The 71,530-nt window shown below is 46.6% G+C and overlaps 4 protein-coding genes across 5 annotated transcripts; 1 reads left to right on the plus strand and 3 right to left on the minus strand.

The window, feature by feature from the left end:
• Positions 1-24,344: 24,344 nt before the first annotated feature.
• Positions 24,345-25,771, plus strand: LOC123141683 (uncharacterized). Its single transcript, XM_044560769.1, has 2 exons — positions 24,345-24,554; positions 24,695-25,771. Exon 2 carries the CDS (start codon positions 24,983-24,985, stop codon positions 25,565-25,567), a length of 585 nt encoding a protein of 194 aa, XP_044416704.1. The 5' UTR covers positions 24,345-24,554; positions 24,695-24,982; the 3' UTR covers positions 25,568-25,771.
• Positions 25,772-27,394: 1,623 nt separating this feature from the next.
• On the minus strand, positions 27,395-30,156 carry LOC123145228 (putative aminoacrylate hydrolase RutD). The gene is made up of 4 exons (XM_044564601.1): positions 29,040-30,156; positions 28,769-28,858; positions 27,979-28,046; positions 27,395-27,872 (listed from the first exon to the last, which is right to left on the minus strand). The coding sequence occupies exons 1-4, from the start codon at positions 29,775-29,777 to the stop codon at positions 27,731-27,733; spliced, it is 1,038 nt and encodes a 345-aa protein (XP_044420536.1). The 5' UTR covers positions 29,778-30,156; the 3' UTR covers positions 27,395-27,730.
• Positions 30,157-31,987: 1,831 nt separating this feature from the next.
• LOC123145229 (monodehydroascorbate reductase 1, peroxisomal) lies at positions 31,988-34,828 on the minus strand. Of its 2 annotated transcripts, XM_044564602.1 has the most exons (8): positions 34,583-34,828; positions 34,416-34,467; positions 34,166-34,246; positions 33,854-33,972; positions 33,712-33,765; positions 33,247-33,466; positions 33,032-33,147; positions 31,988-32,894 (listed from the first exon to the last, which is right to left on the minus strand). In XM_044564602.1, exons 1-8 carry the CDS (start codon positions 34,706-34,708, stop codon positions 32,115-32,117), a joined length of 1,548 nt encoding a protein of 515 aa, XP_044420537.1. In that variant the 5' UTR covers positions 34,709-34,828; the 3' UTR covers positions 31,988-32,114. The 2 variants fall into 2 exon arrangements, with proteins under 2 accessions (XP_044420537.1, XP_044420538.1); XM_044564603.1 differs by lacking the exon at positions 33,712-33,765.
• Positions 34,829-35,363: 535 nt separating this feature from the next.
• LOC123145231 (monodehydroascorbate reductase 2, peroxisomal) lies at positions 35,364-39,683 on the minus strand. Its single transcript, XM_044564604.1, has 7 exons — positions 39,374-39,683; positions 38,583-38,634; positions 38,129-38,209; positions 37,682-37,800; positions 37,367-37,586; positions 37,123-37,241; positions 35,364-36,243 (listed from the first exon to the last, which is right to left on the minus strand). Exons 1-7 carry the CDS (start codon positions 39,494-39,496, stop codon positions 35,527-35,529), a joined length of 1,431 nt encoding a protein of 476 aa, XP_044420539.1. The 5' UTR covers positions 39,497-39,683; the 3' UTR covers positions 35,364-35,526.
• Between the last annotated feature and the right edge of the window lie 31,847 nt (positions 39,684-71,530).

Below are 71,530 nucleotides of genomic sequence, written 5' to 3' on the forward strand. Positions count from 1 at the left end.
GTGAGTGCGGTACTCGTTGTCGAACGAGAAGAAGAGGGACATGAACTCCCAATTCAAAAACCAGTATACTATGTATCAATGGTCCTTACACCATGCAAATCCCGATACCCACACTATCAGAAGATAGTGTACGCGATCTTTATGGCATCTCGAAAGCTGCGTCACTACTTTCAAGAGTGCTCGATTACGGTGGCTTCCGAAGTACCACTCAATGACATCATAAACAACCGCGACGTGACCCGGCGGATTGCCAAATGGGCCATTGAGCTCTTGCCATTTGAAATAACATATAAGCCACGGCGAGCTATTAAATCTCAGGTGTTGGCTGACTTCGTCGCAGAATGGACAGAGGCCGAACTCCCTAAAGAGTACGGTACATACTCCAACTGGGTGATGCACTTCGACAGCTCTAAAATGCTAGCCGGACTAGGGGCTGGTGTCGTCCTGACATCCCCCACGGGGGACACGGTCCGTTACGTGCTCCAAATATTATACACAGACTCTAACAATGCAGCCGAAAATGAGGCTGTACTCCATGGTCTTCGCATGGCCGTCTCTATGGGCATACAACGCCTCGAGGTGCACGGGGATTCAAACCTCACAATATCCCAAATAAACAGAGAATTCGATGCCAAAGATCTGAAGATGGCGGCTTATCGTAACGCCGTACTCAAAATATCAGCTCGGTTCGAGGGGCTCGAGTTTCATCATGTGGCTCGAGAAAGTAATCGAGCGGCGGACATCCTTGCTCGCATGGGCGCCAAACGCAACCCCGTCCCACCTAACACCTTTGTGGAAAGGCTCTTCAAGCCATCCGGGGTGTGGCAGGACGAGAACGGCAACACCAGTCCGGATCCGATCATACCCCCAGATTCCGAACACAGTTCTGATATCATCGGAGGCTTAGATACAAAAATAACACCATTGGCCCATGAAATTCTGGCTGTAATTGCCTCATGGACCAAACCTCTACTCTCCTATCTCACCAGGAAGGAGCTCCCGGATGATCCGATTGAGGCCCATCGTATTGTTCGACGTTCTAAAGCCTACAAAGTGAAGGAAATATGCCCTAGAGGCAATAATAAAGTTGTTATTTATATTTCCTTATATCATGATAAATGTTTATTATTCATGCTAGAATTGTATTAACCGGAAACTTAGTACATGTGTGAATACATAGACAAACAGAGTGTCACTAGTATGCCTCTACTTGACTAGCTCGTTGAATCAAAGATGGTTAAGTTTCCTAGCCATAGACATGAGTTGTCATTTGATTAACGGGATCACATCATTAGAGAATGATGTGATTGACTTGACCCATTCCGTTAGCTTAGCATTTGATCGTTTAGTATATTGCTATTGTTTTCTTCATGACTTATACATGTTCCTATGACTATGAGATTATGCAACTCCCGAATACCGGAGGAACACTTTGTGTGCTACCAAACGTCACAACGTAACTAGGTGATTATAAAGGTGCTCTACAGGTGTCTCCGATGGTACTTGTTGAGTTGGCATAGATCGAGATTTGGATTTGTCACTCCGATTGTCGGAGAGGTATCTCTGGGCCCTCTCGGTAATGCACATCACTATTAGCCTTGCAAGCAATGTGACTAATGAGTTAGTTGCGGGATGATGCATTACGGAACGAGTAAAGAGACTTGCCGGTAACGAGATTGAACTAGGTACTGAGATACCGACGATCGAATACCGGGCAAGTAACATACCGACGACAAAGGGAACAACGTATGTTGTTATGCGGTTTGACCGATAAAGATCTTCGTAGAATATGTAGGAGCCAATATGAGCATCCAGGTTCCGCTATTGGTTATTGACTAGAGACATGTCTCGGTCATGTCTTCATAGTTTACATAGTTCTCGAACCTGTAGGGTCCGCATGCTTAACGTTCGGTGACGATCGGTATTATGAGTTTATGTGTTTTGATGTACCGAAGCTAGTTCGGAGTCCCGGATATGATCAGGGACATGACGAGGAGTATCGAAATGGTCGAGACATAAAGATTGATATATTGGACGACTATATTCGGACACCAGATGAGTTCCGGGGGTCACCGGATATTTATCGGAGTGCTAGGGGGTTACCGGAAACCTCGGGGGAACTAATGGGCCAACATGGGCCTTGTCGGAGAGAGAGGAGAGGGCCTAGGGATGGCCACGCCCCCCCCCCTTGGGAGTCCGAATTGGACAAGGAGGGGGGCGGCGCCCCCTCTTTCCCCCCTCTCTCCCTCTCCTTGCTTCCTCCTTCCTCCTTCCTAGTTGGACTAGGAAAGGGGAGTCCTACTCCCACTAGGAGGAGGACTCCCCCCCTCTCCTTGGCGCGCCCCAAGGCCGGCCGGCCTCCCCCCTTGCTCCATTATATACGGGGGGGCACCCTAGAACATACAAGTTGATTGTTCCAAGCCGTGTGCGGTGCCCCCCTCCACCATATTCCACCTCAGTCATATCGTTGCAGTGCTTAGGCGAAGCCCTGCGCCGGTAGCTTCATTATCACCATGATCACACCGTCGTGCTGGCGAAGCTCTCGCTCGACACTCTGCTGGATCGTGAGTTCGTGGGACGTCACCGAGCTGAACGTGTGCAGATCGCGGAGGTGCCGTACGTTCGGTACTAGGATCGGTCGATCGTGAAGACGTACGACTACATCAACCGCGTTGTCATAACGCCTCCGCTTATGGTCTACGAGGGTACATGGACAACACTCTCCCCTCTCGTTGCTATGCATCACCATGATCCTGCGTGTGCGTAGGAATTTTTTTGAAATTACTACGTTCCCCAACAGTGGCATCCGAGCCAGGTTTATGCGTAGATGTTATATGCACGAGTGGAACACAAGTGAGTTGTGGGCGATACTAGTCATACTGCTTACCGACATTACGCGTACGCTTACGCGAGACTGGTTCTACCGACGTGCTTCGCACACAGGTGGCTGGCGGGTGTCAGTTTCTCCAAATTTAGTTGAATCGAGTGTGGCTACGCCCAGTCCTTGTTGAAGGTTAAAACAGCACATACTTGACGAAATATCGTTGTGGTTTTGATGCGTAGGTAAGAACGGTTCTTGCTCAGCCCGTAGCAGCCACATAAAACTTGCAACAACAAAGTAGAGGACGTCTAACTTGTTTTTGCAGGGCATGTTGTGATGTGATATGGTCAAGACATGATGCTAAATTTTATTGTATGAGATGATCATGTTTTGTAACAAAGTTATCGGCAACTGGCAGGAGCCATATGGTTGTCGCTTTATTGTATGAAATGCAATCGCCATGTAATTGCTTTACTTTATCACTAAGCGGTAGCGATAGTCGTAGAAGCAATGGTTGGCGAGACGACAACGATGCTACGATGGAGATCAAGGTGTCGCGCCGGTGACGATGGTGATCATGACGGTGCTTTGGAGATGGAGATCAAAGGCATAAGATGATGATGGCCATATCATATCACTTATATTGATTGCATGTGATGTTTATCCTTTATGCATCTTATTTTGCTTATTTCGACGGTAGCATTATAAGATGATCTCTCACTGAATTTCAAGGTATAAGTGTTCTCCCTGAGTATGCACCGTTGCGAAAGTTCGTCGTGCCGAGACACCACGTGATGATCGGGTGTGATAAGCTCTACGTTCACATACAATGGGTGCAAGCCAGTTTTGCACATGCAGAATACTCGGGTTAAACTTGACGAGCCTAGCATATGCAGATATGGCCTCGGAACACTGAGACCGAAAGGTCGAGCGTGAATCATATAGTAGATATGATCAACATAGTGATGTTCACCATTGAAAACTACTCCATCTCACGTGATGATCGGACATGGTTTAGTTGATTTGGATCACGTGATCACTTAGATGATTAGAGGGATGTCTACTAAGTGGGAGTTCTTAAGTAATTTGATTAATTGAACTTTAATTTATCATGAACTTAGTACCTAATAGTATTTTGCATGTCTATGTTGTTGTAGATAGATGGCCCGTGCTGTTGTTCCATTGAATTTTAATGTGTTCCTAGAGAAAGCTAAGTTGAAAGATGATGGTAGCAACTACACAGACTGGGTCCATAACTTGAGGATTATCCTCATTGCTGCATAGAAGAATTACGTCCTGGAAGCACCGCTAGGTGCCAAACCCGCTGCAGGAGCAACGCCAGCTGTTATGAATGTCTGGCAGAGCAAAGCTGATGACTACTCGATAGTTCAGTGTGCCATGCTTTACGGCTTAGAACCAGGACTTCAACAATGTTTTGAACGTCATGGAGCATATGAGATGTTCCAGGAGTTGAATTTAATATTTCAAGCAAATGCCCGGATTGAGAGATATGAAGTCTCCAATAAGTTCTACAGCTGCAAGATGGAGGAGAATAGTTCTGTCAGTGAGCATATACTCAAAATGTCTGGGTATAACAATCACTTGATTCAACTGGGAGTTAATCTTCCTGATGATAGTGTCATTGACAGAATTCTTCAATCACTGCCACCAAGCTACAAGAGCTTCGTGATGAACTATAATATGCAAGGGATGGATAAGACAATTCCCGAGCTCTTCGCAATGGTAAAGGCTGCGGAGGTAGAAATCAAGAAGGAGCATCAAGTGTTGATGGTCAACAAGACCACCAGTTTCAAGAAAAAGGGTAAAGGGAAGACGGGGAACTTCAAGAAGAACGGCAAGCAAGTTGTTGCTCAAGTGAAGAAACCCAAGTCTGGACCTAAGCCTGAGACTGAGTGCTTCTACTGCAAAGGGACTGGTCACTGGAAGCGGAACTGCCCCAAGTATTTGGCGGATAAGAAGGATGGCAAGGTGAACAAAGGTATATGTGATATACATGTTATTGATGTGTACCTTACTAATGCTCGTAGTAGCACCTGGGTATTTGATACTAGTTTATTATTCATGCTAGAATTGTATTAACCGGAAACTTAGTACATGTGTGAATACATAGACAAACAGAGTGTCACTAGTATGCCTCTACTTGACTAGCTCGTTGAATCAAAGATGGTTAAGTTTCCTAGCCATAGACATGAGTTGTCATTTGATTAACGGGATAACATCATTAGAGAATGATGTGATTGACTTGACCCATTCTGTTAGCTTAGCATTTGATCGTTTAGTATATTGCTATTGTTTTCTTCATGACTTATACATGTTCCTATGACTATGAGATTATGCAACTCCCGAATACCGGAGGAACACTTTGTGTGCTACCAAACGTCACAATGTAACTGGGTGATTATAAAGGTGCTCTACAGGTGTGTCCGATGGTACTTGTTGAGTTGGCATAGATCGAGATTAGGGTTTGTCACTCCGATTGCCGGAGAGGTATCTCTCGGCCCTCTCGGTAATGCACATCACTATAAGCCTTGCAAGCAATGTGACTAATGAGTTAGTTGCGGTATGATGCATTACGGAACGAGTAAAGAGACTTGCCGGTAACGAGATTGAACTAGGTATTGAGATACCGACGATCGAATCTCGGGCAAGTAACATACCGATGACAAAGGGAACAACGTATGTTGTTATGCGGTTTGACCGATAAAGATCTTCGTAGAATATGTAGGAGCCAATATGAGCATCCAGGTTCCGCTATTGGTTATTGACTGGAGACATGTCTCGGTCATGTCTACATAGTTCTCGAACCCGTAGGGTCCGCATGCTTAACGTTCGCTGACGATCGGTATTATGAGTTTATGTGTTTTGATGTAACGAAGATAGTTCGGAGTCCCAGATGTGATCACGGACATGACGAGGGTTCTCGAAATGGTCGAGACATAAAGATTGATATATTGGACGACTATATTCGGACACCGGATGAGTTCCGGGGGTCACCAGATATTTATTGGGGTGCCGGGGGTTATCGGAAACCCCGGGGGAACTAATGGGCCAACATGGGCCTTGTGGGAGAGAGAGGAGAGGGCCTCGGGCTGGCCGCCCTCCCCCCTTGGGAGTCCGAATTGGACAAGGAGGGGGCGATGCCCCCTCTTTCCTCCTTCTCTCCCTCTCCTTCCTTCCCCCTTCCTCCTTCCTAGTTGGACCAGGAAAGGGGAGTCCTACTCCCACTAGGAGGAGGACTCCCCCCTCTCCTTGGCGCGCCCCAAGGCCGGCCGGCCTCCCCCCTTGCTCCTTTATATACGGGGGGGCACCCTAGAACATACAAGTTGATTGTTCCAAGCCGTGTGCGGTGCCCCCCTCCACCATATTCCACCTCGGTCATATCGTTGCAGTGCTTAGGCGAAGCCCTGCGCCGGTAGCTTCATTATCACCATGATCACACCGTCGTGCTGGCGAAGCTCTCGCTCGACACTCTGCTGGATCATGAGTTCGTGGGACGTCACCGAGCTGAACGTGTGCAGATCGCGGAGGTGCCGTACGTTCGGTACTAGGATCGGTCGATCGTGAAGACGTACGACTACATCAACCCCGTTGTCATAATGCTTCCGCTTACGGTCTATGAGGGTACGTGGACAACACTATCCCCTCTCGTTGCTATGCATCACCATATTTTTTTGAAATTACTACGTTCCCCAACACAAAGTTCATGAGGGAGAACTATACAAGAAAAGTACTACCGGAGTCCTTCAAAGATGCATCTCCGAGGATGAAGGACGACAGCTCTTGGCCGAAATACACGCCGGTCTCGGTGGCCATCACGCCGCGGCTCGGGCCCTTGTAAGCAAGGCCTTCTGTACAGGTTTCTTTTGGCCCACGGCCCGAGCAGACGCACAAGACCTCGTACAACATTGTGTTGGATGCCAGCTTTTTGCCAATCAAAGCCATATGCCACCTACTGCCCTACGAACCATCCCCATTACTTGGCCTTTTGCGGTCTGGGGGCTGGACATGGTCGGACCCCTTAAAGGGGGGGCATAAGAAAAAATACATGCTGGACATGGTAGATAATTCACTAAGTGGATAGAAGCTAAACCAGTTAAAACGGCTGAAGCCGGACGAGTGATAGATTTCATATCCGGTGTCGTACACCATTATGGTGTCCCACACAGTGTCATCACCGATAACGGCTCTAATTTTACAGCCGACGAGGTAAAATCTTGGTGTGCTAATCTGGGCATTAAACTCGATTACGCCTCCGTGTATCACCCACAAACAAACGGTCAAGTCGAACGGGCTAATGGACTGATAATGAGCGGCATTAAACCCAGACTAGTGTGATCCTTAAACGAGTCAGATAAGCACTGGGTGGAGGAGCTTGACTCCATACTTTGGGGGCTGCGAACAACACCCAATCGCACGACCGGATACACACCGTTCTTCATGGTGTACGGCGCAGAGGCCGTCTTGCCCTGCAATATCATTCATGACTCACCTCGAGTGTGCATGTACGAAGAGAGAGAGGCCGAGCTCGATCGACAAGATGATTTAGGTGGCCTGGAGGAGGAGCGCGATGTCGCAAAAGCTCGTTCGGCATTCTATCAACAACAAGCTCGAAGATACCAAAGCAGAGAAGTGCGGGCCAAGACTTATAATGTTGGTGAACTCGTTCTACGCTTACCAGAGAAGAAAAAGGACAAGCTCAAGCCCAAATGGGAGGGCCCCTTCATTATAGATGAAGTTCTCACTAGAGGAGCCTACTGCCTTCGTGATGCATCGGATAATCGCTTAGAGCCGAATCCATGGAATGCCGCCAGACTTCGAAGATTCTACGCCTAAATCCGGACTCATTGTTTGTTTTCTTTTTATCTTTCCTCCTCTTTTTTCTCTTTCAATTTTTTATGCTTTTTAGCCCTTGTTCGGATAAACCGCACACTTCAGGGGTACACATCCTTAAATGTACACCCCCACAATACCTGGGGGCTTCTTTTTCAGAAGGTTCTTATTATTATTTTTCGAGCATCAAGCTCACCATATATATGTGCGGCCTTTCGATATATGCCTTTTGCTCGCCATTATATGCACCTTTATGACTTAAGTTTTTGCCAAGCTGGGTTGCTTGGCTCCTGTGCTTATGCCCCACGTTCCCGCTTGTTCGGCTAGGGCATAAAGGGAGCACCTCTGCGATTGTTACAGCCGGGTTATCTGGACGTGTACCTCAGACGGGTGAAGCCGAAAGCTAGCGTTCTTAAGGGAATAATTGGTCGGCGAACAAAAGATGAACTACCCTCGTTGCAATATAAGCCCCCAGCTATAACGTGTACTGCGATTTTTCGAATCACAGTTTAGGCATGCATAACAAACGCATGCTGGCCCAGGGAAAGGAACCCTTAACGGAACTATTCTCTCTGGAAGATGTCTTACAATTAAATGTAATATAACATAACTCCCCGAATACAACTTGTCTGCTCAAGCAACTATGACCGGACTGCCTGGTTTCCGAACATACTTCGGTGTTTACCACCGGTACAGTATTCGGAAACACTACAAAACTTTGGATTTCGGAGGTTAAAGCGGAAGGTCTGCCATGACAATCGTTTTATAATTCGGCTGGAGATACGTTTGTCGACAAAAGTACATTACTACTTGGACTCGAAAACTTCCTCTTCCTCTAGACCATCTAATAAGTTGTCTAGCTTACAATCCTGCTGCGAAAACTTGGCGGCTATCTTTACTTGGTCATATACCAAGCCAACGGGAATTTCCTGTCCATCTTGTCCCCGAGGCCCGACCCAGGCCATATGATTCGGATCAAGTCCGGTGTACCGTGTTTTCACCATGGCCCAGGCCTCTCGCGCACCTTCTCAGTAGGCTGATATCTTCCATAGTCCAAAGCAGCGACGGGCTCCCTTGAATAAATTTACGAGCTCCTCCATACTTCCTCGAGGAGAATCGGCTGGCCATAGAGCCTTAGCAAGGTTCCTCATAGCCTTCCGGGCTCGCTCATGCACTTTGGACAGCTCTTGTAGCAGATCGCCTTGAAATTCGGACACCTCTCCTTCGGGCCGCCCAGTCAGCACACCTACAAAAATAAACTTGTTAAAATTCGTCTTAGCAAACTGTACGAAAGTAAGTTAAAAGGCATACTGAATATGCCACCTCTTAGCCTTCTGTTCTCCTTCAAGGCGTCCGCCAGTTGGGCTCGCACATCTTTCAGCTCTTCGCCTAGCTGGGTGTTGGTATCCTGTAGCTCATTCTTCTCATCCCTGGTCTGTGTCAGTACACGTTGACCAGCGGCCTCTTGCCTTTCAGCATGTTGTTTATCCGCCTGTGTGGCCTTCAGTTTCTCTTCCAGCTGATCCGACGATCCTGCCATCTCATACGTCTCCAACGTATCTATAATTTATGAAGTATTCATGCTATTATATTATCCATCTAGGATGTTTTATATGCTATTTTATATGATTTTTGGGACTAACCTATTAACCTAGAGCCCAGTGTCAGTTTCTGTTTTTTCCTTGTTTTTGAGTTTTACAGAAAAGGAATACCAAACGGACTCCAATTGACGTGCCAATTTTTGATGATTTTTTCTCGACCAAAAGAAGCCCCCGGAGTAAAAGAGTTGGGCCAGGAGAGTCCCGGGCTGCCCACGAGGGTGGGGGCGCGCCCACCCCGCCCCCCCGGGCATGGGCCCCTGCCTCGTGGACGGCTCGGAGACCCCCCTGGCGTGAAACCTACGCCAAAAATTCCTATAAATACAGAAACCTCCAGAAAATAACCTAGATCGGGAGTTCCGCCGCCGCAAGCCTCTGTAGCCACCAAAAACCAATCGGGACCCTGTTCCGGCACCCTGCCGGAGGGGGAATCCCTCACCGGTGGCCATCTTCATCATCCCGGCGATCTCCATGGCGAGGAGGGAGTAGTTCACCCTCGGGGCTGAGGGTATGTACCAGTAGCTATGTGTTTGATCTCTCTCTCTCTCTCGTGTTCTTGAGGTGGTACGATCTTGATGTATCGCGAGCGTTGCTATTATAGTTGGATCTTATGGTGTTTCTCCCCCTCTACTCTCTTGTAATGGATTGAGTTTTCCCTTTGAAGTGATCTTATCGGATTGAGTCTTTAAGGATTTGAGAACACTTTATGTATGTCTTGCATGTGCTTATCTGTGGTGACAATGGGATATCACGTGATCTACTTGATGTATGTTTTGGTGATCAACTTGCGGGTTCCGTGACCTCGTGAACTTATGCATAGGGGTTGGCACACGTTTTCGTCTTGACTCTCCGATAGAAACTTTGGGGCACTCTTTGAAGTACTTTGTGTTGGATTGACTAGATGAATATGAGATTGTGTGATGTATATCGTATAATCATACCCACGGATACTTGAGGTGACATTGGAGTATCTAGGTGACATTAGAGTTTTGGTTGATATGTGTCTTAAGGTGTTATTCTAGTACGAACTCTTGAATAGATCGATCCGAAAGAATAACTTTGAGGTGGTTTCGTACCCTACCATAATCTCTTCATTTGTTCTCCGCTATTAGTGACTTTGGAGTGACTCTTTGTTGCATGTTGAGGGATAGTTATATGATCCAATTATGTTATTATTGTTGAGAGAACTTGCACAACTGAAAGTATGAACCCAAGGCCTTGTTTCCTAGCATTGCAATACCATTTGTGCTCACTTTTATCATTAGTACCTTGCTGTTTTTATATTTTCAGATTACAAAAACCTATATCTACCATCCATATTGCACTTGTATCACCATCTCTTTGCCGAACTAGTGCACCTATACAATTTACCACTGTATTGGGTGTGTTGGGGACACAAGAGACTCTTTGTTATTTGGTTGCAGGGTTGCTTGAAAGAGACCATCTTCATCCTACGCCTCCCACGGATTGATAAACCTTAGGTCATCCACATGAGGGAAATTTGCTACTGTCCTACAAACCTCTGCACTTGGAGGCCCAACAACGTCTACAAGAAGAAGGTTGTGTAGTACACATCAAGCTCTTTTCTGGCGCCGTTGCCGGGGAGGTGAGTGCTTGAAGGTATATCTTTAGATCTTGCAATCGAATCTTTTAGTTTCTTGTTTTATCACTAGTTTCGTCTATAAAAGAAAATTACAAAAAAAATGGAATTGAGAGTGCCTCATATGCTTCATCTTTTTAATGTCTTCCGTGAAAATAAGGATTCCGATAATTGTGCTCAATTGCTAGAGGAAGAATGCATTAAAATGTTTGGCACTAAATCTTTGAATGATGAGCATGATTGCAATGTTGTTAGTATGAATTCTTTGAATACCCATGGCTAATGATATGCAAAGCCACAACCTTGGGGATGCTATGTTTGATGAAGATCATATGTTTAGTCTCCCAAGTTTTGATGAGCAAATTTATTATGATGAGAACATAGTTGCTACTTATGATGATTATTGTGATGATACTAATGCTATAAAAAGTAGTGATGATTATATTTATAAAACTTGTCATGATTATGATTACCCCATTTCTGAACATTACTCTTTTAATGTGGAAACAATTTATAGTAGTCGAGTCTCTTATGACACTCCCACTATTCCTAATGAGAATAAATTTGCTTATGTGGAGAGTAGTAAATTTTCTATGCTTGTAGATCATGGAAAGAATGCTTTAGGTGTTGGTTATATTGTTGAATTCATTCATGATGCTACTGAAAATTATTATGAGGGAGGAATATATGCTTGTAAGAAATGCAATGATATCAAGTTTCCTCTCTATGTGCTTAAAGTTTTAAAGTTATGCTTGTTTTGCCTTCCTATGCTAGTTGATTATTGTTCCCATAAGTTGTTCGCTAAAAAAATCCCTATGCATAGGAACTGGGTTAGACTTAAATGTGCTAGTCATATTCTTCATGGTGCTCTCTTTATGTTTCAATTCTTATCTTTTATACGAGCATTATTGTCATCATCATGCCTAGCTAGAAAGGCATTAAAGAAAAGCGCTTGTTGGGAGACAACCCAACATTTACCCCTACTATTTTTGTGTGTTCACATGATTAAGATACTGTAGTAATCATGTTTTTTAGCTTTTGTTTCAATAAAGTTCCAAGTAGAACCTTTGGGAAGACTTGGGTGGAAGTTAATGTGATCTTGCTGTAAAAAACAGAAACTTTGCGCTCACGAGTTTAGCTGTCATTTTTTACAGAAGAGTGATTTTAAGTTGATTCTTTTTGCAGAAGATTAAAAGAAAAATTCCTCAGGTCCACCAATTTATTTCAGAATTTTTGGAGTTACATAAGTATACGTTTGATACAGATTACTACAGAATGTTCTGTTTTTGACAGATTCTGTTTTCTATGTGTTGTTTGCTTATTTTGATGAATCTATGAGTAGTATCGGATGGTATGAACCATAGATAATTTGGAATGCAGTAGATATTACACCAATATGAATTTAGAATGAGTTCACAATAGTACCTAAGTGGTGATTTATTTTCTTATACTAACGGAGCTTACGAGTTTTCTGTTGAGTTTTGTGTTGTGAAGTTTTCATGTTTTGGGTAAAGATTCGATGGAGTATGGAATAAGGAGTGGAAAGAGCCTAATATTGGAGATTACCAAGGCATCCCAAGGTAATATTCAAGGATAACCAAGAGCCTAAGCTTGGGGATGCCCCGGATGGCATCCCCTCTTTCGTCTTCGTTCATCGGTAACTTTACTTGGAGCTATATTTTTATTCACCACATGATATGTGTTTTGCTTGGAGCGACATTTTCTTTTGTTAGTGTTTTCTTGCTGTTATTTATAATAATGTTTTGCATCTCTTTTTTCAATAAAAATGTCAAGGATAGCCTTTACCATGCTTATTTTGCAAGTATACATGTTGCTGTTTCAAAACAGAAAGCTTACCGCTACTGCAAAAATTCCCTAGAAAAGTCAGAATATGATAAAATGTTGAAACTTTTTTCATATTGAGCTCTGATAAATTTTCTACAGTGTGGTAGAATTCATAATGTTTGGAGTTAGGGAAGTATGATGAATCTTGCATTCTTTACAGACTGTACTGTTTTGGCAGATTGCTGTTATGTTTGCATTGTTTGCATATGTTTGGTTGTTTAACGATTCTATTTGAGGATAGGAGTATTAAATATGCAGAGGCATTTAGTATGCAATGTTGAATAATAATTTTAGTGATTTGTTACAGTAGAAAATGATAAGGTTTTTGCATTGGTTTATACTAACTTATCTCACGAGTTCTTGTTGAGTTTGGTGTGGATGAAGCTTTCGAGATTTAGGAAACCGTGATATGAGAGGAATTAAGGAGACACAAAAGCTCAAGCTTGGGGATGCCCAAGGCACCCCAAGATAATATTTCAAGAAGTCTCAAGCATCTAAGCTTGGGGATGCCCCGGTAGGCATCCCACCTTTCTTCTTCAACAATTATCGGTTAGTATCGGTTGAGCCTAAGTTTTTGCTTCTTCACATGATGAGTGCTATCCTTGAAATGTCGTTTTTTTGTTTGCTTGCTGTTTGAATAATATCCCAAGATCTGAAATTCTTAAATGAGAGAGAGTCTTCACATAGCTACATAATTATTTAACTACTCATTGATCTTCACTTATATCTTTTTGGAGTAGTTTGTCATTTACTCGTGTGCTTCACTTATATCCTATGAGTAAATGGTTGAATGATTTGAATGTCATAAATATGAAATTATATATGTTTCATATGCCTTTCCCATGGGGAGTAATGCCTTCACATATAAGAAGTAGAGGTGGTAAATTTTTTGAAAGTTAGCAAACATTGTATTGGTCACTTGAACAATTCATGAAAGAATATTGAAGGAAGAGAGATTTCACATATAAATATACTATCTTGGACATCTTCTATGATTGTGAGCCCCATTAATTATTTTCAAACCTGAGAAAATTAGTTGAAGTTGGACAAGGAAGACAACATAATGAGTTATGCTTGGGTATATTTGTATAGAAATTATATTGTTATGGATCCTCTAACATGTGGTGCTTGCTATTTAGAATCCTTTGCTAGCCAAAATTTCTGTACTAAGCGGGAATACTGCTTGTGCATCCAAATTCCTTGAACCAAGTTTCTTCCATGAGTGTCCACCATATCTACCTATATGCGGTATTTACCTGCCGTTCCAAGTAAATTTGCATGTGCCAAACTCTAAACCTTCAAGTAATAATCTGTTTTGTATGCCTGAATCGCTCATGTAGCGACTAGGGGCTGTTAGTATCTTCCATGCTAGGTGGGTTATTCTCACGATGAGTGGCTTCCGCTCATCATTCATGAGAAAATGGTTGGTAACTGGGATGCCCAGTCCTATGATCAAAAGATCAAAAACAAATTCGCAAATAATTTAAACAAAACTCCCCCAGGATTGTTGATAGTTGGACGGCACCCGTTGTTTCAGACAAGCCGTGGAGTGTGATTGTTGGTGGAGGGGGAGTAGAATCTTTACCTTTCTGTTCGGGAACCGCCTATAATGTATCTAGTATGGAAGATATTGGGAACTCTTGGTCATTATGTTGACAATGAAAGCATACCTCTCAAAATTATTTTCATCTCTGTTTTAGCTTCGAGCTCTGGCACCTCTGCAAATCCCTGCTTCCCTCTGCGAAGGGCCTATCTTTTACTTTTATGCAAGAGTCAGTAGTATTCCTTCTCATTCCAACCTACTTTTTAGTTGGCAAGCATCATGTGGTGGAGAAATATCTAAGCATATATGGCCATTCAAATATATTTGATCATGAATTATTATTGTTGACATTACCCTTGAGGTAAAAGGTTGGGAGGCGAAACATTAAGCCCCTATCTGTCTCTGTGTTCGATGAATGCTATTTGTTCTAAAAATATGCTTTGAGTGGTAGCAATCATGGAAGACTATATGATAGTTGAGTATGTGGGATTTGCTAAATCAAAGCTTTTACATAGACCCTTCCTGAAAATAAGATGAATTGCAATTGTTTGATGACTGAGAACATAGTTTGTTAGTTTTCAAGAAAGTTTATGGTCTATGCTTTAACATGTGAATAGGTTGTTACTTGATCATGAAAAGTTCTATGAGTTGAGCTACTGTTATGACATATAATGATGCTAGAAAAGGTGATTGAAATTATCATTGATCAAACTTGTGCACCTGCTAGCATTCACACTTCATAAATTATTTCTTTTATCATTTACCTACTCGGGGACGAGCAGGAATTAAGCTTGGGGATGCTGATACGTCTCCAACGTATCTATAATTTATGAAGTATTCATGCTATTATATTATCCATCTAGGATGTTTTATATGCATTTATATGCTATTTTATATGATTTTTGGGACTAACCTATTAACCTAGAGCCCAGTGTCAGTTTATGTTTTTTCCTTGTTTTTGAGTTTTACAGAAAAGGAATACCAAACAGAGTCCAATTGACGTGCCAATTTTTGATGATTTTTTCTCGACCAAAAGAAGCCCCCAGAGTAAAAGAGTTGGGCCAGGAGAGTCCCGGGCTGCCCACGGGGGTGGGGGTGCGCCCACCCCCCTGGGCATGGGCCCCTGCCTCGTGGACGGCTCGGAGACCCCCCTGGCGTGAAACCTACGCCAAAAATTCCTATAAATATAGAAACCTCCAGAAAATAACCTAGATCGGGAGTTCCGCCGCTGCAAGCCTCTGTAGCCACCAAAAACCAATCGGGACCCTGTTCCGGCACCCTGCCGGAGGGGGAATCCCTCACCGGTGGCCATCTTCATCATCCCGGCGATCTCCATGGCAAGGAGGGAGTAGTTCACCCTCGGGGCTGAGGGTATGTACCAGTAGCTATGTGTTTGATCTCTCTCTCTCTCGTGTTCTTGAGGTGGTACGATCTTGATGTATCGCGAGCATTGCTATTATAGTTGGATCTTATGGTGTTTCTCCCCCTCTACTCTCTTGTAATGGATTGAGTTTTCCCTTTGAAGTGATCTTATCGGATTGAGTCTTTAAGGATTTGAGAACACTTTATGTATGTCTTGCATGTGCTTATCTGTGGTGACAATGGGATATCACGTGATCTACTTGATGTATGTTTTGGTGATCAACTTGCGGGTTCCGTGACCTCGTGAACTTATGCATAGGGGTTGGCACACGTTTTTGTCTTGACTCTCCGGTAGAAACTTTGGGGCACCCTTTGAAGTACTTTGTATTGGATTGAATAGATGAATCTGAGATTGTGTGATGCATATCGTATAATCATACCCACGGATACTTGAGGTGACATTGGAGTATCTAGGTGACATTAGGGTTTTGGTTGATATGTATCTTAAGGTGTTATTCTAGTACGAACTCTTGAATAGATCGATCCGAAAGAATAACTTTGAGGTGGTTTCGTACCCTACGATAATCTCTTCGTTTGTTCTCCGCTATTAGTGACTTTGGAGTGACTCTTTGTTGCATGTTGAGGGATAGTTATATGATCCAATTATGTTATTATTGTTGAGAGAACTTGCACTAGTGAAAGTATGAACCCTAGGCCTTGTTTCCTAGCATTGCAATACCGTTTGTGCTCACTTTTATCATTAGTTACCTTGCTGTTTTTATGTTTTCAGATTACAAAAAACTATATCTACCATCCATATTGCACTTGTATCACCATCTCTTTGCCGAACTAGTGCACCTATACAATTTACCATTGTATTGGGTGTGTTGGGGACACAAGAGACTCTTTGTTATTTGGTTGCAGGGTTGCTTGAGAGAGACCATCTTCATCCTACGCCTCCCATGGATTGATAAACCTTAGGTCATCCACTTGAGGGAAATTTGCTACTTTCCTACAAACCTCTGCACTTGGAGGCCCAACAACGTCTACAAGAAGAAGGTTGTGTAGTAGACATCACCATCTTAAATACAACAATGTTTATTTGAATAAACATTACTGGCACATGATTATATTTTTCGGACAGAAGAGGACATTACCAGTCGGTGCCTCCTTGGACTTCTCCAGTTCGGTGGTAACAGCAGTTAGCTGGGTCCGACACTTTTCCAACTCCTGAGACAACACGTTGTTCTTCTCCGTGAGTACCTGATTATACAATGATCCTTAAATCAGTTGCTTCAACTGTTTCAAGTCTCGGGGGCTACTGGCATATGATTATTAAATCTGCACAATAGTCCTTACCCGCATATCCTTGGAAAGCTGGTAAGTGGCTCCGGCAAGCCCATCCCGAGCAGCTCGGATGTATGCATTCGACGAGCTGAAGGCATTGAATGCCTCTTCAGTAAAGTTGGGGTCGCGCATAGCCGCTCTCCGGCGCCGATGGTTCATTGCACTCTCCACTTCGGAGTTGGTGACAGATACATTATCCGAGTCTCCGGAGAGAGGGCAATCCGGCATTGCACCCTTGTCAACCCTAGCCCTGGAGGCGGGGTCCGGGGTCGGATACTCGGATTGGTGGATGCATGTCCAGCTAGGTCTCCGGACACAGTCCGGCGAATGCTTTTCCTGAAATATGGCACAGCAGGAAACGTCACAAGTCGATATAACTACCATGGGGCGTATTAAAAACCATACCTCTTTGATGAAGGCTCGGCAGTATTGCCATCCGCCTTTCTCTTTGAAGACCCGCCCGGCGCAGGTACCGCCCTCTTAAGGGATGCCTTTGATATGGCGTGGCGAGACGAGCGCCGCCCCTTTGGAGCACGAGACAGTGCGGTGGGTGAGGCGCAGTGGGGAAACTCTTTGGGAGGAGACGTCTCCTGAGTACTTACGTGGGAAGAGGGGAGAGTGCCAGGATAATCGGCTATGATGGCTACTTCTGTGCCGTTGTAGCTCGCCTGATAAAAGACCCCCTCCTTAAACTCTATAAATATGTCCGGATCTTCTTCGAATCCAGGATCCAGGTCTCGCAGGTGGTGGTCCGGCTGCGGAGCGGGGCTGTAGATCCCCGCCACAACCTTTCTCCATTCCTGTTAAGAATAGTCGGATTAAGTTCGACAAAGCTCGACTCAGGGAAAGGATGGAGTAAGGCTTATGATCGAAAACTCACCCATTCAGTAGTGTTGTACATGGAAAGACCTTCTCGGCATTTAAGGCGAGTAAAGTCTTCCTTCTCCCCTTCAAAAAGATCGGCCAACAGGGCGCCCAAAGCGGCAAAGTTGTCCGAACCCTGGCGCCCGCATCATGAAGCGTCATCTTCCCCGTTGTAATGCCACATGGGGAGTCCTCGGGATTGGAGTGGCTGGACGCCTCGCGTTATTGAAATCGCCATCACTTCAACTATGGACAGTCCGGATCGGGTGAGTATTTTTATCTTGCTCATCAGTTTTTTGACCTCCGCACTGTCCTCCTCCTCGAGGCTCCGGGGACGCCAGCTGTGGCGCTTCTTTAACGGGGCATTGGAGAATCCGGGAAGTCCCGTCTGATTGGGTCTGGGAGAACAACATCTTCAATATAAAACCACTCCGATGGCCACTCTTCGGATGCCTTCTTCGGGGTGCCGGACAGGTATCCTGTCCCCGCTATACGCCATACTTCGGCGCCGCCCACCTCGAATATAGATCCCTTTTGGGAGCGGGGGACGAGGCAGAAAAGTTTCCTCCATAACTCGAAATGGGCCTCACAGCCTAGGAACAGCTCGCAAAGAGCGACGAAGCCCGCGATATGCAGGATGGAGCCCGGCATAAGATTGTGCAGTTGGAGGCCGTAATACTCCAGGAGACCTCGGAGGAACGGGGGGATTGGAAGTCCAACGCCTCTTAATAAGAAGGAAACGAAGCACACTCGCTCCCCCTCAGCAGGATTGGGGAAATTTTCTGCCAGGGCTTCGCCGTTGAGGGAGGTTAATCCCGCCCCAGGACTAGATCCGCGGGAGGGAGATATCCCTGCGTCTGAAGCTTGGTCAGCTGGGCGTGGGATACCGAGCAGCTCTCCCAATCGCCTTTTTCAGGGCCGTGAGGGCGGGAGGAAGAACTGGGAGCGCTAGCCATGTTTGCGTGGTTTCTTGTGGCAAGCGCTAAGGATTTTCTGCCTGGTGTGGAATGGCATCTGAGATTCAATCTCTTTAAATAGACACGTTCCCTACATGGCCTGGGTGTTTTGTGTAAAAATACTTGGACCCTTCATATTCGTCTGACACATGGAAGCCGAGGCGACGATGGCACAGAAGCCGAAGGGTATAACATTTAATGAAAGGTCGAGCTCTTCGAAGATGTAAAGGCTTAATACAATCCTTTGGTTCAGATGGTTTAAAGTGTCCAGAGGAGGAACCCGCCTTGCAATGCGGAATACAATCTGCTCGCCAGACACATCGTCATTGAAGTCTGGTTCGGGGGCTACTGAGGGAGTCCTTGATTATGGAGTCCTCGGGCGTCCGGGCTATGTGGCGTGGGCCGGACTAATGGGCCGTGAAGATACAAGATAGAATACTTTCCCCCGTGTCCAGATGGGACTCCCCTTTGCGTGGATGGCAAGCTTGGCGTTCGGATATGAAGATTCCTTTCTCTGTAAACCGACTCTGAACAACCCTAGGCCCCTCCGGTGTCTATATATAGGGGCGAGCATAATCATACAGGCTAGACATCTAGGGTTTAGCCATTATGATCTCGAGGTAGATCAACTCTTGTAACCCCTATATTCATCAAAGTCAATCAAGCAGGAAGTAGGGTATTACCTCCATCGAGAGGGCCCGAACTTGGGTAAACATCATGTCCCTGTCTCCTGTTACCTTCGATCCTTAGACGCACAGTTCGAGACCCCCTACCCGAGATCTGCCAGTTTTGACACCGACACCGGCTGCCTTCGGGAGACCAAATACAAAAACGAAACATGCCTGGAGATGGGCTACGCCCGCTTTGTGGAGTGGTGGAAGACCTGAACCACATTTTATTTTATTGTGTTTCCACCCAGTTCATGTGGAGCTGTTTTCGGAAAGTCTGGGGCAATGATTGATACCCAACCTCCTTCCCGGATTGGCACCAGCTGATGAATAATTGCACTGCTCAGGTTGTTGTTGCCCTTATCGATGTTACTCTTCTTCAGTAGTTTCTGCTATCTTTGATGACTGTTGTTTTATGTCGCTTGACTTTACTCATGTCATCTATGATCATTATAATAGAGAAAGAAATCAAGTAGCTCATGAACTCGTGACGATAGCTAGATTTTCTCCTCCAAATATCTGGATGTACACCGCCATGAATGTGGTTATTCGTCTTATTGTAAGCGATGCTACGATCCTTGTGAATGAATAAAGGAGGAGACAATTGTCAAAAAAGTTACTAGCACAAGCTGCATAAAAAACACAAGGACCACGGTCCCCGTACATATACGTTGCGTTACGGTGCTCGACCTAGCTGCTAGGAGTACTTGGAACAAATTATACTCGAAGTTATATGACGGGTCAGCCTGCAAGAAGCAATGATCATATGTGGAATATGCCGAATAGGGATGTGGTTAAAATCAATGTTGATGGTGCTCTGTGAGTTGAAACACTCTCAGGTGCAACAGGCGTTATTGCCCGTGTTGGAAGAGGGAACTTCATTACTGCGGCAACATGTTTCGTTCCTCAGGTGCCCATTGTTGACTCAACGGAGATGACAAAGATCCAGAATGGATTATATCTAGCGGGTTGGATCGGATGTAACAAAGTGATCATTGATTGTAGCTTTGTGGTGGAAGCAGTGCAACAACCAGCATGTGGGCTCAAATGTTGCAGTGGTACTTGAGTGCAAACATTTAGGGCTGGACTTTGTGAATGTCTCGTATGCACATCGCCACCGTGAAGCAAATGTAGTGGCTCACAACTTAGCGAAGAACTCATTTAGTGAAAATCTTCTATGTTTTGGGAATCTATAATCCCCGATTTTATTTCTCACTATACTTGTAAACGATATGTCTATTATCTCTCTGAGGAATAAAATCTGTTGCTTAAAAAAAGGAGTACTTGGTACGTATACGTTGGGGTCCCTTGGATCGGACGGACGACGCAAGTCCTGCGCCGTGTCGTGCGAGACTTGAAGCGTGAGCGTGTGAGCTCACGCATGGACCAGCCTAGCCGCTACCCGCAGCACTGCTCGTTGATTGATTCGACGACGCAAGTCAAATGTCAATCGAGAGCAGTGCAGTGCAGCACTGCACCAGCAGATGCATTTGGTAGGTCCGTATAAAGTAGGAGTAGAGCGAGCACACCGCCATGGGAATGGAATATACGACAGTTGTATGCGCATTGCATGGAATGAGTAAGTCATGCGCATTGCATGGTATATATAGACAGTTGTATGCTTTTCATATTTGTTCATACTTATGTTGTAGCTAGTGTAGGCGTTGGATTTAGGTTCGTTTCCTTCCATGCTTGTTCTGGCTGAAGTAATCATGGTCCATTAGACCAGTATTAAGTTATGAAATCATTTGGAATCATCCAACGGACTGCAACACGACGTTGACTGCTTCGTTCGCTCGACGCGTGTCCTGGTGGGGCCCATGATAGTTCCATCCTCACCTTATCCCCATCATCAAGAATAGCTCAACCATTCTTCACCTTGACTGCACACAGCCTCTCCACATCCTGCGAGGCCACCACCACATCCACTCCTTCAGGCGCATCATCCTCTCCCTCGCCGCTAAGCTCCGTCATCACACACACTTCCCCTGGACGCAGCATGTGAGCCAAGGCGCAGCTCCCCGTGCATCTCTCATCGAGATCCACATCAAGTCATCCACCGCGCCATTGCTGCGAGAGGGGCCCATCTTCTGCAACACGTGAGCGGCGCGCTACTCTGACATGCTTCTGCAACAATGGATGGGGTGCTACTCCAAAATCTTTGTGCTCTATTGTGGTGAGTGGCGACGTGCTCGGCGCAAAAGGGATTTTGTTGCGGTCGCAACACAGGCCAAGTTGCGATTGCAATAGCTGCAACACAAGCGGTATTGCGATGGCGCCAACGGCCAGCGGTAGCTGATTTTGGGGATTTCATTGCGGTTGCACCATATTTCAAAAGGAAGAAGACAATTCGGATATATTACAACGGGGAGGGAAAAACGGCTCGGAGAGATTGCAACACGACTCTTGTTGTAGAGAGCCGAGCGCAACACTAGACTTGTTACAAAGGCTGATGCTGCACGCGGGATAGATCGGTCGGCTAACCAGGCTCCGTCCAACGGCCGGCGAGGCGGCCGATCATTTTACATTAGCGTACGAGGGACGCGTAGCGGTGCCCATTAAGTTAGCAGCACAAACTGCATGAAAAAAAACGCAAGGACCACGGTCCCCGTACATATACGTTGCGTTACGTGCCCAGCCTAGCTGCTAGGAGCACTTGTACGTACACGCTGCGGTCCATTGGATCGGACGGACGACGCAAGCCCTGCGCCGTGTCGTGCGAGACTTGAAGCGTGAGCGTGTGAGCTCACGCATGGACCAGCCTAGCCTAGCCGCTACTCGCAGCACTGCTCATTGATTGATTTCGACGACACAAGTCAAATGCCGATCGAGAGCAGTGCAGTGCAGCACTGCACCAGCAGGGATACATCTGGTAGGTCCGTATAAGCAGGAGTAGAGTGAGTACGTACACCGCCATGGGAATGGAATATATGATGCGCTCGTACCCGTACCGCCGTATGTACGTACCAGGCTTGAACTTTGATGAAGTGCGGCCACTCCATATTAACTTCAGGGATATGTAACAAAGAAGGTACGCAGTGCGGCTCAGGCTTGAGAGAGCTTCAGCTAGATCTTGTTTCTCTCCGCGTTTTTGACGAACTCTCTAAACTGTACGGCATGAGGTGAGATGAGACGGTCGGTCGATCTCGGCGTGCAGTTCAACTTCAATCACCGCGTGCTCTCCCTCTCCTGGGGTTTGGCGCGTGCATGAGCTAGCTGCTAGTCCCCAGCCCCAGTCCCAGGGCAGGCCACCGCTGCGGCTGCACGAGCTGGCGCACAGGTCGCCGTGGTCGAGGTCCCGGCGGATCGAGTTGCGGCGATCGCGCCGAAAAGGCGAGCACACGTCCTGCGCCCGAGCGCGGACCCGGGCGCGTGCCGGCGCCTTCCGGGCCGGCTACGACCTCAGCCAGACGCTCTGGCATGGCAGCTAGCCACAGTAATCACGTCGATCAGTTCACACATGGACGGCAGGAGGAGCAGGAGCTGCGCGTGGTCCAGTGGCGCTCGCGTCGAGCTGTTTGACTCGGCCCTAAGCCGAAGATCCTACGCGCGGTTTCCATCTTCCTCCTCCTCCGGAGAGCACAGTCTTCTTTTTCTTGTGAGTTGGGGAGTACAGTTTGTTGGTTTCTCTCCCGGGCAGGCATGGCATGTAGATGCGGGAGTACCATGGGGCTGGCGAATTTACGAGCCGTGTGCCAGCTCGTGTCGTGTCGGGCCCCTGCCCGAGGACCGGCACCACGCACCGGCAGGGGGTGTGCGTGCACGCGGTGCGGTCCGTCGTCCGGCGACGCGACGAGGCGAGGAGGCGCCCGTAGGGCAGGCAGGGTGGAAAACTGTCCCGAACGGGCCAACATCGGATGCTCCTCCAGCGGTCCAGCCCGACGTAGCGTCGTCATGCACAGCACTGTTGGTGGTGCATGCGCCGGTGGAAGAAAATCTTATACGACCCAGGTCGTACGCTCCCGCAGACGAGACCCCCTCCGATTCGTGACACGTGTATACATCAATCTCAAAGCACCAGTGCCTCTGTTATCCCTATTCTTCCTGATTCCCATCTGTTCTTTATTTGACGACCCCTCGCTGGGGCGGCCGTGCGGCACGACGCCGTCCTCTTCGATATGCCTGCGCGGACTACCCCTCGCCGGCGGCGGCCGTGCGGCACGACGCCATCCTCTTCGATATGCCTGTGCGGACTATCCCTCGCCGGCGGTGGCCGTGCGACATCTGCTACGTCACGCGCGAAGTAAGCCATGGCGACGAACTGCACAAGGTACTAACAGTATTGTCGACGGCGGCCGAGCTGTGTAGTCGGCCATGGCAACGAACTCCATTACAGAAAAATAAATGAGAGCTGCCTTTTTTCAATTTTTTCCAGCACACACCAACAATAACAGGGGACTTGCTGGCTGAGTCATGTAGTGAACCCCGATGCCGAGAAACAGCGAGTGACACACCGCCGGCAAGAAGCATGGCCACGGCCAAGTGGCATGCAGCTTGCGTTATACGCCGGCCGTGCCGCAAGTAGAGGCGCCAGGAGCATGGCCGGCGTCGAGGAGTACACCGGCGGCTGGAGTTTGGATAGATCGGACTGGCTACAAGAATCGCGATTTGGGAACGACAAAGTGGGGAATGAGATGGCCACTGCTTTGAGATTCGTATTGCCAGCTGTCAAACGGGGGAGAGGGTCTCCCATTCAGCTGCGTATGACCAGGTCGTATAGGATTTTTTTTCCTGCGCCGGTGGGCCGTACGATCGACCTACTAAGAATCCCACCGCCCCACGATCGATACCGCATGCCCGGGATGATGATCTGACCTGTGAGGCTACTCGTTCCTGTGCCTTTTCCTGATACGGATAGTCCACTCCACGAAGTGCGGGGCCCCGCCCGTTTGTCTTTGCGCGCGCGCGAGAGCCCCCTTTTTCGGAAGGCGCTTCGAGGTTAGGGTTTCTCGAGGAAACCAAACGAACGCCAAGATCCGGTCCAACGAGGAGCGTGTGTGTGCGCGCGCTCTGTGCCGTGCCTGTGCATGCCCACACCCCCAACGAGCAGCGTCATCATCCACGACTTCGCACCGTTTCCTCGTCGGCAACAACGAAAGGTACTCGCACCACAATCGCCGTCGAAATCACTGTTGTGACCTTTTCAGCAATCTTTGCCACAAAGTAAACTCGACATGAAAGTATTTCACGATCTAACCCTTTTAGCGTCCTACTTCCATGTTATAAATTATTTTGTTAGATTGTTGCGGGTATCACTCGAAGCAGCACAAAACATAGCCCCCGCGTCGCTCCTCCCGCGGGCGACACGGGTGGCGCCGCCACCCCTTGCCGCTAGCCCTCCTCCTCCTCCCCTTCCCCGCCGCCGCCGGCCAGAGCCGCCAGGGCAAAGCCCCCCGCGGTGGCTGGCGGCGGGGGCCTTCTCCCCTCCTCGTGTTCGTGGCCTGCGGGAGCGGCCAGGCCGAGCGGAGGCGCCGGGGCGCGCAGATCCTGGCGGCGCGGCGGCGACGATCTTGACGGCGGCAAGCCCATGGCGCGGCTGCAGATGGGTCGACGCCGAGCTGTGTGGCGGCTGCGTGCGGGTCTCCTCGTGGCGGCGGCCTTCGCCGGCGGCGGGGCGGCACGTGCGCGGCATCCGGCGAGGGGTGGGGACGCGGCCACGGTGGCTTCTCGTGCAAGTACGCGGAGAAGAGGCTGCGGCGTGTGTCCTCGGGGAGGATGGCTATCCTCGTCCAGATCCGTCGGCGGCATGGCGGCGGAGGTCGCAGTGGCCGGTCGGCGGTGGCGGAACTTCGCCGGTTGCAGCGGCGAGGTTCTGTCTGGATCCCGGGGCGGCGGCCCTGGAGGGTGGCTGCTGGTGAAGCTAGGGCTTCTCGCGGCGGCATGGCATGGTGCAGTCCCTGTCCAAGGCGGATCTGTGACGGCGATCTGCTTTGGATTGGTTCGAATCAGAGACGGTGACGAGCGCGCAGGATCCTTCTCGGCGGCTCTCGCGGCTTGGCGAGGCAGGGTGGGAGCCCTCCTCCTGGGCTCCAGTGGTGGCACACTCAGGCAGTGGCCGGTGCGCCAGGGATCCCACGGTGGCACTGTTGCTGCGGTTGGTCGCCGGATCTAGGCGGCTGGATCTGGGGCTTTGAAGGCGGTCGAGACGGTGCACAGGTTGTTGGGTGGATTTCTTGGGACGGATCCGGGTGCAAACCTGGTCTTCGGTTGATGGCCGGAGCCGGTGATGACGATGTCCTTATCATCGTTTTCTTCATGAAGGCATCATCGAGGTGAAGCTTCCAACTCCACTCAATACCTCGGGGGGAAACCCTAGATTAGCTGATCGGATGTTGGCGGCATTCATGTGTCGTAACCCCCTTTGGGGCGGCATTCTTGGAGGTGCACTCGGCTTCGCGGGACCAGCGGACGGCTTCTTTGGTGGAGCCGTGCTTCATCCTACACACTGAAGGCGACGGATCTTGACGGCGTGGTGCAGTGCAGATTCGGAGTTCGATGTGGAAGGATGGACTCGCGCAGGAGGACGGCGCTGTCTGGCGTCGTGGTGACGTTGATGGCAGAGAGACCTGGCACGGTAGATGCAACAGTACAGCTCTGAAGATGGACTCGTGGCAGGTGGCTGCGGCGGCCTCATACCCGGCAGGCGTCCTGGTTGAGGAGTGCGCCGGACTGGTAGGTGCCCCATACCAGGCAGGCGTCCTGGTTGGGACCTCGGGTCTTAGATGTTTAGGTTTGGCTGCGATGTCTGTTTGGTATTAGACCCAGGCTATCAGCGCCCCTTCATCAATTGAAAAGGTGTAACGACAGTTGTTGCTTAGACGGTGGCTTTAGTCTTACTGTTGTATGACTTTGTAAGGTCTTGTGAAAATAATTAATAAAGTGGCCGCATGCATCGTCCAGATGCAGAGGCCGGGAGTCATCCTCCTTTTTTAAAAAAAACCCTTTTAGCAACGCCACAGCCCGTGACGTTTCCTCTCCACATAAAAACGTCGGTATAGCTCGCGTTTCATATCCACGTTCAAATGCCCAGCTAGCTAGCGTTTTTGCTTCACGTGGAAACGCCAAGAAAGCTGGCGTTGCTGCCCAGGCGGAAACGCCATGAGTGTTGGCGTTTCTAGCTGAAACTTCACGGCATGGCGAGCGGAGTCGTGTGGTGCGGCTGAGAACAAACTCGTACGCGCGCACGCATGAGCACTGTTGGTGAGAAAGATTATAATAGTAGTACTAGCTTTTGTTGCTTCGAGAGTTATTATCAGGAACTGGATCGTGTCCAAGTCAATCCTGCTTGCTATATAAACTCCGCTCGCGCAGCAGAACACAGCAGCCTGAGGCGAGCTAAGAGTTCACGGAGGACACAGCTCAAACTACTAGCTGGGATTAGCTCAAGCTTCATTCGGATATTACTTACGCTTCCGCTAGACATATAGCTCGTCAGCGACATGGACGCCATGGAGAGAGGCGAGAGCGCGACGCTCCTGCCTGAGGTAACGATTAGCTCCCTGCGTGCAGTAGCCGAGCTTGTGGTTGAGGCCCCACACGTGCACCAGGTCGTTCTGCACCATGCCCCAGCTGCAGCGCCACGCCGCGCGGGAGAACACCGGGACCATGATCTCCACCCACCCCGTGCAAGGCGGCCCTGTGCTGCTGTCGTCGCACCCTCCAGCTCCCAAGCTATAAACGCCAAAGCTCATGGCGTTTAGGCCTGGGCAGCAACGCCACATATCTTGGCGTTTTACATGTTGAGCAAAAACGCCAGCTAGCTTGGCGTTTGAATGTGGAGCTGAAACGCGAGCTATCTCGACGTTTTTATATGGAGAAGAAACGCCACGGGCTGTGACGTTGCTAAAAAGGTTAGATCGTGAAATACTTTCATGTCGAGTTCACTTTGTGACAAAGATTGTTTTAAAGGTTAGGACAGTGATTTTGGCCCACAATCGCGTTCGCAAAAGTCATGTAGTAGCATCAAAGCAAACAGTCACCAGGGACAGGAGGAAATAAAACGACATCGCGGCACACCGAGCGTGGCGTCAACTCATCACTTAATAATCTGCAGGGCGACGGAATGTGGCCCTGTAAACCTAGCAGCTAGTGGTACGTGGTAGTAGTAATGGGTAGCTTCACATCCATGGGTTGACCTCTCCAGGCAATCATCCAATGCGGTGCGTGTTGCAGACGAACCAACGTTGACAGGCCACCCGCTTTGCCTTTGCTTTGCTTGCAAATAATTATCCTCCTCTCTGGAACGAACGAGATAGTAGTAGTAGCAGTGATCGACTCAACTGGTGGCTTGGTTTTCCTGGGAGTTGACGTAGGCGAGGAACCTGCCGAGCTGGCGGTTGTAGGCGCAGGGGCGCTCCAGGTGGAGCAGGTGCCCGGCCTTGGGGATGCCCTGCAGGTAGCAGTTCTCCCCCAGCTGCCTGCAAATGCAAATGGGCCGTCAGCTTTGTTTCACCGACTTAATTTGCTCATAGTCAAACTTTGCCATGCATGCATGGACTGGAACGCGTGTACGTAGAAGCTTACTCTTTCATCTTCTTGGCCAGCTCTATGTCGAAAAGCTTGTCCTCCTCGCCCCAGATCAGCATTATCTTCTGCAACCACGCCAGCAATTCCGTTTCATTTTCAGAATAGAATAATTTCATGCTTTTTTTATGGATAAACCGAATTCAGCAGCATTTCTTCCTCGAAAAAAACAAATTCAGCGCTAGGTTGCACAAGCAGGAGGTGGTGGCCTAGCTTAGTTTTTTTTAGACATGCCTAGCGTAGATTAAGGGCCCAAGCACTCGGCCCATCCCAGCTTTAGAGCCCACGGAGAGCACAGATTTAAAGCCCATAACCGAGCATTACCCAACAAACCCTCCTTGGAATAGAGACCATTTTGTTCTTCTAACAAAAACGGAACAGACCATTTTGCATGCCAACAAACACGGACTTAGTTGGTTTCAATCAAACAAGAAAAAACACGGGCGCAGTCCCTAAAGAAATGGAGCTAACAGTCATTCCTATCTTGGTCAATGGTAGGTTGCCTAACGGGAGCAAAGTCACTAACTACAGAGGCAACTCATTGATACAGTAACATGCTTAAGGAAAAGTCTGCATGGTTCCTAGATGAGCAGAAACTGCCATGCCATGCATATAAAGGTGTGCTGATGGTGCCATATTTGCAATTTGGCAGTCACTAGACACTAGGCAACTGCTTTCGTTTCAGTCAGGCCTGTGTAAGACAGGTTGGTGAACACAACAATATAGTAGTAGGAGTGTTATTAAGTAGGTGTTGCTTTGTTTGACTTGAACAAAGGCACTGCTTACTTACCTGCTGGAAAGCCGGTATCTTTGCATCCATGTTGCTGTCTAGCAACCCCTGCAGCAGCTCCAGCCTCTCCTTCCTATTCGTGAACATCGCCTACTCATCACCAAAGCAAACACATCCATATACCCGCATCAGTTAACCACCCAAACTACCCAAACAAACCCAGCAAAACTACTATGTCAATTCCAAAAATAATCATTCACATTTAGCTAATGAACAGTTCCAAATTACTTAACATTTAGTGTTTTAGACATAGGTGTGTTTGACTGATTACCTTGAGGTAGTCCTTGTACATCCTGTCCGGGAACCACATCTTCCGGTACATGGAGACGGAGAAGAGCGCCTTGAGCCCCTGGAGCGTCTCCGGCATGAGCAGCTCCGCGGAGGACCCGGCACCGAGCCGCTCCATGGTCTCCCGGTTCACGGCGTCTGTCATGGCCACCACGGACCCGGACACGGCCAGCGACCGCACCAGGTCCGGCCGCGCCTCCGCCAGCTTGAACGCCACCATGCCCCCGTAGCTGAACCCGACCACGTCGCAGCGCGCCACGCCGAGCCGCGCCAGCGCCGCCGCCACGCACCGCGCCTGGAACTCCGGGGACCGGTCGGCGCTGTCCGTCGTGGACGACTTGCCGAAGAAGAGCAGGTCCGGGATGTACACGTTGTAGCGCGACACCAGCACGCCGAAGTTGAACTGGAACGTCACGTTGCCCTCGGCGGCGAAGCCGTGGATGAGGACCACGTTGGGCTTGGCCTCGGGGCCCTTCCTCCTCCTGCTCCCGCGAGGGCCGCCTGATGGCTTCTTGGTGGCGGCGGCGTCTTCCCCTGCGGCGGCGGCGGCGGCGCTGGCGTCGTGCGGGCTGATGGTGGTGCCTTTCTTGCCGGCGTGGTGCTTGGGAGCCCAGACGTGCATGGTGGTGCCCGGCTCCAGCTCCACGTCGATGGGGCGGAGCCCGGCCAGCCTCATCATCCCCGTCAGCAGCGGCTTCTGCGCCTCGATCAAGTTCACCATCTTCCCTGCGATCTTGCCGTGCCTACGTGCGTGGGCGGCTGTAGTGTGCTAGCACGTGCACGTTGCGGCTCAAGTGTTTGAATTCGGAGCAGTGGGCCGGGCTTGTATTAGTAGGGGAGAAGTGGGAGGAGCAGGGGTCAGCTGTGACATGTGAGAACGCGACGACGGGCGTTGCAACGACCGGTGACGTCGACGGCGGCTACTGACGGCGACGGGCCTGAGGACGGGTGGGAGTTGGGTGGCGATCGTGGGAGGGATAGGGCAGCAGCAAGAGGGGATCCAACGGGAACAAGGAAGGAACAGGGAGCGGGTTTAGTGGGGTTTAGTGATCTACCACAATCCACTGATGCGCGTACGTTAGCTTGGATTGGTGGCTTGGTGCAACAAACCCATCCTACCACTGTGACGCGCCGGCTGCTTCTTAAGCATTTCTCCACACTTTGGACATAAATTCTTTAGGGCCCAATAACTGGCGCTCGATCGCCATCGCCAAGGAGCTGAGCAGCTCCTAGCGACCCTTTCTGGTCGTTTGCCAGGGGGCAGGCCAGGGCGAGAGCCCCGATTGACCCAAAAGGACCAATTAAACAGTTTTTTTTGTTTGAAAAATGCCACGTTAAACTTTAAAACGAAAAAAAGTCGAGTGATCTAGACTTCTTTGACATGCTAAACTTTAAAACTGCCATCTTCTAGATAAAAAATTTGCCATTAGCAATAAAATACGGACAAATTTATAAAAATGACACGCCCTGAAAGATTAGAAAAATTGTCATGCTACTTTATAAAAACTGCCATCCTCCACATAAGATTTTCTCTTTTTTTAAGACAAACTTTCGATCTATTCCTAATCTGTCACGACAGTACAAAGAACACCATATATAAGTAACAAAAAACTATTGCCAGATCTATGGACCAACTAGCGACGATTACAAACGTTGGAATAAACTAAAGACACGTTGCCCTCATCACACTCCCTCACTAGAGCCGGTCAATAGGGCCTACCGTCAAGATTGAAGTGATCCGGTCCCATTTGCACTTGTTACTGGACATGCAAACCTATCATAAAATTCACAGGTTCGGGTTTGACCCGCACCTCGTGTAAGAGGGCAATGGGTAAACCTTAGGTTCGGTTCTCCTTTCTCTGGTGCACGGAGCCGTGGACGACTTGGGGGCTGGTGGGGAGAGGAGAGCGAAGGTTGATGGTAGAGAAGGCGGAAGACAACAACGTGCTCTTCTCCGATGCACTCAGGAGCGACTGCCTCCCACATGTTTCGGCGGCCAGTGGCTTGCATGACCAATGGTACGAAAGACTGAGACCGGTGTGGAGAGGAGGGTTGGGTGCTGGAGAAACCGGCAAGGCTGCGTGTCGACGTGCTCTACTCCGACGAGCATGTTCCTGAGATCTTGTGGCGAAGTTGTCTCTGTTCTGCGTATGATGTGTGGTGCAGTCGACCCTAGGGTCGTACGGTTTTGTCCCGGTTGGATCCTACATGTATTGTGTGCCACCAGGTTACCCTTCTGGTAACAATACGCATGTGCGGTCCAACGAGTCAATGGGTCGAACCAGACCATCTGAATTCCGAGGAGCCGGACAAACTTTGTTGTAGTAGAGAGTCGGTAATTCGTCATACTAAGACCCACACATGAACATCACACCAGAACAACAACCGTTGTTGATAAAGGGAAACATAGATTGGGAAGATCTCCCCCGCAAAAAAAAATTGGGAAGATCTGAGCACACGAAAGAAGATTGAATCCAATAAGATCCACCGAAGACCAGCACGTCGGAGACACACCTCGACACATCTTCAACGACGTTAGACGCACCATCAAGACAGAAATTCGGACGTGGGAGCTATTATTCCTACTAGGTGAGGCATCGCCGCTGCCACACATCCTCAACCAAGACACTGAACCAAACAAAGACCTTCTTCCACACCACCACGACTCAAAGACCATTAAAGATGGGGTGGACCGGCGGTGGTGCCGACGGAAGGAGGGAAAACAATCGTCTAGGAGTCCTGAGGAGGAGAAAACAGTTCAGGGTCGAGCGAAAAAGTCTCCAACACTCTGGATATAGTTAATTCCAAACGGAATGAAAAAGAACCCTTCATTCAACCGCAACTTCATCGTTTTGTTATGTCATATGAACGATATGAGAATTCGTTTGAATAATTGTACTCCCTCCGTCCGAAAATACTTGTCGGAGAAATGGATTAAAGTAAATCTAAAACTAAAATACATTTAGATATATCCATTTATCCGACAAATATTTCTGAACAGAGGGAGTACATTTTTTAAGGTAGTCTTTTCGTTTAACTGGATTGTGGATATAGTACATCATAACTTAGGGTCGGAGAAATCACGTTTCACCACGTACGGCGCCATCCAGCCGTACCAGTACGCGAACGCCGCGATGGACACCGCCGCAGCGACCCCGACCGTGGCGTGCCGCGCATAGGTAGGCCTGTCGCCGGCGGCGAGCGCACCCCGACGCACCCCCTTCCGGCGGCTCTCCTCATCGGCGAACCCGAGGCCGCGGCTCCCGAGTTCGGCGGCCAGGTCCGCGATCGCCGCCCGGCTGCGCACGGCGCTCGCCATCGCCTCGTTCTCCTCCGGGCTCCCGCCTTCGATGAAGGCGCCGGCGACCCGGCCTCCGCTGACCCAGCAGGCCCCGAACTTTGGCTTTCCCCCGGCCACCGGCGGCGAGAAGTCCCCGAAGTGGACGGCTTCTCCGGCGTTGTCGCCGTAGAACTGCCAGGACAGGGCGAAGACCCTGGAGTAGAAGTACGGCAGGTAGCCGAAGGCTTTCCCCTCCTCCGCGGCGCCGCCGGAGGGCTCCAAGATCGCCTCGATGGCCCGCCGCGCGGTCCTGCGCGCGCAGTCGACGTGCTCGAAGCGGCGCACGTCGCCGCCCAGGAGCGCGACGGGGAACGCGGCCACGTCGCCCACGGCGTACACGGCGGCGTCGCTCGTCTGCATCCGCCCGTTCACCTTGATCCCGCCCCTCTCCATGGCCAGCTGGCCGTCGAAGAGGCCGGTGTTGGCGCGAGCGCCGATGCCGACGACCACCATGTCCGCGGGAAGCCGCCTGCCGTCTCGCAGGATCGCCGCAGCCACCTGCGCATGCAAAATCGGTACTAGACTGAGTTCAGTTCAGTTTACACTCTACCAGCAGTTCGAGTCTAGCTGATGCTGATCCACAAGTTCCCTTGCAAAAAGTTTCATCTAAGTATGATGGCAAGGAAGGAACCGACCTTCCCATCTGAGACCTCCAAGGATTTAACCGCAGTTCCTTTGACGAAAACAACCCCTTTTGCAGCGTAGTACTTCTCATAAAATTCAGCGATCTTCGGTGTAAAAAGACGACCCACTGCACAGCACAAATCGCAGCTCACATTCAGAGTTCAGATCAGGGTGAAAATAAAATTGGGTGCTTCAGATAAGTAGTAGCATGCCACAGGCAACTTACTGCAGTGTTTTCCCGGGAAGACCATGGTGACCTTGATCTCATTGGCAACCAAGGCCGCCGCGCACTCCATTCCTATGTAACCACCACCGATGACAACAGCGTTTCCACCATGGCACGGTTTCATCACCCCCACCATTTTATCGGCATCCTCGAGGCTGCGCAGGTAGCACACGTTGGCCGCGTCCGAACCGCGAACTCCAAATTCCTCCAGCTCCGAGGCCTACGTACATATATGTCAGGAACCAAATATTCTAGATCGATCTTGGGCGCTTGGTTCTGAATTTTCCCAACGAAACACGCAGGGTATTGGAGAGTGTTCGGTCTGAATGCAACAGAGGTAATTGGCACATCTCTATCTCTACTCTTATAAAAAGCAGAGTTGGTGATAATGGTGTGCCTGCCATCCTGCAATATAGGCCGTCCGATCTATATCTAACGGATAGGAAGAAAACTATAACAATTTACCCGCACTCCTCTCCACATTTGCAGATAAAGTCTTCCCTCGTTCATCCTTTCCTCCTACAAGATAAACTACTCATACAAATGCATCTTCATGTTCCGTGCAACGCACGGGCATCTTGCTAGTATAGATAGATGGTTTTCGTACCCGGGCGCCTGTCGCTACGATGAGGGTTTTGTAGCCGATGGTTTCCCCGGAGTCTGTGAGCAGCGTCTTCCGCCGGACATCGGCGGAGATCACCCTCGTCGCAAGAACAAGTTCGATACCTGGTCAAGCAGCAGAGACACGTACATGATCAGTAGTGCTGAACAGGAAGTACAGTGGATAACAAAATCGACCTGACTAGTAGAAGTAGATCAAATCGAAGCGCAGATAACGAGGTCCCATGTACTAGCACTAGCTAGCCGCAGTGGAAAACAGTCGATAGATAGAAGCATACATACATACATACATACATACCGTGATCTTTGTACCATTGCTCCGTGAGCACCTCATCGTTAGCACCAGCGCAGGTATGAAACGCCGGGAGACGAGCAGCGCCTGCAAATAGCAGAGTGGTTTTTGTTCCCCGGGGAAATAACAGAGTGGTTAAAAATAACACATGCGCAAACGCAACGCTTTTAGTTTCAGATTTTGCTTCAAGATGGAGTAGAACAATCGGGGATCGAAAGACAGATTGATAGAGAGAAGATGGACATGCGGTGGGTACCTTGTGGGAGCAGATAGCCCTTGCTTAGTGCAGGGCGTTCGTAAGGAGCGACCTGCCAATCCAAGAATGCTTCAACAGAACAAAGGAACACGCACAGCCGTCCGATCGGCGTATATGAGATGGACTTGACAGAATTGTTAAAGCTACAGAAGGGAGATGATACGTACGGCCTCGTCGGAGATGATGCAGAGCTCGCCGGGGGAGGCGCCGGCGCGGCGGCGGGCGAACTCGAGCGCCGCGTAGCCCGCGGCCACGCCGCCGCCCAGGATCACGTACGCGAACGCGCGGCCCATCTCTGCTCCGCTCTGTATATATTCTCTTTAACTTCTAATAGTATATCAATCAGCAAAGCTATCTGGGTATCTACCTGGTCCGTAGCTGCTCGCCATGGACCAGTGGACGGCCGGGCTTAAGTAGCCCAGGAAGCTTGTTCTTGGCTTGCGAGGAGGAGATCGAGTGGGGACATGGCGGGAAACAAATGCCTTGCCCTTGCTCTTCCTCACACTCCTACCATGGCCCATGGGACCACTGGCCACTGCCATCTTCTTTGCCCTTGCAGCCAAGGAAAATGTCGCAGAGAATTCTTCTCGGTGAAGGCAAGGTGCGCTTTTTTGTTTTTGGTACCGCTTTGTATTGCAAAGCCAAACACCGATACAACCGACGATAGGTGCTCGGGTGGACGCAACACAGGCACGCCCAAAAGAAATGAAAGTGAAAATACAAAAGGAACAAATGTTTGTGGTACGTTTTGGCCGCCACGACAGCGTAATGAGATTTGCAACAGCGTCCCGGCGTACTAGCATTTGGTTAGATGGTCATGGGCTTGCAACTTGCAGGCGATCCCAGCCATCGTTGCAGAAACTGGACATGGTTCAAAGACATCAGCAGCCCAGCGACTGCAGAGAAATTTACGGATTTCATCAGGGAGGAGAAGGACCGCTCTCGACGTCTCGTAACATCATTTCATTTAACAATATATGATGGTGTTTCTATACTTGTTTACAGTATGAGACAAAATTACACTTTCGTACAGGTTTTTATACAGGATCCCCTCCGAGTAACCGTAAGCAATGGCACATCACAGATCTTCCTCCTCCGTCCTTCCATCAGCTCACCACCTGCGGCGCTTCCTGCCGTACCAATAACCGAACGCGGAGATCGACACTGCCGCAACAACCCCCGCCGTCGCGTACCATACGAAGGTGGGCTTTTCGCCGAGGGTAACCCCGCTATCAGGCACGTCTTTCTTGCTTTCCTGGATGGCGAACGCCAGGCCTTGTCTTTCAAGTTCAGGCATGTCTGAGACCTTGGTTTTACGCCGGACAACGACAGATAAGGCCTCGTAGTCATCTCGGTTCCCACCTTCCAGGAACGCGCCCGTGATCTGGCCCTTACTGACCCAGTATGCGCCGAACATCGGGCTGTTGCTTGTGAAGTCGCCGTAGTGAATTACTTCTCCGACATTGTCCCCGTAGAACTGCCAGGACAGTGTGAAGACTCTGGAGTAGAAGAATGGCAGGTAATCGACATCCCTGGTTTTGGAAGGCTCCAGGATGGCCGCGACAGCATGCCTCGCGGTTCTACGAGCCGAGTCAACATGCTCAAGCCGTCGAATGTCACCGTCAAAGAGCTTGATAGGGAATGCGGCGACATCACCAACAGCATACACGGAGCTGTCGCTGGTTTGCATTTGCCCGTTTACCTTTATGCCACCTTTCTCCATCAGCAGCTGACCTTCAAAAAGGCTGGTATTTGCACGGATCCCAATACCAACTACTACCATATCAGCAGGAAGGTGATTACCATCTCTTAAGACTACCGAAGTCACCTGTAAATATACAGTAACCCTCTTACTTTGACAGTCATTGTCAGCAAATAAAGGCAGTCGCTTAACTATCGCTAGACTATTCAAACTGGACGGGCATGGAAAGTATACTTCAAATAATAGAGCTAATAGTCACTAGACGATTCAAACTGAACGGACATGGAGAATACACTTTAAATAGTACAGCTAATAGTGGTTGGCATTGATTGGTCTCAAAACACCATATTCAATAATAAAATAGCAGGAATTGTTGAACCTTGTTAGGGTCAACATGCTCATTGTTGACACAGCATGCTGTTGAAAAACCAAGCCATTTTTCTCTCCAAGAATGCACTATCTCTAATCATATAGGGCTTCCCTTAAGAAAAGGGTGTTCAAAGGGCATCCAGTTCCTGTATCAAATATTCTGCTTTCCCACTGGGTACTCAGGTTCAAATACCTAATCCTTTTATTTCGTTTACTTGCTTCAATACAACTCTCAGTACAGAAGTTTTCATCAAAGTATGACAAGAGATGATAAACTAGATACAGAATCACCACTAGATGCAGATCGGTTTCCAAGCTATATGTCAATATTGGACAACATGGCCTATGCAATGATACAGAAGATACAAGCAATTCTCCCCTAAATGGTCAAACCCCAGTTAGTTCTTTGCCAGTTCTCAATAGAAATTGACCAGGATTCTCTTCAATTGCTGTTGAGATTGCTTTTAGGTGAATGAATGAGTATGACTGTGATTTCAACAACTACCCCATACTCCCAAGCAAGGAACCTCTATCAGCCACCCAAATATGACTGCCAGGAAAAGTAATTCTGAACCTTGAGTCTTTTTAACACAGTGTAGAGTTGCAAAGTACACCCAGTTTGGAATAGAAACTCACCTTCCCTGTTGAGTCTTTTTCAAAGGATGTAAGAACAGTTCCTTTGGTAAAAGTAACTCCTTTCGAAGTGTAGTAGCTTTCATAATATTCTGCAATTTTTTCTGTAAATAGCCGACCCACTGCAGAAAAACAAATCAAGGTCATATACAGATGAGCAAAATGGGTCTTTACAGCATATCATGGGAGCCTAAATTCTAAGACAACATGTCAAACAACAAATCAAGGGACAAAACATATTACTTACTGCAGTGTTTTTCAGGGAAGACCATGGTTACTTTTATTTTATTAGTAACCAATGCTGCTGCACATTCCATTCCTATGTAGCCACCACCGATGACAACAGCATTTCCACCAGAACATGAGCTCATCGCATTCACTAATTTATCCGCATCTTCAAGATTGCGCAAATAACATATGTTTGCAGCATCTGAACCGCTTATTCCAAACTCTTCCAGCTTCAAAGCCTATGTCATGTACAGAGACAGACAAAAATGAATCAAATATATAACAATTGAAAATGAGAGAAGATAGACTTCAAGAAGTATAAATAAGTCCATACCCGAGCACCTGTTGCAATTATAAGTGTCTTATAGCTGATAGTTTCTCCTGTGGCTGTAAGCAATGTCTTCCGTCTCACATCAGCAGATATCACTCTTGTTCCAAGAACAAGTTCAATACCTACTCACGTAAAGTTAGTACATATATCGTGCCGATGTAGGCATAAACATTACATACAATAACAACTGGATCATAAAACTATTTGTATAATTGAATCAAAGAACCAACAAAAATACCATATATTTTACCAGATTTTTTTCTTGAGGATATCTGTGTCGTGGCTTTAGTTCAAATTTGAACAAATTTGAACTAAAGCCACGACACTTATTTTGGGACAGAGGGAGTATGATGTTTACCAGGCACTCTAATGAACTATCTCATTTCTCAATATGCATACATGCGATGAAAATTAGAACGAAGTGGAAAACCAAAAGCTAAACAAACCTACCTTGTTCTTTGTACCATTTTGTCGTCAGTAACTCATCATTAGCTCCAACACAAGTATGGAATTTTGGAAGACGAGAAGGATCTGTAAATTTCACAGGTATTAAAAACAGTTAGCAAGACTAACAGGCTGCACATCAAATGCTGGGAGACAGGACACATTAGCAAATACCATGGTAAGAAAAGAATGCAAAACATAGTGTTAACAGTAGCATAATGAATTAATCACACTATTTTGAAAGTGTGAAACTGTCTATCAGTGTGTCATAAAACTACCTTTCTAGGATGTAGCTATAATCATTTTTTAGTGAAAGAAGAGGGGTAATATTTCAACATTTTAAAACAGTGAAATTAATCACGGTTGAAAATATATACTCCCTCCGTCCCAGGGGCAAGCTTTTTCGGACCGAGGGAGTATAAGAGGTAACGTGGAATGCTAGGTGGTGTGAGAAATGTACCTTCTGGGAGTAAATAGCCTTTGCTTAATGCAGGGCGTTCATAAGGAGCAACCTGGCAAGATACGAAAGAGATCATTAAGAGAAACACACATTCAATGATAGAATCACAGGGCTTGAACTGAGTGATAATTGTTCCACAAGCAAAAAAACGACAACATACTATGCCTGTTTGTTTTTAATTCCACCGCCCCACTGGTTTGCCGCTAGAGACCACATTTTCCATGGAAAACAAATTCAACTATGCCGAATCACCATATGGACTATTGTTCATTACAGCTGAATCTTAAGATCACACAGCGAAATTTGGCATTCCTTTCTGGCTTCTTGAAGGGAAATTCCTACAAACTAGGCACAAAATGCGTACTGGAACATACATGATTCCTTAAGAGGTCAGACAGAGGATCAAAACTAAACTCATTTTTTTCCCATTGCTACCTCAGTCGTCATTTTTCAGTTACCAAACTGCAGTGCGGGCTACTGTGTGTGTCCCTAAATGGCACCCTGCTAGGGCCGTGATCCCCCCTGCTTATCCAGGCAAATCAAGGCTCTAATAAGCCATACATCGTCTCGAAGGCAACAAAACGTAAGCATTCCTGGCTTGGCGGCTGACGTAACCACAAATAAATCCTTACTAATACAGTTGGAAGCGCAAGAAAACCACCAATCCGAAGCACCAGTGGCGCGGTCCTATCCACCGACGGACAACTAGGATTCGATTACAGAGGGAGTTCTGAAGCTGAAAAAATACTACAGAAGGCGAGCGAACTCAGGAAGGGGGAGGGAGCACTCACGGCCTCTTCGGAGATGATGCAGAGCTCGCCGCGGGAGTAGCCGCCGCGGCGGGCGAACTCGAGCGCCGCGTAGCCCGCGGCCACGCCGCCGCCCAGGACGACGTACACGAACGCGCGCCCCATCCTGCCTGCGTCTACCGGGCTGCTCCTCCACCTCCTCGGTCCCTAGATGCGGGCCATGGCGCGGCCTCTCTGCTCCGCTTGTGGCGAGTCGTGTGTAGGGGTGGGGGTTCGGGATGACGAAATGACGTCCACCTGCGTTGCGTCTCCACCTCACCCCGCCGGTGGGGGGCCCGCTCTGTGTGTGTGTCGTGTTATCTTCCCCTCCCGTTCAAGCAAAGATGGATATGGGCTTCCATTAATGTGGAGCGTGGAATTTCCTCGTGTTTGTTTTAAAAGTTTTCGTGTGGGTTGAGAATTTCTGGAAGGAAAATGTAGGAGCAACTATTTTCTTTTCTTTTTTGGAGACGGTGGGAGCAACTACTTTCTCCATCTCGGTGAATAGGGTGTGCGCGTAGTTCTAGATTATTGTTTTGACTAACTAAATATATGCCTTCTATCTCTACTCTTATAAAAAACAGAGTTAGTGATGATAGTGTGCCTGTCATCCTGAATATAGGCCGTCCGATTTATATCTGACGGATAGGAAGGAAACTATGCCAATTTTGCAAAAAGATACCCACGCCCCTCTCCACATTTGCAAATAAGGTATTCCCTCGTTCATCCTTTTTTCCCACAAAATAAAGTATTCATACAAATGAATCTTGATGTTCCATGCAACGCATGGGCATCTTGCTAGTTTCACCAAAAATATATCATTGGATTCTCAAGAGGATGTAGTTTCTAAACATATATTTTCATCACATATTATATATATATATAACTAGTTAAATTGTTAATTGAAAACTACGTGCATACCCTATAAACTGAGACAAGGGGAGTAGTTGACGCATACACTTTGGGGATTCCCAGCGGATAGCATAGGAAGCGCATCAACACGCCATGTGTCACTTGCTTAACGCTCTGGCGGAAGCAAGTTTTTTTATTGGGTTTGCTAAAACTCGGTCGACTGGGATTTAACAAAGTCTCAGTCGACTTTGCAGCATTTTGTCCCATTATTTGCAACATTTCTTTCTGCCGGTTGCAACACCCGTCTTGCTGGTTGTAGCATGTCGTCCCTCGTCGGAGCACTTCATCCCACCGGTTGCAACATTCTCCTTTTACGGTTGTAGCATTTTTAGTCAAAACGGTTGTAGCATATGTTGTTGTTGCTTGCGGTACTGTCACAACATTTTTCGTCGCCGTTTGCAGCACCATAACTACACTGACTTCATTCGACTGAGTTCTAGACATACCCTTTTTTTATTTCTACATGCGTTTTACTTTTAATTTTGTTTGATTTTTTCCAGGTTTCTACAAAAAAAAATCATTTTTTTGTTTTCACGTGTGTGGCTTCCTTGTGAATAGTGTTGTGCTTCCTAAAATTGAAAATGTATAGCTGGCTTCTCAAAAAAAGTACAGTTTTGCTTCCGCGAGAAGCTCAACTAGCAGTGATTCTTGTCAGGTGAAAAGCACAGTTGTGATTCCTGAAAAGTGAAAAGCAGTGATACGTCTCCAACGTATCTATAATTTATAAAGTATTCATGCCATGTTTACAACAATTTTATATGGTTTTGGTATGATTTGCATGAAACTAACCCGGACTGACGTTGTTTTTAGCAGAACTACCGTGGTGTTATTTTTTGTGTAGAAATAAAAGTTCTTCAAATGTAACGAAACTTTTTGACAATTTTTTTAAAATAAAAGAGGCACTAGAAGCTTCATGGGACGGCTGGAAGAGCCACGAGGTAGCCACAACCCACCAGAGCGCGTCAGCCCCCTCTGGCGCGCCCTGGTGTCTGTGAGCCCCTCATGGCCCATTTTCGCGTGAAATCAACGCCCAAATATCCTATATATTCAGAAACCTCCAGAAATAACCCTAAATCAAAAGTTCCACTGCCGCAAGCCTCTATAGCCATGAAAAGCCAATCTAGACCCCGTTTCGGCACCCTGCCAGAGGGGGAAATCATCACCGATGGCCATCTTCATCATCCCGGCGGCCTCCATGATGAGGAGGGAGTAGTCCACCCTTGGGGCTAAGGGTTTTGTCGGGGATATACCCCGCGGTATGACCCGGCCGGAGATATGACCCGGCAGGGACTTGGTATTTCATTGGTGACTCGGCAGATTGTAAGCCGACAAATTGTAAGCCAGACCGTAAGCCAGATCGTAAGCCAGATTGTAAGCCAGATTGTAAACTGGCAGTTAAAAAGCCCAAGAAGTTAAGAAGCCCATGGAGAGAAGCCCGTGAAGAGAAGTCAGAATAGTTTAAAGTCTTAATTCGAGTTGGACTCTACATGTAACCCGCCCATTCAACTTATATAAGGAGGGGCAGGGCACCCCAAGGGAGATAGGAAAATAATCTTAAGGCTAGACACAACTAGGAGAGCCGGATATACGGCGACTCCCTTGGGATGATAATGAGACCTAGCCACAAACAACATGTAGGGTTGTTACCGGATGATGTTTCCTGGGGCCCGAAGCTGTCTAAACCCTTGTCTTGTGTTGCATCTCTCGATTCCGATCAACCCCTCTCAAGCTATCACATAGATGTGTTGGCCTCACGACTAAGTCCTCACATTAGAACATCTGCCGTGACAATTCCACGACAGTTGGCGCCCACCGTGGGGCCCACGCACGGTGGTATTGAGTTCTTGGAGGGATCTCTCTCAGGGATCGAGAAGTTCGCAATTTTCCGGATGAAGAGAGCTGGTCTGAAAGAATCTACATCAGTTTCAAGTTCTTCGGGCCAGATTTATAATTTGTGAGATTCAAAAGGTTCAAATAAATCGGTGCCGCCATCTGTTCACTACTGTAAGTCACCAAGAAATCAGCGGCTGGGTCTGATTGTTGTTATGTCAGCATCAGCCATTGTTAAATCAAATCCCGCAGTTGTTGGTCAAATTTTCTATTACGTGAAGACTACCACAATGATTCAGATGTGATTTTTCTCAAGACTCCTACGACCCGGAAACAGAGCCGGAACGACCCGGACTCGTCCATCGTCTACGCCCGCTACGGCCTCCCGTCGCCTCCGGGCCGGTCGTCGCCATCGCACCCTCGTCATTTGACTCGCCGGCGCCTCTCCGACCGCGCCGCGAGCAGTTCCCCCTCAACCGCAGCGGAGCCGAGCCGCCGCCTGCCTAAGCCGCATCATTGGGTGATACGTCCATTTTGCATCATGCTTTTATATTGATATTTATTGCATTATGGGCTGTTATTACACATTAGTCACAATATTTATGCCTATTCTCTCTTATTTTACAAGGTTTACATAAAGAGGGAGAATGCCGGCACCTGGAATTCTGGGCCGGAAAAGGAGCAAATATTAGAGACCTATTCTGCACAACTCCAAAAGTCCTGAAACTCCACGGAAGTTATTTTTGGAAATAATAAAAAATACTGAGCGAAGAAAATACCAGAGGGGGCCCACACCCTGGCCACGAGGGTGGGGGGCGCGCCCCCTTCCTCGTGGGCCCCCTGGTGGCCCTCCGGTGCCCATCTTCTGCTATATGAAGTCTTTCGTCCGAGAAAAAATCATAAGCAAGCTTTCGGGGCGAGACTCAGCCGCCACGAGGCGGAACCTTGGCGGAACCAATCTAGGACTCCGGCGGAGCTGTTCTGCCGGGGACACTTCCCTCCGGGAGGGGGAAATCATCGCCATCATCATCACCAACGATCCTCTCATCGGGAGGGGATCCATCTTCATCAACATCTTCATCAGCACCATCTCCTCTCAAACCCTAGTTTATCTCTTGTATCCAATCTTTGTCTCATAGCTTGGGATTGGTACCTGTAGGTTGCTAGTAGTGTTGATTACTCCTTGTAGTTGATGCTAGTTGGTTTACTTGGTGGAAGATCATATGTTTAGATCCATTATGGATATTGATACCCCTCTGATTATGAACATGAATATACTTTGTGAGTAGTTACGTTTGTTCCTGAGGACATGGGAGAAGTCTTGCTATTAGTAGTCATGTGAATTTGGTATTCGTTCGATATTTTGATGAGATGTATGTTGTCTCTCCTCTAGTGGTGTCATGTGAACGTCGACTACATGACACGTCACCATTGTTTGGGCCTAGAGGAAGGCATTGGGAAGTAATAAGTAGATGATGGGTTGCTAGAGTGACAGAAGCTTAAACCCTAGTTTATGTGTTGCCTCGTAAGGGGCTGATTTGGATCCATATGTTTCATGCTATGGTTAGGTTTACCTTAATACTTCTTTTGTAGTTGCGGATGCTTGCAATAGGAGTTAATCATAAGTGGGATTTTTGTCCAAGTAAGGACAGCACCCAAGCACCGGTCCACCCACATACCAAATTATCAAAGTAACGAACGCGAATCATATGAACATGATGAAACCTAGCTTGACGATAATTCCCATGTGTCCTCGGGAGCGCTTTTCTCTATATAAGAGTTTGTCCAGGCTTGTCCTTTGTTACAAAAAGGATTAGGCCATCTTGCTGCACTTTATTTACACTTGTTACTTGTTACCCGTTACAAATTACTTTATCACAAAACTATATGTTACCTATAATTTCAGTGCTTGCAGAGAATACCTTGCTAAAAACCGCTTATCATTTCCTTCTGCTCGTCGTTGGGTTCGACACTCTTACTTATCGAAAGGACTACGATAGACCCCCTACACTTGTGGGTCATCAAGACTCTTTTCTGGCGCCGTTGCCGGGGAGTGAAGCGCCTTTGGTAGGTGGAATTTGGTAAGGAAAAAATATATAGTGTGCTGAAATTTACTGTCACTTGTTACTATGGAAAGTAATCCTTTGAGGGGCTTGTTCGGGGTATCTTCACCCCGACCGGTAGAGCAAATAGTTGCTCCTCAACCTATTGAACCTACTGAAAATGAAAATGGCAAGTCTCGAAAGAGCTGAGCACGAGCATGCTCTCGACTTGTTTAAGTCGGAGGATCTTAGAAGCTTTGAAATTCCTTCGGGTATGATAGAGAAACTGCTAGCTAATCCTTTTGCAGGAGATGGAACTTTACATCCCGATTTACACTTAATCTATGTGGATGAAGTTTGTGGATTATTTAAGCTTGCAGGTATGCCCGATGATGTTATCAAGAAGAAGGTCTTCCCTTTATCTTTGAAGGGAGATGCATTGACATGGTATAGGCTATGTGATGATATGGGATCATGGGACTACAAACGGTTGAAATTGGAATTCCATCAGAAGTTTTATCCTATGCATCTTGTTCATCGTGATCGTAATTATATATATAATTTTTGGCCTCGCGAAGGAGAAAGCATCGCTCAAGCTTGGGGGAGGCTTAAGTCAATGTTATATTCATGCCCCAATCATGAGCTCTCAAGAGAAATAATTATTCAAAAAATTTATGCTCGGCTTTCTGACAATAATCGCTCCATGCTCGATACTTCTTGTACTGGTTCTTTTATGATGAAGACTATTGAATTCAAGTGGGATTTATTGGAAAGAATTAAATGCAACTCTGAAGATTGGGATCTCGACGAAGGTAAGGAGTCAGGTATAACACCTAAGTTTGATTGTGTTAAATCTTTTATGGACACCGATGTTTTCCATAAATTTAGCACTAAATATGGACTTGACTGTGAGATAGTAGCTTCTTTTTGTGAATCTTTTGCTGCTCATGTTGATCTCCCTAAGGAGAAGTGGTTTAAATATCATCCTCCCATAGAAGTAAAAGTAGTTGAACCTATTAAAGTTGAAGAAAAGACTATCACCTTATAATGATCCTATTGTTCCCACTGCTTATGTTGAGAAACCACCTTTTGCTGTTAGGATAAAGGATCATGCTAAAGCTTCAACTGTAGTCAACAAAAGTAATATTAGGACACACAAACCCCCTGAGCAAGTTAAAGTTGAACCTAATATTGCTATGGTTAAAGATCTCTTGGCTGATAATATTGATGGGCATGTTATTTACTTTTGTGATGAGACAGCTAGAATTGCTAAACCTGGTGCTAAAGATAAACATAGACCTGTGGTAGGCATGCCTGTTATTTCTGTTAAAATAGGAGATCATTGTTATCATGGCTTATGTGATATGGGTGCTAGTGCTAGTGCAATACCTATTTCTTTATATCAAGAAATTATGCATGATATTGCACCCGCTGAGTTAGAAGATATTGATGTTACCATTAAGCTTGCCAATAAAGATACTATTTCACCGATTGGGATCGTTAGAGATGTTGAAGTCTTGTGTGGGAAAGTTAAATATCCTGCTGATTTTCTTGTTCTTGGTTCCCCACAAGATAGCTTTTGTCCCATTATATTTGGTAGACCCTTCTTGAACACTGTTAATGCTAAGATAGACTGCGAAAAGGATGTTGTTACTATTGGTTTGGATGATATGTCTCATGAGTTTAATTTTTCTAAATTTTGTAGACAACCTCGTGATGAGGAATTGCCTAGTAAAGATGAAATTATTGGTCTTGCTTCTATTGCCGTACCTCCTAGTGATCCTTTAGAACAATATTTGCTAGACCATGAAAATGATATGTTTATGAATGAAAGAAGGGAAATAGATGAAGTATTCTTTAAACAGGGACCTATTCTGAAACACAATTTGCCTGTTGAAATCCTAGGGGATCCTCCTCCACCCAAGGGTGATCCCGTGTTTGAGCTTAAACCGTTGCCTGATACTCTTAAATATGCTTATCTTGATGAAAAGAAGATATATCCTGTTATTATTAGCACTAACCTTTCAGAGAAGGAGGAAGAAAAATTATTGAAAACTCTGAAGAAGCACCGTGCTGCTATTGGATATACTCTTGATGATCTTAACGGCATTAGTCCCACTCTATGCCAACACAAAATAAATTTGGAGGAAGACGCCAAACCAGTTATTGATCATCAACGACGGCTGAATCCTAAGATAAAAGAAGTGGTAAGAAAGGGAATACTAAAGCTCCTTGAGGCAGGTATAATTTATCCCGTTGCTGATAGTCAGTGGGTAAGCCCTGTCCATTGTGTCCCTAAGAAGGGAGGTATTACTATCGTTCATAATGATAAAGATGAATTGATTCCGCAAAGAATTATTACAGGTTATAGGATGGTAATTGATTTCCACAAATTAAATAAGGCTACTAAAAAAGATCATTACCCCTTACCTTTTATTGATCAAATGCTAGAAAGATTATCCAAACATACACATTTTTGCTTTCTAGATGGTTACTCTGGTTTCTCTCAAATACTTGTGTCAGCTGATGATCAAGCAAAGACCACTTTTACTTGCCCTTTCGGTACTTTTGCTTATAGACGTATGCCTTTTGGTTTATGTAATACACCTGCTACCTTTCAAAGATGCATGATGGCTATATTTTTTGACTTTTGTGAAAAGATATGTGAGGTTTTCATGGACGATTTCTCTGTTTATGGATCCTCTTTTGATGATTGCTTGAGCAACCTTGATCGAGTTTTGCAGAGATGTGAAGAAACTAATCTTGTCTTGAATTGGGGGAAGTGCCACTTTATGGTTAATGAAGGCATTGTCTTGGGGCATACAATTTCTGAAAGAGGTATTGAAGTGGATAAAGCTAAAATTGATGCTATTGAAAAGATGACATGTCCCAAGGACATCAAACGTATAAGAAGTTTCCTTGGTCATGCCGTTTTTTATAGGAGGTTCATTCAGGACTTCTCAAAAATTTCTCGGCCTCTGACTAATCTATTACAAAAAGATATACCATTTGTCTTTGATGATGATTGCGTAGAAGCATTTGAAATACTTAAGAAAGCATTCATCTCTGCACCTATTGTTCAGCCACCTGATTGGAATTTAACCTTTGAAATTATGTGTGATGCTAGTGATTATGCTGTAGGTGCTGTTCTAGGGCAAAGGGTCGATAAGAAACTAAATGTTATTCAATATGCTAGTAAAACTCTAGACAATGCCCAGAGAAATTATGCCACTACTGAAAAAGAATTCTTAGCAGTTGTATTTGCTTGTGATAAGTTCAGACCTTATATTGTTGATTCTAAAGTAATTGTTCACACTGATCATGCTGCTATTAAATATCTTATGGAAAAGAAAGATGCTAAACCTAGACTTATTAGATGGGTTCTCCTACTACAAGAATTTGATTTGCATATTATTGATAGAAAGGGAGCTGAGAACCCCGTTGCAGACAACTTGTCTAGGTCATAGAATGTTCTTGATGACCCACTACCTATTGATGATAGCTTTCCTGATGAACAATTAAATGTCATAAATGCTTCTCGTACTGCTCCATGGTATGCTGATTATGCTAATTACATTGTTGCTAAATTTATACCACCTAGTTTCACATACCAGCAAAAGAAAAAGTTTTTCTATGATTTAAGACATTACTTCTGGGATGACCCACATCTTTATAAAGAAGGAGTAGATGGTGTTATTAGGCGTTGTGTACCTGAGCATGAACTGGAACAGATCCTACGCAAGTGTCACTCCGAGGCTTATGGAGGGCACCACGCTGGAGATAGAACTGCACATAAGGTATTGCAATCCGGTTTTTATTGGCCTACTCTCTTCAAGGATGCTCGTAAGTTTGTATTATCTTGTGATGAATGTCAAAGAATTGGTAACATTAGTAGACGTCAAGAAATGCCTATGAATTATTCACTTGTTATTGAACCATTTGACGTTTGGGGCTTTGATTATATGGGACCTTTTCCTTCCTCTAATGGGTATACACATATTTTAGTTGTTGTTGATTACGTTACTAAGTGGGTAGAAGCTATTCCAACTAGTAGTGCTGATCATAACACCTCTATTAAGATGCTTAAAGAAGTTATTTTTCCAAGGTTTGGAGTCCCTAGATATTTAATGACTGATGGTGGTTCACACTTTATTCATGGTGCCTTTCGTAAAATGCTTGCCAAGTATGATGTTAATCATAGAATTGCATCTCCTTATCACCCACAGTCTAGTGGTCAAATAGAATTGAGTAATAGAGAGCTCAAATTAATTTTGCAAAAGACTGTTAATAGATCTAGAAATAATTGGTCCAAGAAACTTGATGATGCATTATGGGCCTATAGAGCTGCATATAAAAATCCTATGGGTATGTCTCCGTATAAAATGGTTTATGGAAAAGCATGTCATTTACCTCTCGAACTAGAACATAAGGCATACTGGGCCATTAAAGAGCTCAATTATGATTTTAAACTTGCCGGTGAGAAGAGATTATTTGACATTAGCTCACTTGATGAATGGAGAACCCAAGCCTATGAGAATGCCAAATTGTTTAAAGAAAAAGTCAAAAGATGGCATGACAAAAGGATACAAAAGCGTGAGTTTAATGTAGGTGATTATGTATTGCTATACAACTCTCGTTTAAGATATTTTGCAGGAAAACTTCTCTCTAAATGGGAAGGTCCTTACGTTATCGAGGAGGTATATCGTTCCGGTGCCATAAAAATCAACAACTTTGAAGGCACAAATCCGAAGGTGGTGAACAGTCAAAGAATCAAACATTATATCTCAGGTAACCCTATAAATGTTGAAACTAATATTATCGAAACCGTAACCCCGGAGGAATACATAAGGGACACTTTCTAGAACGTTTCAGACCCCGAAAAGGAATAGGTATGTGGTACGGTACGTAAACCAACTCCAAAACAGTTCTAATGGCAAATTTTCTCCGTTTTGGAATATTTAGAAAAATAGGAAAATAAGAAGCAGTCTGGGAAGGACACGAGGCTTCCACGAGGGTGGGAGGCGCGCCCCCCTACCTCGTGGGCACCTCGTGCGCTCTCCGGACTCCGTTTTCTTGCACGGTACTTCTTTCGGTCGGTAAAAATTCATTATATAATCTCCCAAAGGTTTTGACTCCTGTATCACGCAAATATCCTCTGTTTTCATTTCGAGCTGTTTTTCTGACAGATCTAGATCACCATGACATCTCCAAGCACCCCCAAGGACAAGTTCTTCGAGAAGGTCATCAACCCCTACCTCGCGGAGGTGCTGCAACACCCTCAAACCACTGAGATGCGTGATGGGTTGCTGCACATCCGCGATGTTGAGGGACCAAGGAGGACAGGAAGCGTGGAGACGAGACTCAAAGCAATGGAGCAACAAGTTTTCAAGTGCCAGGGGATGGTGGAACGCGGACTCAATGCCTACCATATGATGATCGCAGAGTTCACCAACAACCACAAGCTGGATGCCAAGAACATTGGGGAGACCATCTTCAAGCTTCACGAGAAGATCGAGCACCTCCAAGCCCAAATCTATGACCCGCAAAACCAAAACTGTGAGTATGAATATAGATTCAAGAGGATGAGTTTGGCTGCAGATTTGAGGATTCCGGAGACTCGATCATCCTTCTATGATGGTGAGCCTATGCCTTGGAAGATGGACGACAAGCCTACATCATCAACAACTCCATCACCTTCGCCAGCAAAAGAGATATAATCACATGGGTATGGGCACTCCTCTTGGAAACTGCCAAGCTTGGGGGAGGTGCCCCGGTATCGTATCACCATCACACTCCTATCTTTACCGTTTTTCTTAGTTCGATCCTTTTAGTAATATCTTGCTCTAGTAGAATAAAGTTTTTGGTATGATCTAGTTTTGAGTTTTGCTTTATGATCCCTCTATGTAATCGAGTCCGTGAGCTATATAATAAAGATTAGTGTTGAGTCAAGGGCTTGATTATCTTGCTATGATTATGAGTGAATAAAAGAAAAAGAAACAATAAAAAGAAATAAAAAGAGATCATATTGATCTTATAGAGAGTAATGAATTCACATATAAAGAGTATGATGATTAAAAGTTGTTGAGAGTTGACAAACATAGTTTTGGTCATCGTTGCAATTAATAGGAATTAATAAAGAAAGAGAGGTTTCACATATAAATATACTATCTTGGACATCTTTTATGATTGTGAGCACTCATTAAAATATGACATGCTAAAGATTTGATGTTGGACAAGGAAGACAACGTAATGGGTCATGTTTTCTTATATCTGAGATAAAGTATATTGTCATGGATCATCCAACATGTTGAGTTTGCCTTTCTCCCTCATGCTAGCCAATTCTTTGCACCAAGTAGAAATACTACTTGTGCTTCCAAATACCCTTAAAACTAGTTTTGCCATGAGAGTCCACCATATCTACCTATGGATTGAGTAAGATCCTTCAAGTAAGTTGTCATCGGTGCAAGCAATAAAAATTGCTCTCTAAATATGTATGACTTATTAGAGTGGGAGAAAATAAGCTTTATACGATCTTGTGATGTGGAAGAAATAAAAGCGATGGACTGCATAATAAAGGTCCATATCACAAGTGGCAATATAAAGTGACGTTCTTTCGCATTAAGATTTTGTGCATACAACCCTGAAAGCGCATGACTACCTCTGCTTCCCTCTGCGAAGGGCCTATCTTTTACTTTTATCTTCTACCTTATGCAAGAGTCATGTGTAAGTTAGCATGAACTATTATTGTTGACATTACCCTTGAGGTAAAAGGTTGGGAGGCGAAACCATAAGCCCCTATCTTTCTCTGTGTCCGATTAAAACTCCGTAACCACAAGTATTGCGTGAGTGTTAGCAATTCTGAAAGACTAAATGATAGTTGAGTATGTGGACTTGCTGAAAAGCTCTTATATTGACTCTTTCTAATGTTATGATAAATTGCAATTGCTTCAATGACTGAGATTATAGTTTGTTAGTTCTCAATGAAGTTTCTGATTCACACTTGACATTGTGGATAGATTGTTAATTTATTATAAGAAATAAAATGACAATATCCATATATGTTGCTGATATAAAAATGATCATGATGCCCTCATGTCCATATTTTATTTTATCGACACCTTTATCTCTAAACATGTGGACGTATTTATCGTTATCGGTTTCCGCTTGAGGACAAGCGAGGTCTAAGCTTGGGGGAGTTGATACGTCCATTTTGCATCATGCTTTTATATTGATATTTATTGCATTATGGGCTGTTATTACACATTATGTCACAATATTTATGCCTATTCTCTCTTATTTTACAAGGTTTACATAAAGAGGGAGAATGCCGGCAGCTGGAATTCTGGGCTGGAAAAGGAGCAAATATTATAGACCTATTCTACACAACTCCAAAAGTCCTAAAACTCCACAGAAGTTATTTTTGGAAATAATAAAAAATACTGAGCGAAGAAAATACCAGAGGGGGCCCACACCCTGGCCATGAGGGTGGGAGCGCGCCCCCTGCCTCGTGGGCCCCCTGGTGGCCCTCCGGTGCCCATCTTCTGCTATATGAAGTCTTTCGTCGGAGAAAAAAAATCATAAGCAAGCTTTCGGGACGAGACTCCGCCGCCATGAGGCGGAACCAATCTAGGGCTCCGGCGGAGCTGTTCTGCCGGGGACACTTCCCTCCGGGAGGGGGAAATCATCGCCATCATCATCACCAACGATCCTCTCATCGGGAGGGGGTCCATCTTCATCAACATCTTCATCAACACCATCTCCTCTCAAACCCTAGTTTATCTCTTGTATCCAATCTTTGTCTCATAGCCTGGGATTGGTACCTGTAGGTTGCTAGTAGTGTTGATTACTCCTTGTAGTTGATGCTAGTTGGTTTACTTGGTGGAAGATCATATGTTCAGATCCATTATGCATATTAATACCCCTCTGATTATGAACATGAATATGCTTTGTGAGTAGTTACGTTTGTTCCTGAGGACATGGGAGAAGTCTTGCTATTAGTAGTCATGTGAATTTGGTATTCGTTCGATATTTTGATGAGATGTATGTTGTCTCTCCTCTAGTGGTGTCATGTGAACGTCGACTACATGACACTTCACCATTGTTTGGGCCTAGAGGAAGGCATTGGGAAGTAATAAGTAGATGATGGGTTGCTAGAGTGACAGAAGCTTAAACCCTACTTTATGCGTTGCTTCGTAAGGGGCTGATTTAAATCCATATGTTTCATGCTATGGTTAGGTTTACCTTAATACTTCTTTTGTAGTTGCGGATGCTTGCAATAGGAGTTAATCATAAGTGGGATGTTTGTCCAAGTAAGGACAACACCCAAGCACCGGTCCACCCACATACCAAATTATCAAAGTAACGAACGCGAATCAGATGAACATTATGAAAACTAGCTTGACGATAATTCCCATGTGTCCTCGGGAGTGCTTTTCTCTATATAAGAGTTTGTCCAGGCTTGTCCTTTGTTACAAAAAGGATTGGGCCATCTTGCTGCACTTTATTTACACTTGTTACTTGTTACCCGTTACAAATTACCTTATCACAAAACTATCTGTTACCTATAATTTCAGTGCTTGCAGAGAATACCTTGCTGAAAACCGCTTATCATTTTCTTCTGCTCCTCGTTGGGTTCGACACTCTTACTTATCAAAAGGACTACGATAGATCTGCACCGCCGTTTCATCCTTGCGATGAGCCGCCGCGCTACTGCGGCCCGTCGAACCGCTTGTGCCAAGCCGTCCCAGCCTCGTGCTTGAGCCGTCGCCGCCTCGCGCTGATCCAAAGAGCCACCCCGCGACCGTCGTTGAGCCGCCCGCCGGCTGTGACCCGGCCTCCGTACCCCGCTCCTCTGCTGAGCCGTTTTGGGCTTTGAGCCACTGTAGCAGTTGCCGCTCCAACCCGCTTTCGCGTCCGTGCTCCTTGCCATCAACGAGTCGCCAACTCCGCGACCCTGCTGTTAAGCCGCCGGTGCCAATCCACCACGGACACAACCCTGCCTCATGCCGCCCGAGCTGCCGCGGCGCGGTTCTCAGTCACCGGCCTCACATCGCTTGAGCACGCCGCTGCCTGGTTCTAAGCCATCTTCACATGTGTGGATTCGAGTCGCCGTCGCCTCTGCAACCTCAGCCTCCAACGCAGTTCTTGCGGTTCGTTCCCGCCGATGCGCCGCCATCTGCATCCGTTAACCCATCGGTGTGCTGCTATCCCCCGCGCCGAGGCGCTGCTATCTCCTCTGACCCGCCACCATGGCTGAATCCCATCACCATTGCGGATTGAGCCGCCTCCGTCACGGCTGTGCACCGCTGGCGTGCTTTCTATCACTACCGCACCACAAGCCGCCATGGCCTCATCGCCATGCCTCGCCGAGGACCCGCCTTGACGACCCGCTACAACGCGTGGCCCACCTTCACCTCTACTGACTCGCCGCACCGGGTCACTTTTGCTACTGCTGTGGCGCGCTACTGTTGCTCCGCTTGGCTCCGCCTTCGCGGCCGGCTCTGCCCGCCTCCTCTGCCTCGCACTTTAAGCCGCCAGACTTCACGACCGGGGCCAAGTCGCCGCCGCTTTTCATCTCACCGAGCTGCCGAAGAGCGCCTTGTTTCTGCGCAGTTTCGACTCGGCCCCTGTTGCCGCTGAGCCGCCTCAGCCGCCTCAGCCGCCCCTGCGAGACCCCACCGGGTTGCCGCCGGTTGTGTCCGGCTATGAGCTGCCATGCTCTGGGCCCACGCCGATCAATGGCGTCACTTCCGAGCCGCCATCGCATCTCGAGTCACCGCCCGCGAGCCGCCATTGCTGGTTCACCTCCATCACCGAGTCGCCTTCGTCGACTTGCTGTCTGCCTTGCCGTCGCCCGCGCCAGGCTGCTTCCGTCCGCCTCGAGCCGGTCTCACTCCACCTTGGCCATGAGTCGCCGTTGCCATCGCGCTTGCCTCCACTGTAGACATCGCCAAGTCGCCGCTTTCTGAGCCGGCCTCGCTCCGCCTTGCCCTCTGCCGTCACACTCCACCTCAACCCGACATCTTTCTGTAAACCCGCCACACCGTGAGCCGTCGGTCACTGCGCCTTGTTCCATCTTAAGTCACCATCAACACTTTTCCGCAGCAGGCCAGTTTTCGCCGTGAGTCGCCGTTGGCTGGAGTCGCCGCTTCTCGCCTTCGCAGAATTGCTTTCGCTCGACCCGCCTCCGCCTCGCATAGCCATCGCAGCTATGCCACCGTTGTGGCCTTGTCTGTAGTTTCGTGCATGTTATCTACTGCATGTTAAAACAAACTCCACTGCAACTACGGGCATGCACGAGAACAACAGGGTTCAATGTTCAACAGTGGCCAAGTCGCCGCTTCCGGCGCGCCTTAGCAGCAGAGCTTAATCAAATTCAACGAAGCCGGTTCTCATCATATTTTGTCTCAAAGATCAAGACTGCAAGCGGAGTCAAAAGGTAGCAGCCATGGTAAAATGTTTGCTCTGTAAACTCCGCCGAGCACTGGCCATTACTTCATGCAAGGACCAAGGAAAAATGCCACAGACGTGGCCGTCAATTTGTGCTATTTAGTACTAATTGCCGCACGCATAACAGACGAGTTGTGCTGATTGCTTTACCCGTCAAAGAAACAATCTGTCAAGTCAGACTCCCATGTAGTACCAACTTTATTGTTCTACGCTCACAGACATTCTGATGGACAATGCATCACATGGAAATCATCTATCATCCAAATATATCAGGTGATATCTGTCTAATTTACTTTTTGGTACTTATTAATTCTTGTGAGAACAAGTACTCTGTCCAGTGTTGTTATACGCAGGACAAATATTCACTATAAAAGTGACGCCAATACCCCGAGTACGGAGTGCGAGCCGGTGACATCTATATTGGTGTCTGCGCATATTACGTTGCCCGAATCGGCCATGATTGATTTCAGCTTCACCGTGGTGATCATCAACTCCGTAGTGGATAATTTATGGCATAACGTATCAGGTGAAATCCATCCAGTATATTTTTATAATACATATTACTTTCTTTAAAAGAGCAATTATTTTGGCTTGCAAGTTCTCCAATGCAGGACAAATTGTTTACTGCAAAAGGGCCTATTATATCACTGAGCTGTTCAACTATATGCCGGTTTATATCACGGCCAAGTATGAAGAATCTCAAGCCAACTCCTCGAGTTATCTTAAGACTCGGGGGCTACAATGACATGACTCGGCAGAATTGGCCGGTTTCAGTGAATTCAAGAACTCCGGGTCATTGAAGGGGAAGATAACCCGGTCCCGGAGGCTGCTGCCATATTGATGAAAATAACCCGGTCCCGGAGGCTGCTGCCATATTCAAGAGACATCTCTCTTCCATAAAGCTTTGAAGCTCTCAATATCCGGTTTAAAATCCCGGTTCAAAAAGAATCCATCTCTCGCAGGTTTGAGTTCTCAGGAAAAATTAAAGGTTGCCAAAGAGAATTTGCTGCCATGATGCGCGGTTTAAACATGGGTATCCTGCCTTATTGGCTTGTCACATTATATAGTCACTTCCGCGGCTTGACACCCGGTTTACCGGGACCAAAGAGAGTTTGTTGCATAGGTGTATTCACCAAAGAGAACATAGGTGCCCGGTGAGCACAGCTCACAAATAAGTCACTTGGGGGCTTCCTGTTCAAACATAGGCGTATTCACCAAAGAGAACATAGCGTTACTACCCTCTTGACCGAATATGTCACTTGGGGGCTTCCTGTTCAAACATAGGTGTATTCACTAAAGAGAACATAGCGTTACTACCCTCTTGATGGGGTTATTTTGTTCAAACATAGGTGTATTCACCAAAGAGGACATAACCCTTTCGGGTCATCCTACCTGTATACTAGCTGCTTCTTCATCAGGTAATCCTGATTGACCCGCCGAACTCTTAACAATCAATCTTTTAAGGTGTATTCACCAAAGATCCTGAATTTGTTAAGGTTAAAATGCTGGTTTGTCATGTGAGAGCACGGCTTATTGATAGTCAGGATACACCCAGGCTTATAAGCCGCCTTCCTTGAAACTTGGATAAATCGGCCCGTGATGCATGATGCTACTCCGACTCCGCGTACTCCTGATAAGTCTATCTTTTAATAAGACCTGAACTTACATGGGTTCAGATGTTGATTGGGTCATGTGAGAGCCGGCTCACGGAAAGCGCGTACCTTCCAGTGGCCATCAGGCTAGTTTCATTGAAGAAGAAACTTTGGCTTGGCGGCCTGCAAAAGCCTCGATTTTTTGATTTTTCATTTTGGCTTGATATCATCCCTTTTTTCTTACCATATGGTTTTTAACAAGTCGGGCCAAACAGCCTTGATTATGTCTCATATTTGGGATATTACCCCCTACCCTGGTTATGGACTTCTATGGTCACCAGCGGACTTATACTGGGCATCATGACCCGCCCTGCGGTAAACCGCCAGGGCACTTATGATCTGCTTGTGTGCAGGAACCGGTTTTCAAACCGGGTTATATTATTCAAATCTTTAATAGCCAACATGGCTGGATTTTTATTATGGTTATCAATAACCAATATTATGATTAAGGTTTTCAAAGTCGCTTCAGCGCAATGGCTATTATTTTATCAATGGATATAATTTATTCTACAATGGAAGGAATAGTCTCGAGTCGCTGCAGGCTTACGACTCGGCACTTGGGGGCTACATTATTCAAGTTGAGATTACATCAAATATGCAAGTCCCATGTCACTGCCAACATGCACCATGACACTTGGGGGCTAATGCAAAGTCATTTTTACTGGCCTTATTGAAGACCCAACTCATCACATCATAGTGAGCCGGCCCTTGGGGCTACCAATTGCTCCTGTCAAAAATTTAAGGTACACAAGCTTTAATCCATTATATTGAAAGGTTTATTGCTTAGTTGGTAGAGTACAAATCTCTTAACCTTGTGGACGTGGGTTCTAGCCCCATGGTGGGGGTTACGTCATATGAAGTTATTTTCAATGAAGTATATATATAAAGTCCCAGCTCAGTATTATCTTACTGAGCCGGCCCTTGGGGGCTACACGTTGCTATTCAAGTCTACATGATCATATCTACAAAGTCCCTGCTCATTGCTGCATAATGACCCGGCCCTTGGGGGCTACACTGGTTGAAGTTTTTATGAGCATAAGGCAATTACAAGTCCCAGGCTGCTGCAAGCATGACAATCCGGCACTTGGGGGCTACATATGTGGAATATTCAGTTTTGACTAGTGATTGAGATGAACAACCTGGATTTCTTCAAGGTTGCAACCTGGTTTGTACCAGTAGCTATTTGTTTAATCTCTCTCTCTCTCTCTCTCTTGTATTCTTGTTTTGGCACGATCTTGATGTGTCGCGGGCTTTGTTAATGTAGTTGGATCATATGGTCTTTTTCCCTCTCTATCTTGTTGTGATGAATTGAGTTTTCCCTTTGAGATTTCGTTTTATCTGATTGAATACTTTTATGGATTTGAGAGCACTTGATGTATGTCTTGCTATGAATACCCGTGGTGACAATGGGTATCATATTGATTCACTTGATATGTGTTTTGGCACTCAACTCACGGATTCCCGAGGTGACATTGGGGTAATCTATGCATAGGGGTTCATGCACGTTCTCGTCTTTGATTCTCTGGTAGAAATTTTGGGGCACTCTTTGAGGTTCTTTGTGTTGGATTGAGTATTATGAATCTGAAATTGTTTGATGCATATCGTATAATCAACTCACGGATACTCGTGGTGACATTGGAGTATCTAGGTGACATTAGAGTTGATTGATGCGTATCATATGGTGTTATTTTAGTATGAACTCTTAGATAGATAGATCGATCAGAAAGAATAACTTGGTGTTATTTTAGTATGAACTCTTGGATAGATCGATCGAAAATAATAGCTTTGAGGTGGTTTCGTACCCTACAAACAATTTCTTCTTATGTTCTCCGCTAGATAGGAACTTTGGAGTGATCCTTCATCGCACGTTGAGGGATGGTTATATGATCCAATTATATTAGCATTGTTGAGAGATTGCACTAGTGAAAGTACGAACGCTAGGCCTCATTCTCAAGCATTGCAACACCGTTTGTGCTCTGTTTTATCAATTGCTACCTTGCTGTTTTTAATTGTTCCTATTACAAAAATCAATATCTACTATCATTACTACGCTTGTATCACCATATCTTCGCCGAACTAGTGCACTTATACAAATTACCATTGTATTTGGTGTGTTGGGAACACAAGAGACTTTTTATTATTTGGTTGAGGATTGTTTGAGAGACCATATTCATCCTATGCCTCCCACATATTGATAAACTTTAGGTCATCCACTTGAGGAAAAATTGCTACTGTCCTACAAAACTCTGTATTTGGAGGCCCAACACAAGTATACAAGAACAAGTTGTGTAGTAGACATCAAGCAGCTTTACGATGAATTGTGCTTCTGTGTGAAGCACGTTCGTGCTTCCTGAAAAGTGAAAGCACATGTGTTCTTCCAAAAAAGTGGAAAAAATACAACTGTGCTTCTTGGTGTTTTTTGGGTTTTCATTTTTGTGTTTTCGGTTTTCCCCGGTATCTGTTTTTTATATTTCTAGGCTTTTCGGGAATTAAAGCTCGTCCAAACCTATTCTCAGCCACCGCCGCGACCTCTCGAAGCCGGTCCTCCATGTCCTCGACTTGGATCTCCGGCAGCGGAACTGCAAAAGACAATACAAGGAGCCCGTTACGACACCTGGAGGCCTCCGGAGTCATCTTACACTCAAGACAAAAAGATAGAACACATACCTTTGGCAGCGGCAGTACTGTTGTGCCTCAGCAAGCCACGTAGCACTCTCCGCGCCATCCCTCCGAAGCAGGGCAATCTTCTATTCGGTCTCCTGGGCCACCCTAGCCTGCTCTGATGCTTTCTTCTCCGCGGCGTCCAAGTCATGTTGAACCAAGCCCGAAGGTCTTTACTCTGCTCCAGGTCAGCGAGAGGGCACGACAAGCCTCCTGTTCTTGCTGAAGGGCAGCCTAAAGACCACGTTTGGCGGACATTGTTGTCTCCAGCTCTTTTTGGACAGCCCGCTTCCGGGCCTAGGAGGCCTCATCCACATCTTGACGAAGAGTCGCAGTCATCCCGAGGGCTGCACAAGAAAACTATCACACCACAATGACCAAGTGAGTGCATCAAAAGTGGAGCCTCGTGGGCATAATCTAAGGTAATAACTTACAGGAAGAGACATCCACGTCATGTTGAAGGCCTTTAGCCTTCTGCTGAAGAGACACAAGCCGCCTCTCCAGTTCAGACATTTGCGCAGCAAGGTCACTATTTCCCTCGGCAAGCACCTGGACAAATACATATGATCAGGTATACAATGGGCCACCTCTCAAACAATGTATGAAGAAACCAAGCATGTCGCTCAGAGCATCACCGTCCTCGGCCCCGGGGGCTACTACTACCACAACTACACCCGAAGAGGGTCATACCTTGAAGCTGGGCTTCGCAGCATGGCCGACTTCCTTTAGGGCCTCTGATGTCTACTACGCAACCTTCTTCTTGTAGACTCATTTTGGGCCTCCAAGTGCAGAGTTTTGTAGGACAGTAGCAAATTTCTCTCAAGTGGATAACCTAAGGTTTATCAATCCGTGGGAGGTGTAGGGTGAAGATGGTCTCTCTCAAACAACTCTGCAACCAAATAACAAATAGTCTCTTATGTCCCCAAAACACCCAATACAATGGTAAATTTCTTCAAAATAAAACTACCACCGTGCTCTAAAAAGATATAAGTGAAGCATTAGAGCAAATGACAAACTACTCAAAAAGATATAAGTGAAGATCAATGAGTAGTTGAATAATTATGTAACTATGTGAAGACTCCTTCTCATAAATAAAATTTCAGATCCTAAGTACTTTATTCAAACAGTAAGCAAAACAAAATAAAATGACATTGCAAGGATAGCACATATCATGTGAAGAAGCAAAAACTTAGGTTCAACAGAAACTGACCGATCATTGTTGAAGAAGAAAGGTGGGATGCCAACTGGGGCATCCCCAAGCTTAGATGCTTGAGACTTCTTGAAATATTAATTAGGTATGCCTTGGGCATCCCCAAGCTTGATCTCTTGTGTCTCCTTAATTCCTCGCATATCATAGTTTCCCAAAATCTCAAAACTTCATGCACACAAAACTCAACAAGAACTCGTGAGATAGGTTAGTATAAATCCATGCAAAACCTTATCATTCTCTACTATAGAAAATCACTAAAATTGTAATTTGAAATTGCATGCTAAATGCCTCTGCATATTTAAGACTCCTATCCTCAAATAGAATCATTAAACAAGCAAACATATGCAAACAATGCAAACATAACAGCAATCTGTCTAAACAGAACGATCTGTAAAGAATGCAAGAGGAATCATACTTCCCTAACTCCAAAAATTCTGAAAAATTACCACACTGTAGATAATTTGTTGTTACTCATTGTGTAAAAATTTCAAGATTTTATCATGTTCTGACTATTCACAAATATTCAAAACATAACAGCAAACTTTCTGTTTTTAAAACAACAACATAAGGACTTGCAAACTAAGCATGGTAAAGGCTACACTTGACCTTTTTTTTATTGAAATAAAAGATTTAAAACATTACTCTAAATAACAGCAAGCAAATCCTAATAAAAGAAAATGACACTCCAAGCAAAACTCATATCATGTGGTGAATCAAAATATAGCTCCAAGTAAGGTTACCGATGAACGAAGATGAAAGAGGGGATGCCATCCGGGGCATCCCCAAGCTTAGGCTCTTGGTTGTACTTAAATATTACCTTGGGGTGCCTTGGGCATCCCCAAGCTTAGGCTCTTGCCACTCTTTATTCCATAGTCCATCAAACTTTACCCAAAACTTGAAAACTTCACCACACAAAACTCAACAGAAAACTCATAAGCTCCATTAGTATAATCAAACAAATCATTCACTTTGGTACTATAAAGACAAGATTCATAATTTTTCTCACATGATACCTACTGTACCCTATCATTTCTACAATTTATATTAAGCAATATAAGCCATAGAAACTAGAAAACAAGCAAACTATGCATCGAAAATAGAATCTGTCAAAAATAGAACAGTCTGTAAAGATCTGAATTGAATCATACTTTTGTAACTAAAAATTCTGAATAATTAGGAAAACCTAGAAAATTTGTATATCAATCTTGTGTAAAAAATTCAGATCAAAAGCATGTTCCAGTGAATTTTCAAAATTCCTGGACTGAGAGCAAAAGTTTCTGTTTTTGCACAAAATCAAATCAACTATCATCCACACTATCCCAAAGGCTTTACTTGGCACTTTATTGAAACAAAAGATATAAAACATGATTACTACAGTAGCATAATCATGTGAACACACTAAAACAGTAGGGGTAAATGTTGGGTTGTCTCCCAACAAACGCTTTTCTTTAATGCCTTTTAGCTAGGCATGATAATTTCAATGATGCTCACGTAAAAGTAAAGAATTGAAAGGCAAAGAGAGTATCATGAAACATATGTGACAAGCACATTTAAGTCTAACCCACTTCCTATGCATAGGGATTTTGTGAGCAAACAACTTATGGGAACAAGAATCAACTAGCATAGGAAGGCAAAACAAGCATAACTTCAAGTTTTCAACATATAGAGAGGAAGCTTGATAATATTGCAATATGTAAAAGCATATGTTCCTCTCTCATAATAATTTTCTGTAGTATCATCAATGAATTCAAAAATATAACCATCACATAAAGCATTATTTTCATGATGCACAAGCATACAAATTTTATTACTCTCCACATAAGCAAATTTATTCTCATTCAGAATAGTGGGAGCAAACTCAACAAAATAACTATCATGTGAGGCATAATACAATTGAAAATTAAAATCATGATGAAAAGTTTCATGGTTATCGTTGTTCTTTATAGCATACATGTCATCAAAATAATCATCATAGATAGGAGGCATGCTTTCATCATAATAAATTTGCACATCAAAACTTGGGGGACTAAAAATATCATCTTCATCAAACATAGCATCCCCAAGCTTGGGACAAACATTAATTGCAGCAAATAAATTCTCAAACATGTCATTCTCATCGAACATATCATCCCCAAGCTTGGGCCTTTGCATATCATAAGCATAATCACTCTCATCATTAATAGTATGGATAACACCAATAGTATAGCAATTATTATCATCACAATTTTCTAAGTTGGTGCCAAAAATATTTTCAAGATTATAACGAGTATCATTACTTTCCCAATCATAATCATCACAATGAGTAATAGGCTTAAGAATAATAGGAGCAACATCATTTGGGAGGGATACCTTTTTACCTTTGCTTCTCTGTCTTTTCTTTTTCTTCTTCACATCATGTGTGGGTTTAATCACCTTTTTGGAGCTCCTTATTGATGAGATTGGTTGAATAAAAAGCTCCTCCTCATTACCTAATTCATCATAAGAAAAAATAGGAGGATATTGGGAAACCTCTTCCCCTTCATTAGTATTCTCTTCATCTTCTATTTGTTTTCTTGTCTTTAAGTAATTGGCAATATAAGGATTCTCAATGCAATTTACCGCACAATACATATAAATTTCCTCTAGATCAAAATCAAGAAATCTCTCAAGATTATATTCTGGAATACCCTTAGTTATACGTTTCATTTCTTCATAACTCAAACTAAGTTCATTATGATGCGCAAGGGAAATCAAGTCATCACAATTTTTGGACATGATGCGATCATGAAACAATTTGCATTGGAGATTTAAATGACCACGTTCATTGCAAAGTTCACAAGGATGGCGAAAAAAATTAAATTTTTCAGCACAAACATCTAGCCTCTCTTGCAACCATTTAGTTTCTAAATACTGATGCCTCTTGCAAAATCTATCTTCCCTATTTGGTATGTAACAACAAACTCTATGCACTCCACAGAAATTGACATGCTTGTAAGAAACATTTTTATCATGACTAGTGCAATCATCATTAGTACTATGGGTATTTAAAGAATTCATACTAACAACATTGCAATCAAGCTCATCATTCAAAGATTGTATGTCAAACATTTTATTGCATTCTTCCTCTAGGAATTGAGCACAATTATCGGAATCCTTATGTTCACGAAAGATATTGAAAAGATGAAGCATATGAGGCAAACTCAATTCTATTTTTTATAGTTTTCTTTTATAGACTAAACTAGTGATAAACAAGAAACTAAAAGATTCGATTGCAAGATCTAAAGATATACCTTCAAGCACTAACCTCCCCGGCAACGGCGCCAGAAAAGAGCTTGATGTCTACTACGCAACTTTCTTCTTGTAGACTCGTGTTGGGCCTCCAAGCCCAGAGTTTTGTAGGACAGTAGCAAATTTCCCTCAATTGGATGACCTAAGATTTATCAATCCATGGGAGGCGTAGGGTGAAGATGGTCTCTCTCAAACAACCCTGAAACCAAATAACAAAGAGTCTCTTGTGTCCCCAACACACCCAATACAATGGTAAATTGTATAGGTGCACTAGTTCGGTGAAGAGATGGTGATACAAGTGCAATATGGATGGTAGATATAGGTTTTTATAATCTGAAAATATAAAATAGCAAGGTAACTAGTAACAAAAGTGAGCAAAAATGGTATTGCAATGATTGGAAACAAGGCCTAGGGTTCATATTTTCACTAGTGCAAGTTCTCTCAACAATGATAACATAATTAGATCATATAACAATCCCTCAACGTGCAACAAAGAGTCACTACAAAGTCAATAATAGCGGAGAACAAACGAAGAGATTATTGTAGGGTACGAAACCACCTCAAAGTTATTCTTTCTGATCGATTTATTGGGCTATTCCTCTAAGTGTCACTGTGACGCCCGGATAATTAGGCTACAGTAATCACATGTTAATGATGCCATGTCACCACGGTTACTATTGTTAATCTCGCGTTAGTTCAAAATCGATTCAAACTCGAATTTGAATTCAAGTCAAACACTTAAAGTTTTTAAAAGTGAAAACTAAAATGTTCTCAATGTGACAAATAAATCATGGATAATACTGGTGAAGAAACCACACTTTTATAAAATGTTTAAATACTATAAAATGAATAAAACGGTAGCAAGTACAATTATTTAAACGCTTTTAAAATAATAAACAATTTCAAAACTAATTGTTATAAGTATTAAACTATTGTGAGCAGTGGCATAATTTGTAGCATCTACTTAGGTGCCACTTTGGTATTTTACTAAAACTAAGATAAATGGAAACTAAAAGAAAACAAAATTAGAAAAATAATTAAAAAGTAAAAGAAACCGAAGAGAGGAAAAGGACCCCCCTCACTGGGCCAGATGGCCCAGCTGGCCAGCCCAACTGGGCAAAGTCCCAACCGGCCAACCCCACCCCTGCCTATACCCCCCCACCACGGTAACCCTAGCCCACTACTCCACCACTCGCGCCCCCACTCCCCACGATCCCCTTTTCCCCATCCCGAACGGGATCGAGATCAGGCCAACGCCCGGTCCCCCAACGCCGTCACTCCCCGGCCGCCGCCGCCCTCCCCGTCGCCAACCATCGTTGCCTGGCGTCTCCGCCGACGCCGCCATCGCCCCGCGTGCCTCGGCCTCCCCCTCGTCCCGTGCCGAGGCCGCCGTTCCTGCGCCGCGCCCTCGACCCCGTCGCCTCGCCGGCGACCCGGACGTCCCTCCTTCATCGTCCTCCTCCCCGAGCCCGCTGCCTTGACCCCACGACCGTCGGTGAGGCCCCCAGCCACTTCTCTCCTCCTCCCCGCGCCGAGCCTGGACCGGCGCCCCGCTCGCGGACCAGCTGCTCACCCGCGCGCGTTGTTCCGACTCGACGACGTTGCTGTCACCTCGTCGGCCTGCGCGCCCGTGAACCCCCGCTCCGGCTCTGCCCCTCCCTGCCCCGCCATGGCCTGTGCTGCCGCCTCATTGCCTCAGCTCCGCCGCCCCCCTGCTCGGCCTGGCCGCGCGCTGCGCGCGCCGCTCTGCCCGCGCGCTACCAGCGCCCATCCCGCCAGCGCCTTCGCCCCGCTTCGCCCGCGCGACCCCGCCACCACCTCCACCGCTGCAGCTTGTGCGTGCCGCCGCGCACCTCCTTCGCCCCGCCGGCCCCGCGCCGTTCCGCCACAGCCAGCGCCCGCCACCGCGGTCGCGCCCCCACCCTGGCCGGAGTCCCCTTCCCGGGTAGACTCGGGCGCGCACCCGCACGCCAGTAATCGTCGCCCGCTCACCCGGGGTCGCCCTGACGGGCGCGTGCCTGCACCCACGCCCAAAACCGCTAGGGCCCCCAGGGCCTATGACAAGTGGGGCCCATCCCCTGGAACGTTCTAAAAAAATGAATATAAAAAATAAATAAATAAATAATTAATTAATTAAATAAGTTAATTAATCCTATTTAATTAATCTAATTAACTAGTTAGTTTAATTAAACAGTAATTAGATTAGTTAAACCCTAATTAGACTAAACAGTCAATGACGAATGGGACCCACACGTCAGTTGACCAGTCAACACCTCTGTTGACTGCTGACGTCATGCTGACATCATGCTGACGTCAGTGTGCACTATTCTGGATAATGTTGGATTAAAATAATTAAATAAATGCTAAAAAATGATTTAAATCTTTTAAAATCAATATAAAATAAACCGTGGCTCGGATGGAAAAACTTTGTACATGAAAGTTGCTCAGAACGATGAGACGAATCCGGTCACGCAGCCAGTTCGTCCGCCACGCATCCCTAGCATAGAGAACATGCAACTTTTCCTCTCCGATTCATCTGTTCGAAAACGCGAAACACCGGGGATATTTTCCCCGATGTTTCCCCCCTTCACCGGTATCACCTCATACCGTGTTAGAACACGTCTAGCTCTGCCTGTTGTCCTGTTATGCACTTGCTTGCTATGTATTTACTGTTTCTCCCCCCTCTTCTCTTCGGTAGACCCCGTGACGATGCTGATGCCCTTGTGGTCGACTACGTCACCGACGACCCCTCTTTCTTGTCTGAGCAACCAGGCAAGCCCCCCCTTGATCACTAGATATCGCCTATTCTTCTCTATACTGCTTGCATTAGAGTAGTGTAGCATGTTACTGCTTTCCGTTAATCCTATTCTGCTGCATAGCCTGTCATTGTTGCTACAGTTGTTACCTTTACCTGCTATCCTAATGCTTAGTATAGGATGCTAGTGTTCCATCAGTGGCCCTACACTGTTGTCCGTCTGCCATGCTATACTACTGGGCCGTGATCACTTCGGGAGGTGATCACGGGCATATGCTATATACATTATACTATTACATTACTTATGATACTGTTCGGAGATGGGGGCTGAAGGGGCAGGTGGATCCATCCCGGTAGAGGTGGGCCTGGGTTCTCGACAGCCCCCGACTGTTACTTTGTGGCGGAGCGACAGGGCAGGTTGAGACCACCTAGGAGAGAGGTGGGCCTGGCCCTGGTTGGTGTCCGCGATTACTTCATAATAACACGCTTAACGAGATCTTCGTATTTGATCTGAGTCCGGCCATTTGGTCTATATGCACTAACCAACTACGTGGGAAAGATATGGGCACACGACGTCGTGGTATCAGCCGAAGCCTTCGTGATGTCAGCGACTGAGCGGCGCGCGCCAGATTGGACCGCGTAACATGACTTCCTTTGTAATGGAGGTTGCTAGGTCTGCTTCCGGCCGCCCTCGCAACATGCAGGTGTGCAATGGGCGATGGGCCCAGACCCCTGCACCATAGGATTTAGACCGACGTGCTGACCTCTCTGTTGTGCCTAGGTAGGGCTGCGACGTGTTGATCTTCCGAGGCCGGGCATGACCCAGGAAAGTGTGTCCGGCCAAATGGGATCGAGCGTGTTGGGTTATGTGGTGCACCCCTGCAGGGAAGTTTATTTATTCGAATAGCCGTGTCCCTTGGTAAAAGGATGACCCGGATTTGTACCTTGACCTTATGACAACTAGAACCGGATACTTAATAAAACACACCCTTCCAAGTGCCAGATACAACCCGGTGATTTCTCTCTCATAGGTCGACGAGAAGAGGATCGTTGGGGTAGGATTATGCTATGCGATGCTACTTGGTGAACTTACCATCTACTCTCTTCTACATGCTGCAAGATGGAGGTGGCCAGAAGCGTAGTCTTCGACAGGATTAGCTATCCCCCTCTTATTCTGGCATTCTGCAGTTTAGTCCACCGATATGACCCTTTACACATATACCCATGCATATGTAGTGTAGCTCCTTGCTTGCGAGTACTTTGGATGAGTACTCACGGTTGCTTTCTCCCCCTTTTCCCCCTTTCCTTTCTCTCTGGTTGTCGCAACCAGATGCTGGAGCCCTGGAGTCAGACGCCACCGTTGATGGCGACTCCTAGTACACCGGAGGTGACTACTACTACGTGCACGCCGCTGACGAGGACCAGGAGTAGTTAGGAGGATCCCAGGCAGGAGGCTTGTGCCTCTTTCGATCTGTATCCCGGTTTGTGCTAGCCATCTTATGGCAACTTGTTTAACTTATGTCTGTACTCAGATATTGTTGCTTCCGCTGACTCGTCTATGATCGAGCACTTGTATTCGAGCCCTCGAGGCCCCTGGCTTGTATTATGATGCTTGTATGACTTAATTTATGTTTTTAGAGTTGTGTTGTGATATCTTCCTGTGAGTCCCTGATCTTGATCGTACATGTTTGCGTGTATGATTAGTGTACGATTGAATCGGGGGCATCACAAGTTGGTATCAGAGCCGACTGCCTGTAGGAATCCCCTTTCCAACTCCTTGGCTGAAGTCGAGTCTAGTCGATGAAAACTGTTTTACTAACATGGCTGTGCGGCCCATGGGCCCACATCGCCATTGGGTGGTATTAGGATCTTTTACTTCTCGATCTTTACTCCGGGACTCTGACCTCTCTTCTACTCGGGTTAAACGATTTTACTAACTCCAACTCTAGGGTCTCGTAAATACTTTCTCCCGGAGAGCCCCTCGGTCCGGACGATCGCTTGTTTCACCAGAAGATTCCGAAGACACCCTACGATGTTCTCTTGAGACTATGTGCCATTGCTTTTACAATTCCCTACCACCGGTGTATCCTTATGGATAACTACCTACATTTGTCGTTCATACATTCATCCCCAGTTGATCTTGTTATTACAAGATACACCGAAATTCTCTCTATTGTTTCGAGAATACTTTGTGCCTACTGCCTTGCAGTTCTTTGCCACCTGAATACCCCTACGGATAAGTCCTCGCTCTTACCGAGTATCCGCTCATCCCAGTTGGTTCACGTATTTCACACAAGTCTCCAAAATACCCTTCGATCTTCCGAAAATCCTAAACAGCCCATTGCTCTTGAAATTCTTGCTTGCTTGCATTATGAATAATCTCATAAGTCTGGTAATCTTATTGACATCCTTTGGCATTGTCATTTTGAGTCCGCCGATCTAATATGTTGCGAGTGCTCGCAATCCTTAATTAGGTCCTATAATTATCCTTCCGGCTCAGGAGTCATTTGGATATGAGCTGGTTCTTGACCAATCAATGCCTTGATCGATTGTGCTTCCAAGTCTATTGAACTTATTCATTTTCGATCAGAACGATTGCTTCTGATCCCTTGATTTGGAAATCATAAAATTTCTTTGCATTAAGCTTTGAATTACTCAGTTGTTTCTATAATCTGATGCCTTGGCATTCCTTCTTCCTCTGATTGAGTACCGATACTCACATCAGCCCCGTTGTGGACCGCCATACCCATTGCCGGGTTATTATCCGACAGTGTCCTCCACAACCAAAATTCTTGTGAGTCCTCTACTTGATACATAATGCATTTGGTAAATTGTATCCTCTACTTTTGTCAACGATGCTCTACTTTTGAGCTTGTGTTATCTACTCCTCAAGTTCATGGTATATTTTCTAAGAAGCCCCGATGGGTTGAACCTATGCCTTCCTTAATCTGTGTGAACCCGGAAACTACTACGGGTCATACTCTACTGTTGTTATGTCAGATAAAATTTCAACACTACAACTTCGTCGAAGGCGAGAAGTGAATGAAAGGTTATGCACTAGAGAAGTGCACTACAAAAAAAAGACACATCCGTGACATTTTGGGCCAAACGAATTTTTTTCCTGTCATACATATGACACTTCTATGACGATAATTGTGACAAAACCCGGTATCATCATAGATGTGGTGGGCTCCTACTTCTATGACAAAAAATCATGACAGAAAATGGGCTTTTCATCCTGGGCGGGCCAGAGACGCAGCTGCATGACATTCTTTGGGCCGTCCATGACGGAAAAAACCGTGGTAGAAGCGAGGGCGAGGAAAATTTCGGGGAGTTCCCGGTTACGGTGGGAGGTCGGGGGCCGAGCGATGCGCGTTTCTCTCGTACACGTACGCGCGTGTGTGCGAGGCGTTGGCTCTAACTGAACCCGAGCGAGGCGTTGGGCTCTAACTGAACCCGAGCGATTGCACTGCAGGCTACGCGTTACTGAACCCGAGCGATCGATCGATGGCTGTTAACTGAACCCGATCGAGCCATTCCTTCGCTACTGCTGCTAACTGAAGCTAATCGATGCTGCCTCTGGGATGAACAGTGAGCGTTGCGGGGGGGGGGGGGTTGGATGAACAGTGAGCGGTGGCATTGCCTTTGGATGAACAGGACCCCGTGGTGTGGAGGGCTGGATGAACAGTAGACGGTGGAGGGGTGCCCGTGGAGGGGTGGTTGAACAGGACCCCGTGGTGTGGAGGGCTGGATGAACACTAGACGGTGGAGGGGTGCCCGTGGAGGGGTGGTTGAACAGTAGCCGGTGGAGTAGCGCGCGGTGGAGGCTGGATGAACAGGAGCCCGTGGAGGCTGGAGGAGGTCGACGGTAGCCCGTGGAAGCTGGAGGAGGTCGACGGTGGAGATGAACAGTATCCCGTGGAGTCCCGTTTTGCGGTACGCCACACCCCTCCCGATGAACAGGACCCCCGTTTCGACCATAAGAGGTCCGTTTCGTCCGTTTTGCGGTACGCCACACCCCTCCCGATCAACAGGACCCCCATTTCGACCGTAGGAGGTCCGTTTCGTCCGTTTTGCGGTACACCACACCCCTCCCGATCAACAGGACCCCCGTTTTGACCGTAGGAGGTCCGTTTCGTCTGATTTGCGGTACGCCACACCCCTCCCGATCAACAGGACCCCCGTTTCGAACGTGGCCGGTCAAACACAAGGCCGTTTCCTCCGTTCTGCGGTACACCAGGCCTCGTTTCCATCGCCTGTTCCGTCCAAGCCCTCCTGATGAACATGACCACGCATTCCGTTCCGACCCAGCCGGTTGGCTCCCACGCGTTCCGTTGCCTCCCGATGAACACGACGCATTTCGTTGCCTCCCCATGAACACGACGCATTCCGTTGCCTCCCCATGAACACGACGCATTCCGTTGCCTCCCCATGAACACGGCGACGATGCTGTTTCTCCTTTCCGACCCAGCCATGTCAACGAGCCCTCGCCGTACGTATGCGCGAGTAGGCGTTCGAGACCCCGCCCGTATGTACACATACGTGGCCGTATTTTCTTTCTTGCACCCTGGCTGCTGTACGTACGTGTACATGCTACGTGTGCGCCTCTACTACGACACGTGCGCGCCTCTACATCCACCAGTATATATGTACGTACACGTTCGCGACCAGAATGACAACGCTACGTACGCTTCAACCAGGTGGGTCCCGACTGTCAGGCACTTCCTTGCATGCGAAGATGTAGCTGGTGGGTCCCAGCAGTCAAGGGGGCGAATCGTTTTGTTTTTTTGCCCAGACGCACTTCCTTGCGTGCGAAGGTGTAGCTGGTGGGTCCCAGCAGTCAGAGGGGAAACGTTTTTTTCGCGAAATACGGTGGCCCGTCCGGTCGGTCCCTGCTGTCAGGTGGAGGAATAATTATTTTGCGCATAATAAGGAGGCACTTCCTTGCTATGGCCGATGGAAGCTGGTCGTTGACCACATTGACCACGCCGCGCCGAGAGCACCACGGCGGTGGACGACGGCGAGGCCTAGGAAGGGGACGACACGGAGGCAGGGAAGACTCGGCAGTTGTTTCCCACGCGGAGGGGAGTACGACTGTACGAGGGTTTACTGGTTCGTCTGCCGTCGCCGGAGAATAACAGCAAGTCTGGGTGAGTAGAGGGATGGCTAGGCCAGCGATGGGAGTACGGTGGGGCGGTGAGGCCTGCGCGGCAGCACAGCCGGCCGCGGGGAGGAGGGAGCAGGCAGTCCCGCCGGCGCTTGTTTGAGCGGCTGGAGCAGGAAGAGCAGAGATTGAAGAAGCACGACGGCCGTTGGATGGACATCCAACAGTCAGTGCTTGTGCGTCAACCTTTTTTTAGGAAAGCCTCAAATCTTTGGAAA

Source organism: Triticum aestivum, chromosome 6D (assembly GCF_018294505.1).
Source record: "Triticum aestivum cultivar Chinese Spring chromosome 6D, IWGSC CS RefSeq v2.1, whole genome shotgun sequence".
In the NCBI taxonomy this organism is placed as follows: domain Eukaryota; kingdom Viridiplantae; phylum Streptophyta; class Magnoliopsida; order Poales; family Poaceae; genus Triticum; species Triticum aestivum.

Coding starts and splice junctions, on each gene's coding strand:
- LOC123141683 (XM_044560769.1), top strand. CDS start 24,983: ATGGCGCGGCTGCAGATGGGTCGACGCCGAGCTGTGTGGCGGCTGCGT.
- LOC123145228 (XM_044564601.1), bottom strand. CDS start 29,777: ATGGTGAACTTGATCGAGGCGCAGAAGCCGCTGCTGACGGGGATGATG. Junction 28,859..29,039: donor TGTACAAGGACTACCTCAAG/GTAATCAGTCAA, acceptor GGTGATGAGTAG/GCGATGTTCACGAATAGGAA. Junction 28,047..28,768: donor AGATACCGGCTTTCCAGCAG/GTAAGTAAGCAG, acceptor GCGTGGTTGCAG/AAGATAATGCTGATCTGGGG.
- LOC123145229 (XM_044564602.1), bottom strand. CDS start 34,708: ATGGGCCGCGCGTTCGCGTACGTGATCCTGGGCGGCGGCGTGGCCGCG. Junction 33,973..34,165: donor GCAATGGTACAAAGATCACG/GTATGTATGTAT, acceptor CTGCTTGACCAG/GTATCGAACTTGTTCTTGCG. Junction 33,148..33,246: donor CTTCCCGGGAAAACACTGCA/GTAAGTTGCCTG, acceptor TGTGCTGTGCAG/TGGGTCGTCTTTTTACACCG.
- LOC123145231 (XM_044564604.1), bottom strand. CDS start 39,496: ATGGGGCGCGCGTTCGTGTACGTCGTCCTGGGCGGCGGCGTGGCCGCG. Junction 38,210..38,582: donor AGGCTATTTACTCCCAGAAG/GTACATTTCTCA, acceptor TGAAATTTACAG/ATCCTTCTCGTCTTCCAAAA. Junction 37,587..37,681: donor TAATTGCAACAGGTGCTCGG/GTATGGACTTAT, acceptor TACATGACATAG/GCTTTGAAGCTGGAAGAGTT.